Genomic DNA, 60,948 nt, shown 5'->3' on the forward strand with positions numbered 1-60,948 from the left:
ATCCTGACCTGAGAGTCTCCAGTCTGCAGTCTGGACCCCCTAATCCGTGAGACAGCTGCTTCACCCCTGAATCCTGCAGGTCGTTATTATCCAGATCCAGCTCTCTCAGACTAGAGGACTGGGAGCTGAGGACTGAGGACAGAGCTTCACAGCTTCTCTCTGAGAGGTTACAGCTGCTCAGACTGAAAGAAATGCAAATTAGTTGTTATTGATGAATGAATGGAAATTTGTTGTGAATAATGACAATAAAGATCTTTTTACTTGTGTAGAATTCAGTGCACATTAGTGTCAATCTGAAAGCCTCCACATGTCAACACATGAACTGCATGTAGAAAAGCTTCAAACATAATGTTAAGGTATGCATTTAAATGATCAACAACCAGATCCTGACCTCAGTGATTCCAGACCACAGTCAACACTCTCCAGTCCAGCACAAAGAAGCTTCACTCCTGAATCCTGCAGGTCGTTATTATCCAGATCCAGCTCTCTCAGACTAGAGGACTGGGAGCTGAGGACTGAGGACAGAGCTTCACAGCTTCTCTCTGAGAGGTTACAGCTGCTCAGCCTGAAAGAAATGAAATGTGTACATTTAACAATACTGAATAATTGTAACAAGTAGAGCAGTGCAATGAAAAAAACAATTCTACAACATGAAAGGACACTATTGTCTAAGCCTAGTAATGTCAGTGGTTATAATTTGTGAATTATGTTTGTACATTTTTTATTATTAATCATCTGTCATTTCTATGGCAGAGAACAGGAATCAGCCAATCAGAAAAAAATGTATTGTTGCCAGGTGAGGTCTGAGATTCAGCTGCAAGCACACGGTGCAGCAGACGTTATGGCATATAGGGCAGGCCAGGAGTGAGAGACAGGGAGCGGGTTTCCTTCTATATTGATCCTCCCTCTGTGTTTCAGTCACTTCATGTGAACTGATTGTGTGCTGATCAACACAAGCAGACACATCAGCACAGATTCATGTGAACTAAGTTACCTGTTGTGCAGCTTTTTTTGGAGGCTTTGGGTAATCTGTTTCTAATCTGTTTAATCTGATCTGTTCTGTGAAGTCTCTAAAACCTGACAGTGCAGCTGATGGCCTCATTGGGAATACAGTGAAACAGAAATGTGGTTTTTGTGGTTAAAGTCATGGTGGCACAGAGGTAGACAGTAACAGATGTAAACATTTTGTTCTAATAACCTGTTAGTGTAGTGCCACCATGAGGCTGACAGAACTGTTTCATTTTCAGTTGGTTTTATATTTGTCATCATGGCTTAAAATTAATAAGGAGTTATTGAATCTCTCAGTGATAGTTGTTGAGTTAACCCTTTACTTCTGTCAGTATAATAGCTGTTGAAATCCACCAGAATGCAGGAAATGGCTTCTACTTCATCCAAAATGTTCTGGGGGAGGTAACTCTGATACTTTTCCACATTAAAACCATACAGCCTGTCCTTATTAGCTTTAGATATGATTCCAGCCTCAGACCTTTATGGTGTATTTCCAGGCTATTCTTTAAGGTCAGTGACTTCATATTGTTCATCTCCAGCAGTTTCTGTTTCATAACTTCCTAATGTTCAAAGGTTTTCTACTTTTCACAATAAAACAGCTTCATCTATTCAAAGTGTTTCAGCAACTTAAATTCAGACTGCAGATTCTCCAGCAATTCAGAGCAATCCTTCACATCATTCAGAGCAATGCTTCAGCTGCAGCAACCAAACTCACATTTTCTGCAGGAAATGCTTTCTAGTTAACTTTGTGTTCATAGTGTGTCAATTCATATTTTCGTCTTGTTTAATGAGTTGCAGTTTAATGTTATAGATGTACTTGCACAATCCATCATCATTTAATCTCTTGAGTGAAGCCTACATCTAGAAGGTTTCATTCCTACATTTGTTTTGTTTGTAACCCAGTTTAAAATCCCCACATGTTTTAATGAGTGTTGATCATTTCAGTTCAAGTTTAAATGTGTAAGCATTTAAAATGTGATTTAAAAGGGTAAAAAAGTGTTACATGTTTGTTGTGTTATGTTAAAGAATGTTGCTGAAAGATGTCCCACCAGCATAGATGGGGTTAATAACAAGTGACAGGACCGTGAGCACAGTGTGACACAGACTAGGAGAGGTGTGTCGGAGAAACATGTGTAACACAGAGATTTTCTGTGTTCATTTCTAAGTTAGCAGTGCACAAAACGGTGTGTAACTTGTGTCTTAAGGTTGTTGACAGGACAATCTGTGAGAAGAAGTCTAGCAGCATACTGAGAGGCGGGAAGACTTTCAGCACGAAGTTCAGACGGTTTATGTTTGGTGCTAATGCTAAAGCTAGCTGTTAGCCACCTGGAAGAATAGATTCAAGTCAGTTGATGACAAGTGAAGGGACTTTTTCTAGCTCTAGTTGGACTCACTCAGTCGACTGTTTGAGGAGCTCATCTGCTGTTTTCCACCTGAGGACAGAGAAGAGACACGGACGGAGGTTGGAGCCACTAGGACTTGGGAGTTTCTTCCGGCAAGAAGAGAGGATAGAGACAGTAGACGGAGTCTGTGGTGAGATGCTGATGCTGAGCCTGCTCCTGTGACTGTTGGAGGACAGGACTGGAACACCTCAGGTGCTTGTTTTATTTTGCTCACAGAGTGAAGCGGCCATTAAGTTTTGGGCGTCCACGAACACAAGCACCGCATCAGGCCTGCTGCGGTATATGTCAGTCTGTAATCATTTAAGTTGCCGCTTTATAGAGTGTATTAAGCTCACCCCACCACAACCTTTACATCACAACACATAAAACTATTAAGACTGACCTCAGAGTCTGCAGTCCACAACTCTCCAGAAAACCACGTAGCTGCTCCACATCCTGCAGGTGGTTCCCACTGAGGTCCAGATATCTCAGCTGGGAGGGGTTAGCCTTCAGAGCTGATCCCAGAGAGCTGATCTCTGACAAACCACAGCCACACAACCTAATAAAACAATACAAGACATTGATAGAGCCATTGATACCACTGATCATCTAATAATATGGGATAACATTAAAACATACAGATTACTGTTACTGGAAGGGAAGAAAATAATAATTATTCACTGAATTACTGAGCAACATTTGAACATATGAGTAGATCTGATTTGTCATCAGAGCAACAGTGACTGAAGATACACATGTCTGTGGTCCTTTTCTGTCTGTCAGTCCTGACAGATGATTTAAAAACTGGACCTCAGCCTAATAATAACATTAACTGACCTAAGAACCTGCAGTATGCAGTGAGGACTGTCCAATCCAGCACATAGCTGCTTCAGTCCTGAATCCTGCAGCCTGTTCTGGTTCATGTCGAGCTCTGTCAGATGGGAGGGGTCGGACTTCAGAGCTGAGGCCACAACTTCACAGTGAGTCTCTGAGAGGTTACAGTCAGAAAGTCTGTGATGACAGAAACAAGAACATTATGAAAGGGACACTTTAAGTAGTAGCAGTGATCTCATTTGATCTGACTGTTTGACATGTAACAATAGTTCTGATCATTCTCATCGTCTCATTTTGACAGTGTATTTCACTTTATTCCTCTGTTGTAGGTTCTTCCAGCTGATATTGCTGAAAGATAAATTCTTCTCTTTCATTCAGAGACTTTCAAGAGTTATTCTGTATTGTGTGACATCCTGATTGAACTGTTTGTGTAATGGTATGTGTCTGCATGTTTGCATACCATGATGTTGTGCTGCAGTTTTTGCAGTCTTTGTATTTATGTTGTTTGTGCAGCTCTTTGGCCACATGCAGCGTTTTAACTACAAATAATAATGAGTTAGCAGTGCACAAAACGGTGTGTAACTTGTGTCTTAAGGTTGTTGACAGGACAATCTGTGAGAAGAAGTCTAGCAGCATACTGAGAGGCGGGAAGAATTTCAGCACGAAGTTCAGACTGTTTATGTTTTGTGCTAATGCTAAAGCTAGCTGTTAGCCACCTCGAGGAATAGATTCAAGTCAGTTGATGACAAGTGAAGGGACTTTTTCTAGCTCTAGTTGGACTCACTCAGTCGACTGTTTGAGGAGCTCATCTGCTGTTTTCCACCTGAGGACAGAGAAGAGACACGGACGGAGGTTGGAGCCACTAGGACTTGGGAGTTTCTTCCGGCAAGAAGAGAGGATAGAGACAGTAGACGGAGTCTGTGGTGAGATGCTGATGCTGAGCCTGCTCCTGTGACTGTTGGAGGACGGGACTGGAACACCTCAGGTGCTTGTTTTATTTTGCTCACAGAGTGAAGCGGCCATTAAGTTTTGGGCGTCCACGAACACAAGCACCGCATCAGGCCTGCTGCGGTATATGTCAGTCTGTAATCATTTAAGTTGCTGCTTTATAGAGTGTATTAAGGTGTGGGGGCCACAACTTTTGTTTAAGTGACCTTGAGGTTGGTAAACTGAGTTTCTGAATTCATTAGAGGGTTAAGAAAAAAGGTTATATTGTGTTTTTGCCTCCAAACAGCTGGAGTGTTTTTCTTTAAAAAAGTGACATTTGATGTTTAAGGCTCCAAAACAATATTCTAATTTTATTTTCATGTCTTAGTTCACCAGCATTAACCTTTTCTTAAATAACTGAGAATTATTTTTCTAAAACCTTGTGTTGTGTTACTTATTACTCACCTGAGAAAGGGCAGTGATTCAATTGCAGAGACATATGCAGACGTAGTTAAGATCTTTATTAAAAATATAATTTAAAGATGGCCATTTGATTGATGGGTCAAACACTGCACTTGTGTGTATTAAAGGGACATCCAAGATAATAATTAAAACTGAGTTAATCAGGGTTAAGAAACATTGGATAAATACTTTAAAAGAACCTAAAAGCCTGCCCTCATCAATATGACTACAGAGGGGAGCGCTACATGTTGTTGAAGTGTTTTCTATATTCACATATTTTTGTCGGAAATATTTTACACCAGAAAGTTCCAACAATTTTATCTTGGAACTCATTTGTACTAGTTATATCTGCAACTCATGCTGATATACAACTGAAAACAAAACCATGCTGCATCTCAAAGAGCTTCAGTAAACCCAAACCTCCCTCATTGATCAGACAACTTGACAAGAGTAGAGTTACAAAATCATAAACTCAAAAAGCAAGAACTAAACCCCTACAGACATTCAACATCTGGGGTTGGGTGGGGTTAGTAATGCATCATAAGTTCAAAACATAAGCAGCAAAATCCAACCGATCAACCAATGAAATGTGAAGACTGGATCAACACCCAGATTTACCCTGACCCAAGGATCTGCAGTCTTGGGACTTCAGAGCTCACCCCACCACAAACTTTAAATCACAACACATAAAACTATTAAGACTGACCTCAGAGTCTGCAGGCTACAACTCTCCAGAAAACCACGTAGCTGCTCCACATCCTGCAGGTGGTTCCCACTGAGGTCCAGATATCTCAGCTGGGAGGGGTTAGCCTTCAGAGCTGATCCCAGAGAGCTGATCTCTGACAAACCACAACCACACAACCTAATAAAACAATACAAGACATTGATAGAGCCATTGATACCACTGATCATCTAATAATATGGGATAACATTAAAACATACAGATTACTGTTACTGGGAGGGAAGAAAATAATAATTATTCACTGAATTACTGAGCAACATTTGAACATATGAGTAGATCTGATTTGTCATCAGAGCAACAGCGACTGAAGATACACATGTCTGTGGTCCTTTTCTGTCTGTCAGTCCTGACAGATGATTTAAACACTGGACCTCAGCCTAATAATAACATTAACTGACCTAAGAACCTGCAGTATGCAGTGAGGACTGTCCAGTCCAGCACATAGCTGCTTCAGTCCTGAATCCTCCAGGTTGTTCCAGTTCATGTCGAGCTCTGTCAGATGGGAGGGGTCGGACTTCAGAGCTGAGGCCACAACTTCCCAGTGAGTCTCTGAGAGTTTACAGTCAGAAAGTCTGTGATGACAGAAATATCAGAACATTATGAAAGGGACACGTTAAGTAGTAGCAGTGATCTCATTTGATCTGACTGTTTGACATGTAACAATAGTTCTGATCATTCTCATCGTCTCATTTTGACAGTGTATTTCACTTTATTCCTCTGTTGTAGGTTCTTCCAGCTGATTTTGCTGAAAGATAAATTCTTCTCTTTCATTCAGAGACTTTAAAGAGTTATTCTGTTGTGTGACATCCTGATTGAACTGTTTGTGTAATGGTATGTGTCTGCATGTTTGCATACCATGATGTTGTGCTGCAGTTTTTGCAGTCTTTGTATCTATGTAGTTTGTGCAGCTCTTTGGCCACATGCAGCTGTTTTAACTACAAATAAAGACACATTTATTGTCCATTCATTTAACAGCTTCAAACAGAAACATAAAAAACAATGTTTTCACAGTAGAAGAACATTCGAGACAAAAACACAGCTGATGTGATGTGTCAATGAACACAAGGAGCTCTGTTAGAGAGAAACACACAGTGTGAATGTGTCTAAGAACTAAACCAGTAATCTACACTGATTGGTCACATCTGGACTCACCTGAACTTTCTGCAGTTCCTCACAGCTGGAAGCAGTCTCAATCGTCCTTCTGTTGTTGTGTTGTACTTCATCAGGTCTAGCTCATCAAGAACCTCCTCTGACATCTGCAGCATGTAGGCCAGAGCTGAGCAGTGGATCTCAGAGAGTTTCTTCTCTGATCTGTTCTCTGACTGCAGGAACTCTTGGATCTCCTGATGCACTGAGAGGTCGTTCATCTCCATCAGACAGTGGAAGATGTTGATGCTTCTGTCAGGGGACACTGTATCAGTGCTTCTCTGTTTCAGGTTGTTGATGGCTCTCTGGATGGCCTCTGAACTGATCTCTGTCTGACCCAGCAGGTCTTTTAAAAGTCTCTGGTTTGACTGCAGGGAGAGACCATGAAGGAAGCGAACCATCAGGTCCAGGTGGCCAGTTTTACTGTTCAGAGATTTCTCCATGACTCTGTCCAGGATGTCATCCAGAGATGACCAACTTTTCTTTCCCAGGAAGTTCACCAGCTCTTCATCGTCCCCATCAATGAAACAGCGTATGAGGTGGAAAGCAGCCAGAAACTCCTGAACACTCAGGTGAACAAAGCAGAATGTTGTGAATTCCTGTTTCCTTCTCTTCTCTTCTTTGAAGATCTCTGTGAACACTCCTGAGTACACTGAGGCGTCACTGATATCGATGGCACACTCTTTCAGATCCTTTTCATAGAAGATCATGTTGCCCTTTTCCAGCTGCTGAAGAGCCAGTTTTGCTAGTGAAAAAATGCACTGCCTGGACAGTTGTTCAGGGTCACATTTCTTTTTGGACTGATTTACCTGAAACATCAGAAACTCTGCATACATCTCAGTCAGGGACTTGGGCAGGTCTCTGGTTTCCAACATGTCCTCCAGAACTGTAGCAGTGATCCAGCAGAAGACTGGGATGTGGCACATGATGTGGAGGCTTCGTGATGTCTTGATGTGGGAGATGATCCTAATGGCCTGCTCCTCCTCTCTGAACCTCTTCCTGAAGTACTCCTCCTTCTGTGGGTCAGTGAACCCTCTGACCTCTGTCACCACATTCACACACATACGAGGGATCTGTTTGGCTGCTGCAGGCCGTGTGGTTATCCATATGCGAGCGGAACGCAGCAGTTTTCCATTGATGAGGTTTTTCACCAAGATATCGGTGGTGGAGGACTTAGTTACATCAACAGAGTGACTATCATCAACATGAAGGTCCAGATGAAGGCGGCTCTCATCCAGTCCATCAAACACAAACAGAAGCTTGAATTCGCTCTTGTCATAGTTGCTGTTTCCTGATGATTCTAAAGCATTAAAGATGCAATTAAGAGCCTCCTCTTTGATGCCCTTAGCCTCTGGGATACATTCATGAATGAGGTTTGCCAAACTGAACTGTTTTCCCATCCGTGGATTCAGCTGGCGGAAGGAGAAGGGGAAAATGAGATGCACATCTTGATTGGCTGTTCCTTCAGCCCAGTCCAGCATAAACTTTTGCACCAGGAAGGTCTTTCCAATTCCTGCGATTCCATTGGTCAGCACTGTTTTTACAGGTCTTTTTTTTCCAGAAGGATGTTGGAACATGTCTCTGGGTTTGACAGATGTCTCAGTGTCTCTGGGCCTCCAGGCTTTCTGGATCTGTTGGACCTCATGCTGTGTGTTGATGTGTATGTCAGGGCCGGCTGTGATGTACAGCTCTGTGTAGATATCAACCAGACGCTTTTTATCTTCTGCCCAGCCTTCTTCTGCATACAGAAACTTGTCCTGGAAGTGGGATCGGAGTTTCTGTTGGTAATATGTGATGTGGCGTGGCTCTGGTACTGGAACCATCCCATCTGTCAAAGACAGTGAGGAGTGTTAGTGTGTGTTTACACATATAGGCAGACCTTGTCTGTCTTAACTAACTTTCCCAGGCAGCTCAGTGTGTTCCTACAAAGCAGAACAGATCCATTATCATCCAAAAAACGAATTCATCTTGGCAATGCTATGGCTAAGAGAGTAAATCAAGGCAACTGAACACATGGATGGTCTTTGTTGTTTTCTGTAAACATTTCACTGCGCCCCCTAACCACCTTCACTCATGGTACAAACTACTAATAACTATACTTAACTTGAGCTTCTATGGTAATATAACGAAACATATTAAAACATATGAGTTTTAATGGTGTGTCAGTATTAGTGTGAGTATAATGTGGTAGTTTTGTTTTTGCAACACTGACACTAGTGTAGAGTTTTAACACTATTGTCAGCCAGTGTTACTTTCTAACACCTGTCAGAGTTGAAATATACAATCTGAATATCGTGCATCGTAAGTCTGACAGACAAAGCAAGTGATTAGAGCACCATAAACACTGCAGTGTTTGGTACACAGGCTGGATTCAGTGTCAGGCTGTAGTTCATGAACTCAGAGGTGAGCAGTGCCCAAAACAACAAGCAAAAAGACACTAAAACACACTAAAGTTCCCTAACAAAAGAAAAAAAATGGCAAAGCTGGAACCTAAAACTCCTGACCCAAAAACAGGAGAACAAAGAAAAAGGGCGTCTCCCTCCTACAAGCTGCAGCTACACATGACAATATATACAGAGCTACTTACAAATGACAATGACTGATCCAAAAGCAAGATGGACTCCAGCTACACAAACACATCAACACAACAGGTACTCAGACACAGACTAAAGACACACAAATCATCTGGCTCATGTGAGAGTGGAAGTGAGGAGGACATGAGACTAAAAAGACACCTGGGACATGCTAGCAGGTCACAGTCCATATTCACTCCAATGACATCGCATCCAGACGTTTGATGGACAAAAGCCTTTTTCTTGTTGCATATGTGGGTCAGAACAATAAGGATCCAGTAAGTGTGCAATGACACTGTGACTGAATACAAGAGACAAATGTCCATTAAAGACAGGACTTCTGATGGACTGATAGAACACTGACTCATGCACAATAACATGAGGAAAGACTGAGTCAAACTTACCCTCCCTCACATCAGGTTTTAACCTCTGCTCTCCACCATGGTCCACCCTGCAGGAAGAAACACATTCTGACTGTGTTATATCAAAGGCTGTCATGTGTGTAGCTACGTTGGTTGGCAGCATCAAAACACATGTGAGACAGTGAGTGCGAGACACAAGAGATGGCAGCCAAAAAGAACGTCTATATAAGGAGCTATTCTGTAACGAAACCTGTCAGTCATGTAAAGTTCACTAATGAAATTAGTTCATCATAATAATAACTGATGCATGGCATCTAACAGGCTAATCGCTGCACAATAGTCCTAACAGTCCTCTTAAGGTCTCCAGAGTAGCAGCATGTCTAACGTGGTTTGAAACTATGCCAGAGGTAACTGCAGCCTTGTGCTGGATATGATTATTAGTATTGGTTGTTATTATCTGGAGGACAGTATGTCTGAGTGTTTTTTCCTTTGGTGTTGGTTTCAGAGTCCTCAATCTATTTGTGTTGTTGCTGATGTATGAGACCTGTTTCATTTGCAATATGGCTGAAATAAACTGGAATTGTCATTGATAAGCCACACTGTCTCTGTTTCTTTCACTCTATATGCACAACCCTGGCTCACATGTGTCATGGGTAGAAGAGTTTTCTGACACAATGCATATAAATACATATACAGAGACTGTATGAAGTGATTAAGGAAAACTGACGTTAAAACAATGGACATTTAATGATGGAGAAAGATGAAGATCAAGGCTCAGGGGTTTCTCAGACACACACTGAAAGAGATGTTCTCACCTGTGGACAGCTCCATCACTTCCTGAAGGTTCTGAAGGATCATCTTTGACCACATTTTTCCGCCCCATCTTCACCAAAACCACGTTCATGACTTTGATAGCGTTCTCAGCGTAGGTGTGCCCCATCAGGTCCACTGTTTCCGTCCGGTTTGCGTCTTCAAGTTTATACTTTGGGATCGATTGGAAGTCTTCTAGAATTCCCTCCTGGTACATGTACCACTTAAACGTTACAAACTCGTCTTTTCCTAATTTCTCTAAAGTCTGCAGAAGCACCTCTGGAGGATGTGCCATCTTGAGAGGTCTTCAGAGGTCTGTCTGTCCTCTCCTGGTTCTGCTGTGACCACAGGGTTCCAACAGGTTTAAACTTCCAGATTCCTGTAGGATTTTCAGACATCAGAGTACAATTAACTAGATTCTGGTGATGTATGTTACTTAGTGTGCACAGATGCTAAAGGGTTACATTTGTGCACCAACAGCCACATGTGTACCTGTGCTGGTCTTGTGCACAGTAGAGGTCTACTGATATAGTTTTTCTTGGAGAAACGTTTTTAAAAATCTATGAACTCATCTGCCCTTGCTTCTTTTCTGCTTGCTCTGGCTCTTACCAGCTCTACTTTTCTGTCCATGTCAGTTGAGATACATTCTTTTCACTGCACTCAAGATTTGAACCACTGGACATTTGGATTTTAACTTTTTAACAATGCAACAGACCTGCTGCAGCTGAGTTTATTCTTCAGCCTGGTGGAGACATGTCTGGAGCAAATCACTGACATTAAAGCATGATAAAAGTCTTCATGAGACTCACACACCTGGTGGTAAGAAAGCTAAATCTCTATCCACAAAAAGCCGTGCTAATTATGATCCTCCTGCCGCTGATAAGCTAAACCTGGATGACGCTGTGTCCTTTCCAAAACCTATGAAAGTGGGACCTGAACAGACTGAAGTCACCTGACACACACTTAGTGCCAAGACACAATCACACAGAAAGAGAAAAATGAATGCTGATATCAGTGAAGTATATCCTGTGCCAAAGACAACCTACGTGACTACAACCAGGAACTGAAAAATACAAGACAATCCTTTTTTCAGAGATTATTGTTAGAAACAGTAACAATGCTCGCACATTGTTCTCTGTTATAGACAGACTGACAAACTCAGGAGTACCAGTCCCAGCTGAACTGCTGTCCAAAAAGCCCCTCCCTTGATAATCTGCCTCCAACCTTTTCTTGTTGTTGTTGATTTTAACTACGCAGCTTCAGATGTGTCCAAATGGTAAACTATTCTCTTCAGCCAGGGCAGTTTCCTCGAGCCCTGAAAAGTGCAGTAATTAAACTTTGTCTAAAAAAAGTCCAACCTGGATGCTTCAGCTACAAATAACTACAGGCCAATATCTAACCTTCTTTTTCTGGGAAAAGTCAATGAAAACATTTCCTAACAAATCCATGCATTTTGGTGTGGAACAATCATTTGAATGAATTTCTGGATTTGAGCACACCACAGCGCAGAGACTGCACTTATTAAAGTCTTGAATGGCCTACATCTGAAAATGATGCATCCAAAGTCTCCGTCTTAGTATTACTGGACCTCAGTGCTGCATTCAATACAGCTGATCACAACCATCTGATCGACAGCCTGTGTTCTTCATCCCCCCTTCACTTTTGCAGGAATATTATTTCAACAATAAATAAAACTTAAAAGCAGTTTTAATAAAGAACATTATTACAATTGGTTGAAGTCAGACACACCTGGCCCAGGCAGCCAGATCATCACAGGTAAGTATGGAAACATTTAGTGCTATTGTTTTTTAAGTTTTACCCAGACCCACCCACTGAGGTCTGTAACCACATATAAACCATGTTTCCCACCAACAGTTAGAACTGATGAAGCTGCTTGGATGAGCAGCGAAACGTCTTCTAGAAAACTCTACAAGTCCAGACGCCTTGCTTCAACCTTCTCAAAACCTGCAGTTCCCCTTTCAGCCTCTGGGGCCTGGCTCCAACAGTGAGCCCATCCCCACAGAGCTCCATGCTGTAAAGTCCAACTTTACAGTAGAAATAAACAGGTTTACAGCCTGAGCTAACCATGGAAAATAACATCTGTATTATTGAATACAGCGTGTCATTTTCACTTACATTTCATTTGTTCTTCTTTCTACGTGCACCACTTTATTTTGAGTTGTTAAAGTGAGTAGATTAGTTGCCCAGTTAGGGGGCAACTGTAATGTTTAATAATTTCTTAAATTTGAAAAATAAAAAAATGCTTTAAAAAGAGAACAAAGGTAAAAACTTTCACTTCACATTACCCCCAAAAGGACTGGATCAGGACTAACCTCACATTTTTAACCTCACATGTAACACCTTCAGGTCACAGCCAGGTTCTTACTGTATGTACAGACTGAAGGGGATATTTGACATCACATATGTTTGTGGTGGATAAACAACACTCTGTGAAGTGTTTGGGGTGGTTAATAGACTGTCCAAAATGCTGTAAAGGAAGTTAGATAAGTGGACTGAAGACAGGAATGTCACGACTTGGGTTCATTTATGTTTTAGTTTTCCTTGTTTTGGGTTTTTAGTTTAATCTGTGTTTAGTTATAGTTATTTTTCCTGTAGTTCTGGGTCTTTGTTTAGTTGTCTAGTCTTGTCTTGTGTTTCTTCCTGTGTTTTCCCTCCTCGATGATTACCTGCCCTGCCCTCATGTGTGTCACCTGTGTCTCGTTGTCTTCCCTGGTCCCTGTGTATTTAGTCTTTGTCTTCCCTGCACTCTCTGCCAGTTTGTCTCGTCATCACTCGGGGATTGTGTTCATGTCTCGTCCATGCCATGCCATGCCTAGATCCTCGCCCACCATGCCATGTATTTCTGCCTGCTCCAGGTAGTTGTCTTGCTTTTGTTGTTTTGCTCCTGCCCTGTAGTTTTTCCACGCCAGTGTGATTTTGTGTTGCTACTTTTGTACCTTACCTTTTGACCACGACAAGTGTGATTTTTAGTTTTGTCTTGTTTTGCCCTCCTGGCCTTTAATAAAGGCTCTTGGACTTTGAACTGCTCTGCTCTCTGCAACTGTGTCCTCATCATCCACAAACCCTGACAATGAATGGGTTAACAGTAGATACAAGTGATGAGTGCAGTGTCATCCAGCTGTCAGACCGGTTCTGACACTCCCTGCATTCCTCACTGATCATGTGACCTGAGAGTTCTACAGTCTGCTGTGACTGGAACAGAAAAACACTGCAAGTAACACAACTTGTTCTGAAACAGCTGTTCATCTGCTATAAAAGTCATCAAAGAGCAAAGAGAAAGCAGCCAATCAGCAGCAGAAACATCTGTACTGTACCATCAGTCAGTGATGCAGCACAGTGTGATCAGACATGGAGAGATTTCTCTGGAAGGACTCTCACCTGCTGGATCAGTTCAGATGGACTTACAGACACTTTTGTCCTGCTGCTGTCTGACAGACAGGAAATGGACAAAAAGCAACTCCATAAAAACCAGGACTTTAAAACAGGACACCTGATACACAACTGTGAACATCAGCAGCTCAGTGAAACAACACAGAAAATAAAATCACTGTTTCCTAAAACAAATCTGCTAACACACAACAAAGAAGATTTACATTCAGGATTTTTTAAACTGTGCAGCTCAGTGAACACAAACATCACAGAAAGTCATCCAGTCGGACTGGTTCTGACACTCCCTGCATTTCTCACTGATCATGTGACCTGAGAGTTTGTTCAACTACAAGTAAAAAACACACTGATCTGATAAACTCAGCATAAACCAACATTTTCTATTTAAAGTGGTTTTAGACAAGTTGTTCTGAGTTTCAGAGAGGGAGCGATTGTAGAACAGACGTTTCAGTTAAACAACAATAAAGATCAATCAGTTACACTGCAGTAAAATCAATGAGGTGGTCAAACTGATCACTGATCAGATATTGACAGATTCTCACCTGCTGAGTCAGCTCTGACTTCCAGAAGTTTCCAGCTTCATGTGTGGAGCTGCTCATCTGCTGCTGTCTGTCAGGAAATGAACAAGAAGTAACTCCAGAGAAACCACGCCTTGAAAACAGGACACCTGATACAACACTGACATGAATGGGTTAACAGTGGATAGAACAGGTCTGAGTGCAGAGTCACCCAGCTGTCAGACCGGTTCTGACACTTCCTTCATATTTCACTGATCATGAGACCTGAGGGCTGATTGTAAAGAAAAACACCAGAAGTTACACAACTTGTTGTGAAGCATCAGTTACAGTGTGACTCTGACCTGTGTTGTTGTGTTGAGCAGATGGAAATGCACTGTGCTGCTTCAGACATGACTTTCATCTGTCAGCTTTGCATCACATGCTACATGACTGCAAAACACTTTGTGCACTTCTTATGTCTGTGTCTGTGTTTTTACAGCAGCAGTGACATCATGAGCAGAGCAGCTCCTATTCCTGATTCGATTCCTGTAGTTCCTAGAATCCATTAAAGTAGACTGGGAGGAGCCTTTAATTACTAGGAGCCCTTCCTCTGGAACCAGGTGTAAATTTGGATTAGAGAGGCAGACACCACCTCCACCTTTAAGACCAGGCCTACAACCTTTGTGTTTAGCAGGTGGTGCAGCTAGTCCACACTGTAGTGTGTAGGGCTGATAATCAGAGCTATAGACATCAGTGTTTCTCCTACCATTATATCAGCAGGGTGCCCTGTCCCCCCAGCAGCACCCACTGACCCTCCTTGAAGGTCCAGTTCATTTGATTGTCTTTACAGTATGTCTCTATGGCGTCAGTCCTGGAAGTAGTCTGATCTGATGAACTCAGAACAAACCGACATTTTCACAGCAGGTGTTTAAATGCTGTCAAATCATACAAACTCCACTGTGGTCATGAATGGGTTAACAGTAGATACAAGTGATGAGTGCAGTGTCATCCAGCTGTCAGACCGGTTCTGACACTCCCTGCATTCCTCACTGATCATGTGACCTGAGAGTTCTACAGTCTGCTGTGACTGGAACAGAAAAACACTACAGTAACACAACTTGTTCTGAAACAGCTGTTCATCTGCTATAAAAGTCATCAAGTGTCTGAAAGACATTTCCTGATTCACTTCTACTGTCTGTCCACTAGATGGAGCTCAGCAATCAATGAGCTACAGATCAGCACAGATCGATGACTGGTCACATCTGAATCCTTCAGATCATTTTTGCTCCATATTTAATACTGTATCATTTTCCAATAAACAAACATACTACATCTTAAACCAAGCCCAGTGGAATCTGTTGCCTGGCAACACTTAAGGGAGTCACCATGAGAGGGCGCTGCACCAGCACCAAGGTTCTCCTCTTTGTGAGCATCCAGCTCCACTCACATCTCAGTAGGCTACAACCTCCTCACAGCTGCACATTGATAAGGGTGATGTATTGAAATTCTAAACACCAGTTTACAATGAGTTGATCCTGTTACAACCAAACTACATTCTCTTTACCAGGCTGACCTGGGACTAAAATGTGGCCCTGGCATTTCTGTCCATGGCGGCCCACCATGGTTATTTATAAGTTCTGCATACCAGAGCATATATGTGCTGTTCAAAGATGAAATAAAGCACATTAGACTACACGGAAGAGAGTGGCCATGCTAAAAACATTCTTGTAACACTCAGAGCTTTCATCTGGGGAGAGATGGCCACAGGGCCACCATTCCCATCTTGAAGCTAAAGTGGCCGTCAAAGAAACGCTGCTAAATGTAATGTACTGTTTACACCAAGTCACCATGACAACAAGTCATAGCACGATTTGTAAACAAAGCAACAAAGGCAACAGTCACTCATCTACTGCTCCCGTACTTCTACCGGCTGACAGGAGCTATTCTGACTCCTGCTCCGGTCCCTGCTGGCTCTCGTCTCTCCTCCTCCTCCCTCTGTGTTACTACTCTGCTGCTCATTAAAGCTGTGTGCACTCTGACGGCCTGTGCACTCCATGGACCTGCTTCTGCACTGATGTGGGCGCTGCACCTGCTGCTGCTACAGTGTGCTGCACACATATCTGTGGTTTTGGCACTAAGCAGCCACTTGTAGGCTTTTGAGCCTTTTCTCTCTCTTCATCAACATTTTTACACTTTACCTGTGACCTCATGATGTCACCTTTATAATAGAACATGATAACATAAAGCCATTGATTCCTACTGATCTATCCAGCTAATGTCCACATTAAAACTCTGCACTCAACATGTTGGAAGCATTTTCTCATCATTCCTTCACAGTGAGTGAGTCTTACCTGTGTTGTTGGTTTCTGTGACGAAGCAGAGAGCAGTCAGTGTTCAGGGTGTTTATACTCCATCATAGGAGGAGCCTCTGTGGTCACATGACTTCCTAGGAACTCTGAACAGGTTTAAACTGACTGTTGGCTCAGCTGGGAGCCAGGTGTCAGCAGCCAACTCTCTGAAGCAGAGCCACGACCCAGCCTCTGACAGACAACAAGAAAACACACAAGCTAAACACTGTCTGGACCGATTTCTTTACATGACTTGGTCGACATAATGTGCTGCAAACCCTGAAGTCAAATACAGTAAATATAAGTATCAGCTGTCGCAGCCGGACTCTCTGTAACCTGCATTCCTGTCACACCTTCATGGTCCTGAGGGCAGACATGATTCAACATGTGTCTGCTACAGTCTAACAGTGTTATTGAGAATGGTTGCTGACTGAATGAGACCTCACTGTGAGTATCAATCACTGAGCAGAAGCAGCATGGATCACACACCTTACACAGTGCAGCAGGGATGAGGTCCCTCAGGGAAATTCAGGATATTATCATCCATCTATTTCATTACCTTGAAAACAGGACACCTGATACAACACTGACATGAATGGGTTAACAGTGGATAGAACAGGTCTGAGTGCAGAGTCACCCAGCTGTCAGACCGGTTCTGACACTTCCTTCATATTTCACTGATCATGAGACCTGAGGGCTGATTGTAAAGAAAAACACCAGAAGTTACACAACTTGTTGTGCAGCATCAGTTACAGTGTGACTCTGACCTGTCACTGTGTAGTTGTGTTGAGTTTCTGGTTTTATTTCATTTCTGGTTTCATTCAGGAATTTGCACATTTTTATCAATCATCATGGTCAAATATGACAGGCTCATCATTTTAGGGGATTTTAACATTCACGTTTGTTGTCCTACTTCTTCTCCACTTGCCTCCGACTTCATTTAACTGCTACAATCTTTTCATCTGAACCAACATGTAAAATCCCCCAGCCGCAGCAAAGGTCACATTTTGGATCTTGTGATCTCAAACTGTGTTGATGTAGAACAGGTATCCCTAACACCATTTCCTGTCACTGATCACAGCGCAGTTCCAAATTCCACTCCTTCCTGACCATAGACCTATCAAAAAATCCACTCGCCCTCTGAGCTCACTCTCTGCCCCGATTTTCTGTCAAGCTTTTATTGAAAATTGGGAATCTGAAAAGGAAAACGGCAGCACAGTTGAGGAGCTGCTTAGTAATTTTAATAGCTCTTGCATTTTAGACTCCATAGCTCCGGCTAGATGTAAAGTTTTAAAGCCCACAGTCCTGCCTTGGTTAAATGAAGAGACTAGGAACATAAGAAGAGATCGCAGGAGAGCTGAGAGGAAATGGAAAAAAGACAGACAAAGCACATCACTGGTCGCCCTAAAACAATTAATGAGTAAATATCCACACACTGTAAAAGAAGCTAGAAATACCCATTTCTCTACAATCATTACAACTAACAGTAATAACCCCAGAATCCTCTTTAAAACAATCAATTCTGTTCTGAGTCCCCCTGCCAGTGAGCCCGTTGAACCCTCTCCTGAGAAATGCGATGAACTATTTTACAACTAAAGTCAGTGACATCCGCAAACAATTCCATTCTGTCTTTGTGGAACCAAAAACTGTGTGCTCCACCCCTTTCACTCTGAAACGGCTTCATGAGATTTCACTCCCCTCACTGGAACGCATTGTTGCAGTCGAGGCCTACCACCTGCCTCTCAGACTGCATCCCTTCTTGGTTTTTAAAAGATGTACTTCACACGGTTGGTCCCAGTATCCTAGCCATTGTAAATGGTTCTCTCTCCTCTGGCATTGTCCCATCTTCTTTCAAACATGCCATCGTTTGCCCTCTCTTAAAGAAGCCTGCACTCGATCCTGCTGTTCTAAGTAATTACAGACCATCTCTAACCTGCCATTTCTATCTAACATTCTAGAAAAAGTTGTGGCTTCCCAGTTTCGTTCATGAACAATAATTATGTGGCACCACCACAAAAATGAGAAAATATATGTGCATGTGTATATGTATGTTTCCTTCCTGTTTGGGAGAAGTGTTTCCTGTGTCATGCCGGTTAGCTGGGTGTGGCTTAGCTTTGAAAAAGGGCGAGTGAGAAATGTTTGGGAGGGGGGAGAGATAGTACCCAGAACCAGGAAGGAAAGGAGTCTGTGGTTCTTCAGGGCCCACGGGGGTTTTCTGTGAAAAGGGGACCCCAGCGAATACACAAGAAGGGACTCTGAACATCTGAGAAGGAGCTAAACACCAAACCTTAAGTGAGAATAAAGACTGGGAAGAGAATCTCCTCACCACAAAGCCTGGATGGAAACCCTGGTGTCCAGGGTGAGTGAGGGAGAAGCTCCCAACTCGTTTTTTTGCTACAACTTGTGTTTTGGTCTTTCTTTTTGTTACCTTTCAAAGACTTTGGGATTTATGGGACCTTTCATATGGAATGGACATTGCCCCCCTCAGGATAAGAAAACTGACATTTTTCCTTTTCTTCTCTCTTGGTAGGATGTGCCTTCGGCCTCCTTTTGGACTGCCTGTTGTGGTGAAAGTTTTGCGGGAAAGGGGTGGAATTTTGGTTGGGTGAGAAATACTTAGATTGGAAAAAACCTTTGTTTCCTTGTGGGAGTGTATTGTTTTGTGGGGCAAGCCCTTTAACAGGACACTGGTTCACAGTGAGGTTTAAGTTATCCAAGTTGGTCTTTTCTATTCATTAAACAATTGAAATTGGTAGCGTCCCTAGTTTGTTTTTTGTGGTAACATTGACTGTAAAATGATGGTCGAGTGTTACAATTACATTTTTGAGAAATTCCAGTCAGGCTTCCGGAGCATGCATAGCACAGAGACAGCACTTCTAAAAGTCTCAAATGACCTTCTGTTGGCAGCTGACTCTGGTCTGCACTCAATTTGAATCCTCCTAGGCCTCAGCGCCGCATTCCACAATCCTGTTTCGCACAGCTAAGGCAATTAAGAGAAATTGGACCATTCCTCCCCCCACCTCTGTTTGAAACAGTTATACATGCATTCATTTCCTCCAGGCTACACTACTGCAGCGCCCTCTACTGTGGTATCAGTAAACATAACATTCACAGACTACAATTAATACAGAATGCCGCTGCAAGGCTTCTGACTCATACCAGGAGAAGTGACCACATAACACCAGTTCTAGCTGCCCTTCACTGGCTCCCTGTGAGTTTTAGAATTGATTTAAGATTTTACTGATGGTTTTTAAAGCAATAAATGGCCTCGGCCCCTCTTATATGCAGGACCTTTTAACCCCTCACCAGCCTGAACTCTGCCTGAGATCCTCTGGAAAGTTCCTATCAGTCCCCAAATCCCGGCTAATCACAAAGGGTGCACATTTGCTGTCTGTGGAACTCCCTGCCAGAGGATATCAGGCGGCAAACTCAGTGTCTTCTTTTAAATCTCTTCTTAAAACTCACTTTTATCGCTTAGTGTTTTCCTAAACCAGTTTATTTATCCATTCATTCACGGTTTTACATTATTGTATGTTATTTGTTTTTTGCTTATGCTATTACCCTGGTTTTATCTTACGGGCCTATTTTTATTTTTATTTTATTCTACTTTTAACATTTTAAATTGTTTTATGTCTTATTGACTCACCTTGTGCAATTCCTGTCTTATCTTATTTTATGAATTGACTGGATGGTATTTTAACCACGCACTGTTGTTCCTGTTTGGATTTTATTGTACAGCACTTTGAAACTGTGTGTTTAAAGAAGTGCTATATAAATAGTTATTATTATTATTCAGCTTCACCGCACAGAAACTCCTATGAATATACTGCAAATGAGTAAAAGGCGACTACTGTGCGCTCATATAGCTGTCTGGACTTAGAGACCTATCGACCAATCAGAAAATTGAATTCCTTGTTGCCAGGTGAGGTCTGAGGCTCAGCTGCAAGCACACGTTCCATGAATGCTCGGAGCTCAAAGTGTGGACAAGCTAGAGAACGTCAGGAGAGGGACAGAACAGCTGCCATTATACATTAAAACCATAGACATGTACATGTAGATGCCTCATTGAGCCGGTTGACCCGTCACTGCGGGGCGTCAGCGTGACCGCCATATTGGATGTGGCACATTTACCACTAAACTGATACAATGGAATGGACAAAAAAGTGTTTGAACTGATGTCCATCATTGAGCCGTTCACACACAAAGAGTATATTTGGAAATAACTCCATTTAGTATAAGAACGTTTTACTTTATTAATGGATCCATTGTATGTTTGTATTGACCTGCCTCTTACAGATAACTCATTGATTTATTATCATCACTATTATTACTTGATTGTTGTTTCATGTGAACACAAACATCACAGAAAGACATCCAGTCCGACCGGTCCTGACGCTCCCTGCATTTCTCACTGATCATGTGACCTCAGAGTTGCGTTCAACAAGTAAAAAAAAATGTATCTGATGTGATCAACTCAGAATAAAACAACATTTTCTCTGCTGGACCTTAGTGCTGCATTTGATACAGTTGATCACAACATACTGCTCAACAGGCTGGAGCAGTGGGTGGGATTTACTGGCACTGTGTTAGGCTGGTTCAAATCTTACTTACATGATAGGGACTACTTTGTGTCAATTGGTAACTATGAGTCTGACCGAACTAAAATCACATGCGGGGTTCCTCAAGGGTCCATTCTTGGACCACTTCTGTTCAACATCTACATGCTGCCCCTAGCTCAGATCATAGAACAGCACAACATCTCCTACCACACCTATGCAGACGACACACAGCTTTATATATCAGTGTCATCACATGACTACAGTCCCTTACACTCACTAAGTAAGTGTACTCAACAAATCAATGAGTGGATGAGCCAGAACTTTCTCCAGCTCAATGCTGACAAAACAGAGATGATTGTTTTTGGCCCCAAAAATGAAAGAGCTAAGATCAGTGCTTACCTTGACTCCATGTCACTGAAGGTCACAAACCAAGCCAGAAATCTTGGTGTAATACTCGACTCAGACCTGAACTTTAACACCCATGTAAAAGCCATTACTAAGTCTGCCTATTACCACCTGAAAAACATTGCTAGGATCAAGGGCTTTCTGTCCAAACAAGACACAGAAAAACTTATTCATGCATTTATTTTCAGTAGGCTAGATTATTGTAACGGCGTCCTCACAGGTCTTAGCAAAAAATCCGTCAGGCAGCTGCAGCTGGTCCAAAATGCTGCTGCTAGAGTTCTGAGTAACACCAGGAAAATGGACCACATCACACCGGTCCTCAAATCACTGCACTGGCTTCCTGTGAGTCAAAGGATCCATTTCAAAACTTTACTCCTGGTCTACAAAGCACTGAATGGTCTTGGACCAAAATACATCCTGGACTTATTGGTTCCCTATGAACCATCCAGACGCTTGAGATCATCAGGGACAGGCCTACTGTGTGTACCCAGGGTCAGAACCAGACAGAGTGAAGCAGGATTCAGTTACTCTGCCCCTCACCTGTGGAACAGCCTTCCTGAACACCTGAGGTCTGCTCAGACAGTCACTTCATTTAAGTCAGGCCTGAAAACTCATTTGTTTACTGCAGCGTTCTCCTAATTTCTTGACTGCACTCTTCTCATTTAATCATCCTGATTTTATTTGATGTTTTTTATGATTTTATATTTTTTATGATTTTAATTTCCTTCTTAATTTAATGTTTTAATATGTGTTTATTCTGTGATTTCATCTTATGTAAAGCACTCTGAATTGCCTTGTGTATGAATGGTGCTATATAAATAAAGCTTGCCTTGCCTTGCCTTTAAAGTGTTTTTAAACAAGTTGTTCTGAGTTTCAGAGCAAATGAAAGCTGCTGAGTTTCAGACAGGGAGCGATTGTAGAACAGACGTTTGTTCTGAGTTTCAGTTTGAAACGACAATAAAGATCAATCAGTGCCCCAATGTAAAGTAAAGATCAATGAGGTGATCAACCTGATCAGATATTGACAGACTCTCACCTGCTGAATCAGTCCTGACTTCCAGAAGTTTCCACCTTCATGTGTAGAGCTGCTGGTTCTGCTGCAGTCTGTCTGACAGAAAATGAACAATGAACATAACTCCAGAGAAACCACGCCTTGAAAACAGGACACCTGACACAACACTGACATGAATGGGCTAACAGTGGATAGAACAGGTCTGAGTGCAGAGTCACCCAGCTGTCAGACCGGTTCTGACACTTCCTTCATATTTCACTGATCATGAGACCTGAGGGCTGATTCTAAAGAAAAACACCAGAAGTTACACAACTTGTTGTGAAGCATCAGTTACAGTGTGACTCTGACCTGTGTTGTTGTGTTGAGCAGATGGAAATGCACTGTGCTGCTTCAGACATGACTTTCATCTGTCAGCTTTGCATCACATGCTACATGACTGCAAAACACTTTGTGCACTTCTTATGTCTGTGTCTGTGTTTTTACAGCAGCAGTGACATCATGAGCAGAGCAGCTCCACCTCTGCAATGTGGCCGGAGTGATGTCAGAACCAGACTGACTGAAAGATTGACCATATTTTCTGGATCTGGCGCTCATATAGCTGTCTGGACTTAGCGACCTATCGACCAATCAGAAAATTGAATTCCTTGTTGCCAGGTGAGGTCTGAGGCTCAGCTGCAAGCACACGTTCCATGAATGCTCGGAATGCAAAGTGTGGACAAGCTAGAGAACCGTCAGGAGAGGGACAGAACAGCTGCCATTACATCTGTGATGAGACGTCAGGACACAGGCTGACTAATTCTATATTTTAATATATAAGTCGCACCTGAGTATAAGTCGCACACCCAGCCAAAGGACGAAAACAAGTGGGACTTATAGTCAGGAAAATACGGTACTTTATGAATCTGATGAACTCCAAACAAACCGACATTTTCACAGCAGGTGTTTAAATGCTGTCAAATCATACAAACTCCACTGTGGACATGAATGGGTTAACAGTAGATACAAGTGATGAGTGCAGAGTCATCCAGCTGTCAGACCGGTTCTGACACTCCCTGCATTCCTCACTGATCATGTGACCTGAGAGTTCTACAGTCTGCTGTGCCTCGAACAGAAAAACACTACAAGTAACAACTTGTTCTGAAACAGCTGTTCATCTGCTATAAAAGTCATCAAAGAGCAAAGAGAAAGCAGCCAATCAGCAGCAGAAACATCTGTACTGTACCATCAGTCAGTGATGCAGCACAGTGTGATCAGACATGGAGAGATTTCTCTGGAAGGACTCTCACCTGCTGGATCAGTTCAGATGGACTTACAGACACTTTCCAGCTTCATGTGTGGTGCTGCTCGTTCTGCTGCTGTCCATCTGACAGCAAATGGACAAAAAGTAACTCCACAAAAACAACGCCTTTAAAACCATAGGCATATATACGTAGACGCCTCATTGAGCCGGTTGGCCCGTCACTGCAGTACGTCAGTGTGACCGCCATATTGGATGTGTCACATTTACCACTAACCTGATACAATGGAATGGACCAAAAAGTGTTTGAACTGATGAACTGCTGCTCAGGAGGACCTTGAGGAGTGATGTTTTTGGGAGCGTACACATGAAAAGACAAGCAAAGTAATGTCTGGACGAGGGTTCAATCTGGCCAAAAGACGTCAGCGAGGACAGAATGTTACAGGTAAAAGGGCCACAGCTGAAGTGCCAGGACAGAGAGGGGCAAACATCACAATGTGTGCAGCACTTGGAAATACTGGACTGATCCATCATAGATGTCAGATTGGACCTACAATACGGGGCCTTCTTGCCTTTTTGAATGACCTTCACCAGCACCTGGTTCCAGAGCAGGATCAGGAGGGACATGAGGATCTTTGTCATCACCTGGGACAATGTGGCTTTCCATCACTCTCAAGCCATCACAACATGGTTTGAAGTCCACCCAAGACTGGTCCGTCTCTTCCATCCACCCTATTCACCTTTTCTCAGTCCCATAGAGGAGTTTTTTTCTGCATGGAGGTGGAAAGTTTTTGACCATCAGCCACATGGCCAGACGTCACTCCTTGATGCCATGGATGCCAGGACACTACAGTTAAAGACTGCCAAGCATGGATCCATCATACCCTGAAGATCGCAGAGATAACATGTAGAAAACTTTATTTTGAGGCCCCCCCACCTCATCTGAACCTTTTTGTTGCTGTATTTTGTGTGTATATTCAGAATGCTCTTTTTGCTGCTTCCCTTCTCCTCGGTGCCAGTTCTTCACTATATCCATGTAGTAAGCAACCAGCCTCTTCTCATTGTCCTAGAGAAATCCTTTGACTTACCTCTTTCTTGTTTAGGTCATTTGCCAGTCCACCCAGTTGTTCATCGCCTTGGACCTGGAGTTTTGTTTTCCGCCCTCGTGGTCACCTTTGGTTTTTGAAGGCTCATCGTAGTTCACCCTCGTGGTTGCCCTTTGTTATTTTTGGACTCTTTCCTTATTCGCCTTCGAGGTTGATTTTTGTTCCATCATTAAAGTGAATTATTATTTTTACCTGCGCCTGGATCTCCTTCCTTGTACGCCACGTAACAGAAGAACTGTCGGACCCGGAACCTTACCGGGGTTCTTCTTCAGGCTGTTGCAGCTTTTTGCTTCAGTGTACCAATGTCTTCGTTCTCAAACCCGTCACCTTCGCCTCCGACAGTGCTAAGAACCTCTACATCATGGGCTTGCTTGGGGACAGGGCTCTTCAATGTTTGAGTCATGGCGCCCCACGCGGCAGACGTGTTTGTGAGGAGCTCCCGACATCGACTTTGTTTATTGTTTATTTTAGTGTGTATAAGGATTGCAAATGTTCAGTGCCTGTTCACAAGGATCACGTACAGCAGAGAATCACTTCTGGACATCGGAAAAGTTTACCACAAACTAAATTCAGAACTTTTGGACTACAGCTCTCTTCTCCTCTGCACGGATCCCACCAACTCCAGCCGGCAGACCGCACCACCACAAGGCCCGAGTAAACAAAGGGACCGGCGAACAGCGAGACGGAAACGGGGCAAGAGAGGAGGGCTACATGCTAGGCTAAAGGCTAGAGGCACACGACCACCACTACCCAGCCTTCTGTTAGCTAACGTCCGCTCTCTGGAAAATAAAATGGATGAGCTACGAACAAGGACAACATCTCAACGTGAGATCAGAGAGTGCTGTGCTCTTATCTTCACGGAAACATGGACTACTGCAAGTACACCGGACTCAGCCATTCAGCTTCAGACCCACACAGTGCACCGCGGAGACCGCACATCAGCCGCGGGTAAAAACAAAGGCGGCGGTGTGTGTGTCTACGTTAACAACAGATGGTGCACAGACGCTCAGGTGGTGGAGAAACACTGCTGTGCGGACATCAAAGTGTTGATGGTGAAGTGCAGACCTTTTTATTTGCCAAGGGAGTTCAGTGCTGTGTTTCTGCTGGCTGTTTACATCCAACCGCGGGCCGATCAGACCACAGCGTTAGGACTACTGCATGACATCATTGGCAAATACGAGACTGCACACCCGGATGCTGTGTTTGTTGTTGCCGGGGATTTTAACCACTGCAACCTCAGGTCTGTGCTCCCAAAATTTCACCAATATGTGACTTTTCCTACAAGGAACAACAACACTCTGGACCAGGTCTACAGCAACGTGAAGGGCGCATACAAGGCAGCGCCCCGCCCCCACTTTGGACAATGTGACCATATCTCTGTGTTCCTCTACCCAGCCTACAGACAGCTCCTCAAACAAGCCCCCCCGGTAAGCAAAACCATCAAAGTTTGGAATGAAGAGACTGACATGGTGCTTCAGGACTGCTTTAATGCTACAAACTGGGACGTGTTTAAAATTGCTGCTTGGAGAGAGGAGGACTGTTCTGTGGACTTAGAGGAATATGCTTCAGCCGTCACCAGCTACATCAGCACCTGTGTTGATAACATTGTCTCCACCAAGTGCTGCAAAATATTTCCCAATCAGAAACCCTGGATGAACTATGAGGTACGCTCCATGCTGCATGCACGCTTCACTGCATTCAACTCTGGTGATGCTGAAGCCTACAAAAAGGCCAGATATGATCTACGTAGATCCATCAGGGAAGCCAAGAGGCAGTACAGACTGAAGCTGGAGGGATACTACAACAACTCAGACTCCCGGAGCATGTGGCAGGGCCTACGTCACATCACAGACTTCCAGCAGAGGAGCAGTACGGTCACAGACAGCCACAGAACACTACCAGATGAGCTGAATGAGTTCTACGCTTGCTTCGACACCCTCTACACCAAACAGCACAGAGGGATTCTACCAGCAGAGGCAGCACAGAGCTCTTCACTCACTGGGACTTCAACTGAGGTGCGCAGGGCTCTGAAGAGGACAAACCCCCGAAAAGCAGCTGGCCCTGACAACATCCCCGGCCGTGCTTTGAGGGCCTGCTCTTCAGAGCTGGCTGAGGTTTTCACAGACATTTTCAATTTGTCCCTCTCTCAGTCATCTGTGCCCACATGCTTCAAGACCACCACCATAGTGCCCCTCCCCAAGAAAAACAAAATAACCTGTTTGAATGACTATCGCCCCATTGCCCTCACTTCCATTGTAATGAAGTGTTTTGAGAGGATAGTCATGTCCCACATCAAAGACACCATCCCAGACACCTTAGACCCCCTGCAGTTTGCATATCATCAGAACCGTTCCACTGACGATGCCGTTAATGCAGCCATCCACACAGCTCTGTCACATCTCGAACACAAAGAATGCTGTGTATAGATTACAGCTCAGCATTTAACACTGTCATTCCCAGCACACTGGCTGAAAAGCTCCTCACTCTTGGACTGACATCCCCCCTCTGCCACTGGGTCCAGGACTTCCTCACAGACAGACCCCAGACTGTCAGAGTTGGTGCCAGAATATCAGCCACAAAGACTGTGAGCATAGGAACCCCCCAAGGCTGCGTGCTCAGTCCACTGCTGTACACCCTCTTCACCTACGACTGCGTCCCCTCCCAGAGTAACAGCGTGTCATTAAAATGGCTCAGTTCATCTGTGGAGCAGCCTTCCCACCTCTACAGGATATCTATAATGCCCGGGTCACAAAGAGGGCCCACAATATCATCAAAGACTGCACTCACCCACAGCACTCACTGTTCACACTCCTGCCGTCAGGCAGACGCTTCAGGAGCGTGAAAGCAAGGACAACCAGACTAAAAAACAGTTTCTATCCACAGGCCATCAGGCTACTGAACCACTGACTGAACATTTTTCTTTATCTTTCCACAATGCAAAAATTGCACATATTTGTTTTTGCATGTACAATCTCTTAAAATATTTGCACATTCTAAACGTCCTACCTCTGTACATAGAACTGCACATTCTGTACATAGAACTGCACATTTTGCTTATTCTATTTTATTTTTTCCTATTGTTTATTCGTATTTTTATTTATTCTTATGCCTAAGTCTACTGTTTATTTTTTTATCTTAATTTAGTTGTGTATAAAGTCATATGAAGGGAACTCGCAAAGTAAGAATTTCATTGCTCAGTGTAACTGTAAAGTGCTGTGCATTTGACAATAAACTTCTTGAATCTTGAATCTTGAATCTTGAATGGGCTGAGGCCAAGGATGCGGTACGACCTATCTCAGCCCAGGATCACGACACCTTCCTGGCCTGCTTCAGAGCAGTCTTCGACCTTCCCAACCGGTCTGGAGATGCCTCCGAATGCCTGATAAACTTAGCCCATCGTCAGTTCTCTTCTGATTCAGAAAGGTATGTAAGCCCTATATATGAACTATTAGAGATGTTGTATATGTGTTTTAACCCTCATGTGTTGTTCGGGACATTTTTGTCCTCTGAGAGTTTATTTTGGCCATAACTTTGTCAATATGTGGACAAATTGAATCATTTTTCCTCAATAAGCTTAATTTTACATAAATTTTGTTAATATGATTTTAAAATTTTTCATAGGTCAACGGTACACTGTGGGCAAATCTTACCCCCTAATGTGTTGTTCGGGGACAAAAACGTCCCCTAACTTTATTAGATAAATATTTTTTTGAAATTTTTTTGCATAGACCTTTTAATTAACTTCAGTTCTGATCAACAGTAGTGAAAAAATCATTTTCCCCCAGGATTTTAACCCTTTAATCACCAATTTTATAAGGGGTGGTGCTGAAAATTGAAAAAAAAAACACACAAAATGGCTCATTTTTAATAGAAAAGGTGAATGTGGACTGGATTCTTTTGAACCTTTATTACAGTCTTGGTCATGTCAAACATCAGTAACAACATTGACTTTATTGCATTATTAGTTTTTGCACAGCACTGGATTTTCTTTTTTCTCCCATTTTGTCCCATAGACTTACATTATAAACACACTTTTTTTGACTGCACAGCCATGGCACTAAATAATCATGCATTCTTGATTGTTGGTGGTTTACCCTGTTGGTAGGAGGTAACATTTGTGATTTTTACAGTTAACAACTTAATGACCATACAACCCTTTACCTGCAGGCCTGTGGATGAAATACTTGTCTTTTTTTCCCTGTTAAAAGAAACGACTCAGATTTCATTACATCAGATTTATGAACATAACACTTTATTATGAACCAACATTCTACAACAACCTCAAATGAACCTACACTAAGTATTTAGTGTTTACTTTCTACCGCAGGACTTGCAGCATGTCACCTGGTGCTCTTTGCAAATGTAACGACCACAAGAGATGCAAGTGGTGACGGTTTTTTTTCGTTGCCCTGTGCACCACATGCACTCTTCTCTTTCTTGAGCTGCAGGTGTCTTCTGGTATCGGTGGCTCCGCGTCTGGAGGGGCAGCTGCAGAAGCCTGGATCCCTCTCAGCCGTACCAAAGCAGCTGCTGCACGAGGGGTGTGCTTTCTTCTTAACATTGCTGCAGAGACTAGAGAATTTCCCAGCTCTTCTAGGAAAAGCCTAAAAAACTAAAAAACTTTGCCTTGTTCCAGGAGGGATCCACAGCTGTGAAGATGACATATGCATTATATGCCGAGACATCCACCATATTGAAAAATAAGGCCTGTGGCCACCGATTGGTCTTTCTTCTGCAGCTGTAGGTACCGACAACCTACAAAGATTAAAAACAAGAAGAGAATAAGTACAGATTTCATCTTGACAAGGAGTTACTTCATTCTGAAGCTGCACATGACATTGAGAATAATTATGCAAAGATGATCAAAACACTAACTGTAATTCCTAAATTTGTCTGTAACGGGGATATGAATTTAGTAAAAAAAATCATCAGAATGAATGAAAAAAGAAATATGTAATCTCACATACCTTGTCAAGATTGTCGACGCCTCCCTTGCAGTGGTTGTCGTCGGTGACGATCTCCGGCTTCTTTTTTGGTCCCTCTGTCACTGCTGCCTCGCGGTGCCTCGTGCTGATGAGGATCACATTTCTCCCACATTTAGGGATGTAACTCACAGCTGTGGTGTTCTTTTTAAAGGCGAAGACGGAGGAGAATGCAGGTCTTCCTTTAACCTGCACCAGGTTGGCTGGCAGCTCTGGCTTATTTTTCCTCATGGTCCCAACCAAGTTTACTTTCTTCTGCAGAAGCTCCTGGGCAAGTGAGTAGGAGGTAAAAAAGTTGTCACATGTGACAGTGACACCTTGGAGTCCTTCTGTCATCTCCATGACGACACGCTTGCCCTGGCCTACCTCTGCAGCATCACCTATCTTTCCCAGGTAAATGTCACACTTCCAAGCATAAGATGTAGCAACATCGGCAGTCACCCAAATTTTTAGTCCATATTTGGACGTTTTTTTTGGCATGTACTGTCGAAAAGAGCATCGCCCTTTGAATGGCACCAGCTGCTCATCGACTGTTACATCTTTGCCGGGGTTGAACAGGAGGGGAAGGCGATGCACCCACATTTCCCACAGGGACCTGATGGGGGCCAACTTGTCCTCTCTGCGACGAGCTGGTCTCTGCAGCTTGTCATCAAAACGCAGACCTCTGCTGATGAGATGAAACCTTGAGAGGGACATAGTAGCTCTGAAAATTGTACGACCATTGTGTTCATCCCACAGGCTGAGTGTGGACTCCCCTCTGGACCTGTAGACTCCAGCCAAAATCAAGAGCCCCATGTAGGCACGCAGATCTGTGGTGTCTATGGCAATCCAGTTCCTCACTGTGCAGTGTCCATGGAGGTTAGTCATGCTGACAATGAGGTCAATCATCTCCTCTGTAAAAAACAGGTGCAATGCAGAATCCGCATTCTGGACCCTGACAATGTCATACTGTGTTGGCCCTGGCTTCACACCTCTGGCATGCTGCAAAAAGGGAGTTGTCTCCGCATTGGTGGGAAACCACACTTCACCATTTTTTCCAATCCACCCATATCCATCAGCCTCTGAATCCTCCTCACCTTCAGTGGAATAAGTTGAAGAAGATAATGGTGCCACGGCAAAATCAGGATCTGAATCTGCTGTATCCGTAGTGTCAGAGAGAGAAGATGACATGTCCTCCAGCTCACTAGAAGGGCCAGGCTGCATTATCAATTCCAAAGCTTTGGCACAAGTGAATCCTCTCTTCATCTTGCTTGCTCCTCTCCTCACTATCAAATGACCAGGAGAACGCATGCACGGCCACCTGCTTGGGTTTTATTTACTCTGCACCTCTCAGCATCAAAGAGCCACACTTTTTGTTTATAAAGTCTTTGTAGTTGTGTTACACACAGTGCACAGATCTCTCTTTCTCTCTCTTGTTGTTGTGTGTCTACACACACAGTGTGTAGACACACAATTATGTGCTAAAATACTCCCTATAACTCCATATACAAGCCAGAAACTACACTACATAAGCACAGGCCTGCAGGTAAAGGGATAATATGGTCATTAAGTTGTTAACCTTCACCTTTTCTATTAAAAATGAGCCATTTTGTGTTTTTTTTTTTTTTTTTCAATTTTCAGCACCACCCCTTATAAAATTGGTGATTAAAGGGTTAAAATCCTGGGGGATTTTACTACTGTTGATTAGAACTGAAGTTAATTAAAAGGTCTATGCAAAAAAATTTCAAAAAAATATTTATCTAATATATTTTTAAAACCGTTAAAGTTAGGGGACGTTTTTGTCCCCAAACAACACATTAGGGTAGTGTTTGCGAACAGTCCATGAGGGTTAAATATTCAGCATATGGAATAACTTCGATCGATAGATTTCATAAATTTGTTTGTCTGAAAGGGCAGAAGGTGTGTATGCATCTATCATTATGTTTGCATATGTGTGTCTTTCAAAGCAAGGCCACTCATTTATTTTTTTTGTCACAGTGAGGCAGAGAGGCAGCCCAAACGTAAAGGAAAAGCCATGCCCAAACCAGCAAGCAAGCGTGGTGCAAGACAGAGCCTAACAACAGAAGGACCGAAAGCCAGAGCCTCCCATTCATGCCTGCTAGAATCCCTGGACCCACATTTGACACAACAAGGTCCTGGTCTCCACTTCCTCTCTTCCAGCTGTTTTTTTCCACCACTGTTGTCCGTACTATTATCAACGGGTCATTATTCGGTGCCATTTGTATTGTACTGTAATACTGTCTGGACAACCCACTGACTGCAACGGCACCCACTGGGTGATAGAACTGATGAGAAACTGAAACAAAACAGAAAAAACAAATCAAAGAAAATCCAACTTCGACCAGTCAAAGATACTTTCAAATAACATTACCTATGCAGAATGTGATGTCATAAGTCGGTTTATGATATATTATTCTGTATTTGGGTAACCTATGTGAAGCAAACGCACAAACGGAGGACCGATATCTGGTTAAACTATTACTAACAGCAGCTAAAAAAAGAGATTACGAGAAAATGGGCAAGAAGGTCTCCATACTGCCACACTTAGTATTGATGGACACGTTCATTGAAAGTGCACATACCTATATTTGTGTCATATCATACACAGCACATTCATGGCCTGCACTGAACAATGTTATTCTTTCTGAGGTAGCTCTTCTTATAAAAGAAGGTCCTTCAAAGGTCCGTCAGTTTCTTAATGTAGCAACCAGTTCCTGTAATATATATATATGCTCTGTGTGTAATATAAATATACAAACTAATGTGATTTGATCAGAACATTTTAAAAGACAGTGATGATCTGTTCTTATTGTCTAAACAGGAACAGTTGAAGCACAGCTTGCAGCCCCTGTATCTCAGGCTTCTCAGCTTCTCTTCAGATGTTTGGACGTTTCTGCTGGAACCTCTCATTTAATGACTCACATTTAGAACTTCTGACTTTATGTGGAGGAGGGATTGATTTTGGAATGAGGAGGCTGCAGCTTGCGATTCCACCACTAGATGTCAGCATTGCACAGCATTGGTGGTTCAGTGGTAGAGTTCTGCCTGCCACCCATGAGGCCTGGGTTCGAGTCGATTCACCCTCTGTATCCATGAAGGAAGTAAAAATTCTTGTTTTGATCCCTTTCAAAATATAATTTAAGGTTTAAGGTGTTGGTTTGGGGGAAGGGCCTAGCAGACCTGCATGCTGACCTGCAGTCCAGCCCCTGAATATTTCAATGCTTATTGATATATCACTGTTTTTTCTGAAGTGCTTTGAGGCCATTCTGATTGTAAAATGCGCTCTATAGATAAAATTGAATTGTAAACTTTATCACAGCTAAGCTGCTTTAGGCCTTTGCTGCCGGGGGGGACACAAACATGATCCACCGATCATTTCCTCCACCTCCTCTGCTCTTCTTCCTCTTCCCTCATCAAGCCGAAATATGATCTAATATTTTATCATTATAATATATATTATGTTATCACTGTGTGTCCAGTCTTCCTTGTAGTTTATGCCTCTCTCTTTGTATCTTTCTGCATGTCTCTCTCCCTTTAGATCAACATACGGCCTCCGGCCCTCTGATAAATCCAGTGCTACTAGTGCTGGATACTATACTATTCCCAATGCGTGCCTATGTGGTTTTCTGTGCAGTGCTAGTATAATTAACTTGAACAACATGTCAGCAGGAAGGTTCTCCTTATGAGCCGGGTCCTGCTCAAGGTTTCTTCCTGTTAAAGGGAGTTTTTTCTTGATACTGTTAAGGGGGTTCAGGCTCTGGGTCTCTGTGAAGCACCTAGAGATAATTCTGATTGTTAAAATCACTATATAAATACAATTAAATTGAATTGAATTGAATTGGGTTCTCTTGGCATGTGCTCACATAACTCTGATGTGCACTGCTGCTTCACAAAGAGTCCTTACACCGTTTAGAATAGAAATCAAGAATACATCATATGATGAGTTGCAGTCATATGAAGGCTTTACACTGTTGCATTCTCCCATAGGGACACAGCCTTTGTGTGTGTCTCATGGTAAACATGTCTTTATTAAACTGCAATGATGCTGTGCACTATATATTGTAGAAACAAAGACATCATTTAGCAACAAGTGCACAGAAGAATATTTATGTACACATCTACATAATACATTTAAAATATGTTTGTGTGATTTAGTAACAACATGTCATGAGTTTAAGGATATTGCTGTATATGTAAAAAACGACTTTATGTTGTCACAAACATTTTAAAGTTACCTCAGTATAACAACTTTGTTACAATTAAAGGTGTTCCTTCCAGGATTAATAAAGTTCTTATCTTATCTTGTCTTATCTTATTTCATCTTATCTTATCTTATCTTGTCTTATCTTATTTCATCTTATCTTATCTTGTCTTATCTTACCTTATCTTATTTCATCTTATCTTATCTTACCTTACCTTACCTTACCTTACCTTACCTTACCGTACCGTACCGTACCGTACCGTATCGTATCGTATCCTATATTATCTTATCTTATTTAATCTTATCTTATCTTGTCTTATCTTATCTTATCTTATCTTATCTTATCTTATCTTACCTAACCTTATCTTACCTTACCTTACCTTACCTTACCTTACCTTACCTTACCTTACCTTATCTTATCTTATCTTATCTTATCTTATCTTATAAGAACCTTTACGATGTGTACACACATGTACAGATACATTCATGTTAGTTCAGGTTTGTGTTAGAGAATCCACCTCTGATTATTTTCCCAGTGATGATCATTCGAAAGGCCGATCTGAACCATGTGTAGAAGAACGCATAAATAAATGGATTGAGCAGTGAATTGGACAGTGCGAGCCAGTTTAGCAGTTCAATCACTAAAAGCGGCACATACACACGAGTGAATGAGAGCACAGTGGTGCAAAGAAAAAAAGGCAGCCAACACATGAGAAACACTCCCATCACTATAGCCAGAGTTTTGGTGGCCTTCCTCTCCATCTTACTGACAGCTGCTCCACACTTCGTCGTGTTGTGGATGCTGCGCGCCTGTCTCTGTGCAACGAGGAAAATCTTCAGGTAGATGCACAGCATTATGATCACCGGGAGGTAAAAAGAGAAAATAAGCCCCATGATGTGTGCTAATATACCGTCAAGGAAGCAATTCTCAGCACAATGTTCTTGGTGGATTCCAACAATCACAAAACTAATTCCTATTATCACAGACACACCCCAGCTCATCAGGATCATGACCACGACAACATAATCGTTGATTTTAGCTCTGTATGTCAGAGGCTGACACACTGCGTAGTATCTGTCAATGGAAATACAACAGAGATTTAGAATGGACGACGAGCACAGCGAGACATCGAATGTCCCTCGCACCTTACAGAATATATCATCGTAGAAAAGGCAGGAGCTGAAAGAGAATTCCATGGTGAGAGGAAAAACTAAAACCCCAACAAACATGTCTGCCACAGCCAGAGACAGGACGAGGAAGTTACTGGGAGTGTGCAGCTGTTTGAAGTAAATAACAGAGGTTATCACGAGGAGGTTTCCACACACAGTTATGACAGACAATGAACCAAGAAAAATATGAAAGAGTGTGCACATTTCAGACAGGTTTCTTATCAGTGCCTTAGACATGTCTATTTCAAAGCAGGGATGAATCTGAGTGAGAACATCGGTCCTGTTGACGGTGATTTCCATGCCTGTGTGATCCTGTAAGTCACACGTTCAGAATAAGAAAAACAGTAACACAAGTCACAATCTACATGCACAATTCAATCCTTTGTTTTCATACATCACCATGTCAGAAGATACACATCCGTATGTGTCCCTCCCTGCTGTGGCACTCAACAGGACATGTACATAAACATTTATCATTTTTTTACTACATCATAAAAGCCTGCGAGTCTCACTGTCCAATCAGATGCGAGACTCTTAAGTGACTCTTAGGAGAAACTTTAGGATGCCATGACAACAGTTTATGCAGTAGTTGTGTGTGTGCTTGCACACGTAAGTGTAAACAATCACTCATATTCTGAGGCCCAGAAGCAGAGAGGGAAGACTTTTTCCAATGTTTTTTTTTTTTTTTGCATTTAAATATCTTCTTAAAATAATTTTGAAACCATAAACCCAGACTTAAGTTAACTGTTGTTTCACTTAGCAACCACCAGGAGATAAGGAGATTAATATTAGGGTTTAGTCACAATATGAATTTTGGCATTTTATAAGAAATACAAACTAAAAATCTGAGGTGTTTTGTGGCATGTTGTTGATGTTAAGAGTGCTGAGCTCTTTACATCTGTTTCTACGTATGAGTCCTTCTGCAGGTGGCGCTATAAGGAGCGTTCACCAGATCTTCAATCTAACTTCGCTGACCTGTCTGGCCAGGTGCTTGCTCCCAGCCAGCCACAGCGGTACTCAGCGTGCCCAGCTCTTCATTATTCTCCCCAGATGAAGTTTTCTGTTATCTAGACCTTTGATTTTTGTAAATAAAGACTTGCTTTTTCACTGGAGGTCTGTGTTTGCCTCCTTCTCCTTGCACTCCCTACACATAACACAGGGAGGCGTCCTATGCGAACCTGCTCTCATCCATGAAGTGCACAGGGTGCCAATGGTGAATCTGCCAATCTTGGTGTTCGCCCTGCATGGTAAGCACAAGTCCCACTTGTGGACGTCAGGCCCTCATACCACCCTCATGGAGTCTGTTTCTGACAGTCAGAGCAGAAACATGCATATTAGTGGCCTGCTGGAGGTCATGTTGCAGGGCTCTGGCAGCGCTCCTCCTGCTCCTCCTTGCACAAAGGAGGAGGTAGCAGTCCTGCTGCTGGGTTGTTGCCCTCCTGCGGCCCCCTCCATGTCTCCTGGTGTACTGGCCTGTCTCCTGGTGTACTGGCCTGTCTCCTGGTGTCTCCTCCATGCTCTGGACACTGTGCTGACAGACACAGCAAACCTTCTTGCCACAGCTCTCATTGATGTGCCTTCCTGGATGAGCTTCGCTACCTTCCAGGGAGGTACCTCCGGTCTTATCTGCTTCAAGCCCAACCTGAGAACTTTTTTGGAAGAGGTCCCTTCCCTTGAGTGACTTCCTCAGTTTCGCTGCTCTTGTGGTTTTTGTCGTTGAGAACATAACATTACCTGGATGAATGAGAGCGTCCACAGACATAACAGATACTTTGTCATTGTATGAATAATATACAATTACATTTTGTAGTTCAGAGTTTCATACACTGCAGCAGGCACTGACAACCACTCCCAGAACTATAGCCAGAGTTTTGGTGGCCTTCCTCTCCACCTTACTGACAGCTGCTCCACACTTAGTCGTGTTGTGGAAGCTGCGCACCTGTCTGGCACAAAGAGGGACGTATTCCTTTATAGTTACGTTTTATGAAGTTGAAAGGCAAGTGAAGGCTTTCCTTTTAACACCTCTCTTTCTTATCATCCCCCAGTAGAGTAAAAAATACAATAAAATTATTGCATTACTCTGATTCACAAGTCAGTGGCCTCTGTTTCACACTTGTAGTCTTAGCAGCCCAATCCAATACAGATCATTACATTTACTACTGAAATGAATGTGTTATACAGAGCTGGGATTCAGATGCTGTTCGCTACAGCCATTTTTACACGTGAAGTACTCCTCTGAAATTGTACACATGTAACCTTGACCTTAACCTTAAATGCCTGGTTCAGTCATACAAACATAGCAAACATAGCTCTTTTGTCCTGCCACCTTCTTATAGTAGTGCAGATAATAGTTTGTTCCATACAAACAAAAGAACTATCAACTCTTGGCAATATACAGTTTCAATTTAAAATTGTATTGAATCAAGTTACGTTACTCAACAGGATTTGAGACTAATAAGCCTCTGTTAATGTTACAACACCTTTTAGATATCTTCATAATTAGACATGTGTACTTAGACAACCGGCCAGATTAAAATGACAGTAGATCATGTGCTAAGAAGTATGAGGTGGTTGTAATGTTGGAAAGAACTGTTTTTTTTTGCCTAATATTTAGACAGGAGAGAATTAAGAACAATGCTTTTATTCCACACTTCAGTCAGTGCAGTTTACAGTTAGTAAAATCACCTTGAAATATTCTCCCAGAAATGATCATTCTGAACGCTGATCTGAACCAGCTGTAGAAGAAAGCATAAATAAATGGATTCAGCATAGAATTAGACAGAGCCAGCCAGTTTGTTGTTTCTATCATGGGGATTGGAACTACTGAATCACCAGCGAGAGGCAGAAAAGTGATGAAAAGAAAGAAAGGAGACCAGCATAAAAGAAAGACTCCCAGAACTATAGCCAGAGTTTTGGTGGCCTTCCTCTCCATCTTACTGACAGCTGCTCCACACTTTGTCATGTTGTGGATCATGCGCGCCTGTCTCTGTGCAACGAGGAAAATCTTCAGGTAGATACACAGCATTATGATCACTGGGAGGTAAAAGGATAATATGGGTCCAACAGTGTTTGCCATGAGGACGTCTATTAAACACCTGTCCTCACAGTTGTCATTGTTTAATCCAGCAATTATAATCCCAATCCCAGTCAGAACAGAAACCCCCCAGCACATCAGGATCATGACCACAACCACTGGGTGATTGATTTTAGATCTGTAAGTCAGAGGCTGACACACCGCATAGTATCTGTCAACAGAAATACAACACAGGTTCAGTATAGAACACGTGCTCAGTGAAATATCAAAGCTGCCTCTTATTTTGCAGAATAAACCCTCGTAATAAAGACACAAACTGAGAGAGAACGCCATGCTGAAAGGAAAGACAACGATCCCAACCAGCAGGTCAGCCACAGCCAGAGACAGGATGAGAGAGTTAGTAGGAGTGTGCAGCTGTTTGAAGTAAATAATGGAGATTATAACAAGCAGATTTCCACACACAGTGATAACAGCTAACAATGCAAGAAAAGCATATAACAACATACATAGAATGGAAGGACTGTTTGTCAGAATGTAATCAAAGTTATCTATCACATAGCAGGGATGTATGTCAGTCACAATGTAAGTTGTGTTACCGCCTTCAGTTTCCATGTTTTAGACCTCAATCAAGTCAAACCTTCAGTATCAACAGTGCATCATTGTGTGTTCTGGTATAAAGAGTAATTATTGCTGGGGCAAAAGGTTAATACTCTCTCATCTCTGTTTCATTGTTGTAGATGTTGTCCAATCAGAATTGTTACTAGTGATGACGAGTATGGTACGTGCATCCAATGTTTGGAAGTATGCAGATCATCATTATTTGATCATTTAGATTGGTTAATACTGTTTGTATAGGCAGTGTGTGAAGAACAGAGGCATGTAGTGCATTTTTTTCTGTACTCATGAACAGACATTGAGTGGCCTTCTTTTAAAATGTTAACTAATAAGAACAGTCATTATAATAAAGAATATGACCTTTATCTATATATATAGTTAGGCATGCTTCACTAAAACTATGCACTAAAACTATGCAGTCCTTGCAGTCCTTTCTCCCACGTTACTGGCATGTGCAGTGGTCAGCTGGACAGAGAAGTACAACGAAATGCGTATATACAAAAGAAAGGTCCTCCAGCCAGTAGGTGGCGCAGTGACTGTAGCATATCAGCATTTCAATGTGTGCAGAGTCAGATGTTCAACATGACTGTAAAGTTTCATCCACATAGGATGAAGTATGTGGGAGATACAGCCACAAAAACATCTATTTCCTGTGTGTTGGCGAAGGGTCAACTTCGTGGCAGGCCACGGGCAGAGTGTGTAATAAAGCTCCACAAAGTTTTGGTCCTTATGGGCTTAAAAGTGAGCTCACAAATTTTCAGCATTATGGGAAATCCCTCGAAGAAGAGTTCGTAAAAGTATGGCAGGTGAGAAACACAAAATGGCAGAGGTTTTTCAAAATGGCGGACTTCTGGTACATTGTGGAATTTGACTGTAATTATTGTCATGAGAAGGGACATTGGAAAGCTGAGTGTCCAATACTGAAAAGCAGGGGTGGTCGCTCAGGAGGTAAACATGTTAAACCTGTTGTTTGCACTGCTTCAGTGGTGAAAATGCCTATGATTGGGGTGCCAGTGCCTATCACACATGAGACTGATAAATATTCTGGGTGCAGGGCATTTGTGTCTGAAGGCTTTGTCTGACTCCCTGGTAGTGATGAGAAAAATTCTTCAGGATACTGCAGCAAAGGATTCATTCATTTTAGATTCTCTGTTGCCTTTTTCTCAGGCTACTGATACTAGTGGTTGTGTGTTGGTTCAAGGGATAGGTTTGTCCACATTGTGTGTTCCCTTGCATAGGGCCAGTCTCTATTGTGGTCTTGTGGAAGGTGATGTCCATCTTGGTGTCCTTTCAGCTTTGCCAATTGATGGCATTGATGTGATTTTGGGCAATGATTTGGCTGGACATCGTGTCTGGGCTGATGGTTCTCCGCCAGCTAAGCCGCCATCTTTGAAGAAACAACTGGTGACTGACGAACAAGTGTTGTCTGTGCAGGATGGAGTATTGATCCGTAAGTGGTTGCCCCAGGGTTTTGATTGTGTGGGGGTACCAGTGGTCCAAATTGTGGTTCCTATCAAGTTTCGCAATGAAGTTTTGAAGTGTTGTTATGATCAGTTAGGTCATTTAGGAGTGAGCAAAACTTACAACCACATATTGCGTTACTTCTTTTGGCCTCGTCTAAAATGAGATGTTGCAGCTTACATAAAGACATGTCATACTTGTCAAGTTACAGGTAAGCCAAATCAATCTATTAAGCCTGCCCCTTTGTGTCCAATCCCTGTTGTGCCTTTGCCTAAAGCTGGATCCATACTCCGCGAGACAAAGACATTTTTCCCCCCTGCAGACGTTACGCCCACAAAATGACGTCATTTTTTGTCTCTGACCGCCCGCTGATCCGCACTCCTGTGCACAGGGTCCGGGCCGAACTTTGTCTTTCAAGGCTGTGCGGCAACCATGCTGTGATTGGTCGGAATTTATTGTGGGCGTGATGAAAGTGGAGAAGCGCAAGAGCCTCTCCAGGTATATAGGTAGGTGTATAAACAGCGCTGATTCAACAGATTTAGATAAGACCATACTGGTTTTGCATGATGAGCAATAAAAGAAAGAAAGAAAGGCAAGTCAGGGTGATTTGTCACCAATAACTCCAGACAGCCGTTCACACATACCAGATGGTGACTGTTACCATTCTATATACTCCTACATACCCGGGCATAATAGGCTCGTTAACAATGTCTGTATATCTTTGCTATTGTTACTTTTAATGTCGCATCTTCACAGCTCATCACCGGACAGTTTTAAGTATCGCAGGCACATTGGAACACAGTAGATGTGCAAATGTGGTCATAAAGGCACAAACACTGAATCTTTGCTATTGTTACTTTTAATGTCGCATTTTCACAACTCATCGCCGGACATCTCACGCTGTTGCAGGCTCCCTCTCTGTATAATGCCCTCTTGCCATGGCACAAGTCCTTGTGGTGTGTTAAAAAACTCAGTAAAGTCTTTCCTTATAGTTTAGTGGGCGGGCCGTATGAGGAGTTCTGCACACACGCGTCTCGCGGAGTATGGTACCTCAGTGCGGAAAAGACCTTTTTTTTGTATCTCTTACCACCCGTGGAGCGCGTTCTCCGCTCTTTGTCTCGCGGAGTATGGATCCAGCTTTAGTCGAAGTCCTATCACGCTCAGAGTCAGGGGGCCCTGGAGTGGTTTCATCAAATCTTCAAATCTTTATTGTGTTCATATTGCACCGCATTGAACAGAGATTGGGAGGAAGGTCTGCTATGGTTGCTGTTGGTGTGTCAGGAAAGTACAGGATTCAGCCCCAATGACCTAGTTTTTGGTCATAAGGTTGGCTGTACTTCGTGATGGTTGGTTGCCAGATGATCCCCCCCCCCCCCAACAAATTTAATAGACTATGTTGATGGTTTCTGGCATAGGCTTTACGTGGCAGGTCAGTTGGCCATGAAAAAACTGAAGACATCTCAGGAGAGGATGAAACATTTGTATGATTGTCATGCTGACAAGCGCCAGTTTAGTGAGAGGGATCAAGCACTTGCTTTGTTACCAGGTGTTGGGTCACCATTTCAAGCAAAGTTTGCTGGTCCATATACTGTGAAACATCACCTGTCTGAACAAAATTATCAGATTGACACTCCTGACCACAGGAAGAGACATCAACTGTACCATGTAAATCTGCTAAAGCCATATTATGCTCGTGTTTCATCCCAGGGTGAGCCAGATTCCTCTTTACCTGATGCAAGTCCAGCTTTGACTGCTGGTAATGTGGGGCAGTCAACTTTTGTTGGGGGGGGGGAGGACGTGGTTGCACCTGATGATCCTGTGTTGCGTGGTGGTTTGAAGAACTCAGAATCACTTAAAATCTTGGAGGGTTTATTGGGCCATTTGTCTGCTGAGAAGAGTGTGGAATTGGCAAATTTGATTAAAAGTTATCCTTCTTCTGTCAGCAGGACTTTTGTTGTGTTTAAAGTCTGCTGTGATCGGCTCCAGTCCTTCTAGCTCCCAGGATGGATCAACCTTGTAAACTGCATGTGGATGCCAGCCACATTGGTGCAGGTGCCGTTCCACCCAGTTAGGTTCTTTTCTAAGAAGTTCAACGCTTACCAGGTAAACTACTTTGTAGAGAAAGAGGCTCTAGCATTAATTCTGCCTCTACAGCATATTCTGTTTTAGATTCTGGGATGCCCATAACTGTATTTACAGACCACAACCCATTAACCTTCTTGAATTCGTTACAGAACTTATTTCTGTAGCCATATAACTTATATTCGTCACATTAGGGGAAAAGATAACATAATGGCAGATGCTTTGTCCTGAGCACCAATGTAACTTTGTTGGCTCTTGTGTTGTCCATTATAGTCTCTGTCTCTTCCTTTCTCTTAAATTGCTCCTAGGCGCCAAGGTTGCTGAGGTGAGAGGATGCAGTGGCTATGGAGGTACCACAGGGTCAACCTGTGAAATGGTGAGCCGTTCGGGGTCAAGGTTATGTTTAGTTGTGTGTTGTAACCTCCTGAGAGAGCTAAAAGTCCAGGGTCGAGAGTCCTTGCTAACAGGGGGAGAGTTACGGCCCTGTGTTGGCCTCTCGGGGAGTGTTGTTGCTGCTGTCTCTCTCTCTCTATTGCTGGGTGGAGCTGATCCTGCGCTCATCCTGAGCTGACGAGCTGGAGTAGGATTAAGAGGGCCCAAGTTGCGTCAGTCTCTGCCCCCTTCTGGTCTACTTGGATGGACAATATACTCTACCATTCAAAAGTTTGGGGTCACCAGACCAGTTCTACAGCTTCTCTGATCAGCATAACAGTTCAGCTGTGCTAACACAGGAGTTTTCTAATCATCAATGAGCCTTTTTAACACAATTAGCTAACACAATGTAGCATTAGAACACAGGAGTGATGGTTGCTGGAAAAGGGCCTCTGTATACTTTTGTATATGTTCCATTAAAAATCAGCCTTTTCTAACTAGAATAGTCATTTACCACATTATAAATGTCTAGACTGTATGTCTGATTACTTTAATGTTATCTTCATTGAAAAAAAAACAATTAAAAAAAAGACATTTCCAAGTGACCCCAAACTTCTGAGCGGTAGTGTATATCATATAATGTACCATGCATGACTACTTTCTCATCACACTGCTCCTTCTCTATCTATGCTATGAGAAATGAGGAGGGGGGTGCATTTTGAGTTTATCAAACACTTAATACAAATTGAAAAAAATACCACTTTTAGAAGTTTTACCTTTTAAGTCACACACTTTTAATACTTGGCACTTCATTGCATCAGTTTGCTTTCCATCTTAAAAAAATCCACAACAATATTTCACCATGAAAACAGCAAGTAAAATCCAGCTATTATATTGATTAATAATCAGTTAAAAAATTGTAAAGATTATTTTTGCTTAAGGAAAAGATCAGAGCATTTCCTCCATCTCCTTTTAAAGAGGAGTCAGTGCAGTTTACAGTTAGTAACATCACCTTGAAATATTCTCCCAGAAATGATCATTCTGAAGGCTGATCTGAACCAGCTGTAGAAGAAAGCATAAATAAATGGGTTGAACATTGAGTTTGATAATGCGAGCCATCTGACCGACTCATTCACAGAGATGGGTGCTAATTTACCAGTAAGAGGTATGAAGCTGATGCAAAGAAAGAAAGGAGACCAGCAGAAAAGAAAGACTCCCAGAACTATAGCCAGAGTTTTGGTGGCCTTCCTCTCCATCTTACTGACAGCTGCTCCACACTTTGTCGTATTGTGGATCATGCGCGCCTGTCTCTGTGCAACAAGGAAAATCTTCAGGTAGATACACAGCATTATGATCACTGGGAGGTAAAAGGTTAATATGGCACCTACAGTGTTTGCCACAAGGATGTCTGTCATACACCTGTCTCCACAGTTTTCATTGTTCAATCCAGCAAATACAATAACAACCCCAGTCAGAACAGAAACCCCCCAGCACATCAGGACCATGACCACAACAACACGGTGATTGATTTTAGCTCTGTACGTCAGAGGCTGACACACCGCATAGTATCTGTCGACAGCAATGCAAACCAGGTTCAGTATAGAACATGTGCACAGTGAAATATCAAAGCTGCCTCTCACTTTGCAGGATAAAACATTCAAATCCAGACAAGATCTGAGCGACAACGCCATGCTGAGAGGAAAGACAACGATCCCAACCAGCAGGTCAGCCACAGCCAGAGACAGGATGAGAGAGTTAGTAGGAGTGTGCAGCTGTTTGAAGTAAATGATGGAGATTATAACAAGCAGGTTTCCACACACAGTGATAACAGCTAACAAACCTATGATCACATTTAACAATCCACATATAGTGGAATGGCTGTTTGCTGGTATTTTATTGAAGTTAACAATCTCAGAGCAGTGACTTGTGTCAGTCATGACATCAGTCCAGTTGATAATAACTTCAGTTTTCATGTCTTCAGTCACCTTCAATTCAATACAGTTCATATTATTGTTAATACAGAAATACATACTGTACATAGTGCAACAGTGTCAGTTATCATCCTTACCTCTGTGTCAAAGGCTGTTCATGCATGAATGCTGGCTGTCACATGCATCACTGTGCAGAGCCCTGATACTTATCAAACACCATCTAATTACCATATAGTTACACAACAAGGGGGGCGGGAGACCATGAGGATTAAATGACCAATCAAACACCATGTATGTTTCTCTTTTTTTTCCTCCCTCATGTTTTTGTTACCATTCTTATAACTCATTTATACACTGAAAAACTTTTTTGCTTTATGTTTTAAAATGGCAACTCGATTGCAGTTACATGAAGTAATGTACAAGCATATCTACAAAGTTTAAGAGGGAGAAAAATGATGGCAGCAGACTAAAGAAGCGGTGTGAAGGGTGGGTGGGGTCTCCTGTGATGCAGAGGGCCTTTCGGGTGAGACGGCTGTCGTAGAGGTCTTGGAGGGAGGGGAGAGGGACGCCGGTGATCCTCTCAGCTGCTCTCACTATGCGATGAAGCGTCTTCCTGCAGGTGGCGGTGCAAGCTCCGTACCACACAGTGATGCAGCTGGACAGGACGCTCTCAACAGCCCCTCTGTAGAAGGTGCACAGGATGGAGGGAGGGGCTCTGGCTCTTTTGAGCTTGCGGAGGAAGTAGAGGCGCTGCTGTGCCTTCTTGGTCAGGGATGCAGTGTTGTTAGTCCACAAGAGGTCCTCAGTGATGTGCACACCCAGGAACTTGGTGCTGCTCACCTGCTCCACAGCAGCACCGTCGATGGTCAGAGGGGTGTGCTGACTGTGTGCTCTCCTGTAGTCCACAACCATCTCCTTTGTCTTCTCCACATTCAGGCAGAGGTTGTGGTCTCTGCACCACTCGGCCAGAAGGTGCACCTCATTCCTGTAGTTTGCTTCATCTCCACCGGAGATGAGACCCACCACAGTTGTGTCGTCCGCAAACTTCACAAAGATGTTGGAGTTGTGTGTTGGCGTGCAGTCATGGGTCAGCAGAGTGAAGAGGAGGGGGCTCAGCACACATCCTTGGGGAGCCCCGGTGTTCATTGTGATGGTGCTGGATGTGTTTCTGCTAAACCTGCGCTGCCTTAGGTCTCCCAGGATCCCTCAACAACTCCCCTTGTTTTTTCACTATACTGTATCAACTGTAACCAGCAAGAACAAACTCATCAAAATCTCAGATAATACATCTTCCCACCCTCAGACAGTCTGACTGACGCTAATGACACAGCCATCACACCCCTCGCATGAGCCATAGTAAACAGTTCTGATCAGCCTTTGAACCGGTTCTTCACTCTACTCCCATCTGGTCATTGATACAGAACCCTGGACCAGGACCTGTGACAGTCACCCAGTCTGCTGTGCTACCGCTGTGTTGTCTTGCCTACCTGTCTCTAGTCTATGTGTTTTTGGGCTGTTTATGTTGTTCATCAAAAATGTCTGTGGGAAATGTGACACTATGTATGTCGTGAGACGCCTGCTACTACTATTTACATCTACTGTCTGAAAACACAAACTGATGTGTGAGAAAGATTATCCCTTAGGGGACAATAAAGATTCTTAATCAATCAACATGCGACATCCAGAAGAAAAAAATGGTGGGCACGTATGGTGCAGAGACTAAAGCAGAGCAGCGAGAGGAGCTGATATGCCAAGAGTGCAAAACTACGGAGGATTTCTCATTAAGTGGTGAATGTTTGCAGCTTTATAACGGGAGTTTTCTAAGGTTTTTTGAAGGTAAGTGCATTTTAACAGAATGTTTATTTAATGTATATGTCTCTGAATGTAAGTTAAGTGTCGAAGACCCTTATTAGCATGTTAGCATTGTCTGTAATGGTGTTGATGATGACTAGATGACTTGCTAAGTAATGCTCCTGTATCAAACTGAGCTAATGTTACTGTATGCTGTTAACCGTGCGCTAAGTTTAAAGCTAAACCTAGCTCAGTGTGAGTTTATTGATGTGACTTTTGATTGAGAAGGTGACTAAGAGATGTTGTGTGTGCTGCTGATGGGTGCTGGCGGGTTGACCCACATCTCCTGGATCACTGATGACCTGACAGACAGGCCACAGTTCATCCGGGTGGTGTCCTGTCTGATACGGTGATGAGTGGTGTAGGAGCCCCACAGGGCACTGTGCTTTCTGCATTCCTGTTCACCTTATATACCTCAGACTTTCAGTACAACTCAGAGTCATGTCATTTACAGAAGTTTTCTGATGACTCTGCAGTTGTGGGGTGTATAAGTGGTGGACGGGAGGAGGAGTACAGGAGGCTGGTGGACAGGTTTGTGGAATGGGCTGGAGGGAATCACCTGCTGCATAATGTAGACAAGACCTGAGAGATGGTGATTGACGTCAGGAAGAAGGGAACAGCATCGCAGCCCCTTTGCATCCTGGGTAAGGATGTGGAGATGGTAGAGGAGTACAAGTACCTGGGAGTGACCATCGACAGCAGACTGAGCTGGAGGACCAACAGCACAGCTGTGTACAAGAAGGCCTGCAGCAGACTCTACTTCCTTAGGAAGCTGAGGTCCTTCAACGTGTGCAGCAAGATGCTGGAGATCTATCACCAGTCTGTTGTTGCAGCACTCTGTTCTCCTCTGTGGTCTGCTGGGGGGCAGCATTGCAGCCAGTGACACCAACAGACTGAACAAACTGATCAGGAAGGCTGGCTCTGTCATTGGCTGCAGACAAGAGACCTTTGAAGCAGTGGTGGAGAGGAGGACACTGAACTGTGATCCATCATGGATCACCCCGACCACCCTCTCCTCCCTGTACTGGACAGACAATGGAGCGCCTTTTCCAAAAGGCTCAGACAGCTTCACTGTCACCGGACGCTACAGGAAATCTTTCCTGCCTCGTTCTGCACAAGGTTTAGGTTTTTCTTACTTTCAAATTGCACACTGTTGTTCTTGTATATCATATCATATCATATCATATACCAAATTGCACTATCCGTTTCAGACTTATATTTATACCTGCATTACAAATTGCACATTTCTGCTTCTGCACCTGTGTTTATATTTATCTTAGAGGTATATTGTTATTTTTTTGTGTGTTTGAGTGACTGTATTTGGCTGCTGCAACAGTGAAATTTCCCAGCTTGGGATGAATAAAGTATTTCTGTTCTATTCTATTCTATTCCTTGGGTTTTTTTCTTATTCCTGCTGGGAGCATACCCTGGAGTTCAGCTGCGACACCTTGTTGTTGATGCTTGGTGGCATTTCCCCCTCATCTCATCTCATCTCTGCCCAGTCACCCATTCTGCAGGCGTCCGACTGACTGTCTGCTGAGTTTGTGAGTAAACTGTGAACGTGCATTTGTTTATATATTGTTTTCAATATATAAGTAAAGAGGTCACTCAGGTTTAGACCACAAAACACACAAGCATTGTCATCAGTTTCTGCATAATGTTATTTATTTATTTTTTTAATTTTTACTTAATTTGTGTATACCTTATTCTTATTCTTCTTAAGTAGAAACCCTTAAGTTAAGATAAATTCGTATTTTGCATTTAAAGTATCGCAAGTTGTGTTTTACTCAGGTATGTTACCCTTTAAGAGTTCCTTAAAAAAACTCTGGAGCAGAGGCTGCAAATGAACAGACTTTGATTCCTGCATGTGAAACCTCCACATTCACAGCGCGTGCTGCCAAGCTTTCTTTACATTTTTTTGCCTGCTGCCCTGCTGGTGTCTTACCAAAAAAATATTCTTAGGTGGTAAAAAAAAACTGCAATTCATACTGCGCTATCTATACAAAGAAGAGAGACCTACGTTACAGATGATGCAGTCAGCCATATTTTAATTTAACCCAGGGCCCAACGCCTTTGATTATATTTTCTTGTGCAAAAGACATGTTACATGGTCCTTTACTTTTTCCAAGAGCAGAAGCTTTACATCTTCCACACATCCCTCCTCTCTCCCTCAGCATCATGGTAGCCTTTTAAAAGATGAAACAACTTCCGTTCCATATATTTTTAAATTACTGCAAGGTGGTCAGAAAGACACTCAACATTCAGTGTGATTTCCCCCTAAGCCTCCAGATGTGCTCCCTGTATGGTCTCCATGTCCTCTCAATATGCTATGTATGGGCACCACCTGCTGTGATTGACAGAGTGATGGTTGTACCCCAAAGCAGAGTAAGTGTGCCACTCGTTCATTTTGATTATTAGGTTCTTTAGCCCAAATCTGGGGACCTCTGTTGCTTTTTAAACAGTTTTAACAAGACAGGCATTATCAAGACATCACTTTGGACATATTATTTTTTTAAATATTTGACCATTAAAAGGGATGAGTGTTAGGAATGAATGAATTCATAATAAGAATTTTGCCATTTTTCTCTATTGCATATATTAAATACTTTAAGTACATGCTCCACAGTACACATAAGTGTAATTATTTTTTACTTGAAGAGAAGATCAGAGCATTTCCTCCATCACTTTTTCAAACAGGAGTCAGTGCAGTTTACAGTTAGTAAAATCACCTTGAAATATTCTCCCAGAAATGATCATTCTGAAGGCTGATCTGAACCAGCTGTAGAAGAAAGCATAAATAAATGGGTTGAACATTGAGTTTGATAATGAGAGCCACCTGAGAAATTCAATCACAGGAATGGCTGTTGGATCATTGGCAAGAGGCAAAAAGGTGATGCAAAGAAACAAAGGAGACCAGCATAAAAGAAAGACTCCCAGAACTATAGCCAGAGTTTTGGTGGCCTTCCTCTCCATCTTACTGACAGCTGCTCCACACTTCGTCGTGTTGTGGATGCTGCGCGCCTGTCTCTGTGCAACGAGGAAAATCTTCAGGTAGATACACAGCATTATGATCACTGGGAGGTAAAAGGATAATATGGGTCCAACAGTATTTGTCATCAGGACTTGTATTAAACACCTGTCCTCACAGTTTTCATTGTTCAATCCAGCAAATACAACCGCAACCCCAGTCAGAACAGAAACCCCCCAGCACATCAGGATCATGACCACAACAACACGATTATTGATTTTAGCTCTGTACGTCAGAGGCTGACACACCGCATAGTATCTGTCGACAGCAATGCAAACCAGGTTGACAATAGAACACGTGCTCAGTGAAACATCAAAGCTGCCTCTCACTTTGCAGTATGGATCCTTAAAATACAGACAAGATCTGAGAGAGAACGCCATGCTGAGAGGAAAGAGAACCATCCCAACCAGCAGGTCAGCCACAGCCAGAGACAGGATGAGAGAGTTAGTAGGAGTGTGCAGCTGTTTGAAGTAAATGATGGAGATTATAACAAGCAGGTTTCCACATATGATGAAAACATCTAATAAGCCTATGAAAACATATAATAATGTACATATACTTGAATAGCTGTTTGCTGGTATGTTGTTGAAGTTAAGAATGTCAGAGCAGTGACGTGTGTCAGTCATGACATCAGTCCAGTTGATAATAACTTCAGTTTTCATGTCTTCAGTCACCTTCAATTCAATACAGTTCATATTATTGTTAATACAGAAATACATACTGTACATAGTGCAACAGTGTCAGTTATCATCCTTACCTCTGTGTCAAAGGCTGTTCATGCATGAATGCTGGCTGTCACATGCATCACTGTGCAGAGCCCTGATACTTATCAAACACCATCTAATTACTATATAGTTACACAACAAGGGGGGCGGGAGACCGTGAGGATCAAGACGACCAATCAAACACCATGTGTGGATGTTTTTTTTTTCTCTCTCCAGTTCTAGCCTTTAATTCATTTATACATTAAATTTGATATATATTTACTTGGATGCCATATTTTCTTCTGTGTTTAAAGCATGCTTATTTATATCACAACTACATGCAATAGTGTTCAAGTATCAGTATAGCAGGTATGGGGCTACATACACTACTGTTCACAAGTTTGGCGTCACTTTGAAATGTCTTTATTTAAAAAAATTAAGTGAATCAATGAAGATAACATTAATAAACCCCAAGGGACCCATTAATGGGGGCTTTTTCATACACCCAAAGAATAAAAGCCATATAACACTGTACTAACCAACCAAAAAATAATCATATTGCATATTAAATTAAACAGGAGAAACTTTACTACAAGCACATATAAGCCATATTTACACACATCAAACATAACTTCAACACCATGCAAATCAATCATCACTCATCAAAATAAAATTCTCATATCAAAGTCGACCCTCTTGCCGCATGGTTATTGCTAGCTCTGTGATACTTTAAGTCACACAAACAAGGTGTCATATGAAAGCTGAGACTTTTGACACTGTTACAGTTGTTTTGCTATATTATAAATATTTGGTGAATTAGAACATAAAAATATAAAAGTAAAAAATCACAAGTAACAAAAAATTCTGTCTTTCTTCTGTAAATTTGCAATAATCAGTCATATTTGAAGGCAATAAATGCTTGGTTCAGATAGACCAACATGTCTGTGTTTATTCAAGACTAAAAATATTAGGATTAGACATTTATTATGTTTGTGGAGGACTTTTTTGGGGGGAGAATGTATCAACTGTTGTTTAGCATAAAATGCATTTTCTTCCATGTGGCTGGTCATTGGTGAGTCTAGCACTAATGTTACTACTACCTGTCAAATCTACTGGTTCTGACCTTTTGATAGAGGTGTCAATCACCCTAATCAACCCGTCTATTGTGAAGTTATGAGCCTGCATATTTGACAAGGTATTAGCTTAGAATTAGGTGGGCGTGGCCTATCTGCCTTATACATCTGTTATAACCTACAGATGTGTAATAATGTATGTATACAAGTAAAACTGATGTAAATAGAAGTGATGAACACCAATAGTGACTTAAAAGTCAAACATATAGTTTGGTTCATTAAATTTTAAGACCTTTAAAAATTTCCAAGATGGCCGCACATAGCAGCCATCTTGGAAATTTAATATAGGTTAAATTTTAAAAATTAATACTTACACAACTGTGCAAATCTCCCAGGTGTCCCCTTTATTTTATTATGACACTTTGAAAAGTATTCAAATACACTGGTTGCTGAGATATACTCAATTCATTTTGGGCATGTTATTTTCAAGCTGATGCCTTAAAAATGGGCTTGGGGTGGAAGGGGTTAAAGTAATCAGACATACAGTCTGGACATTGTTAACATGTTAAATGACTATTCTAGTTAGTAAAGGCAGATTTTTAATGGAATATATACAAAGGTATACAGAGGCCCTTTCCAAGCAGCCATCACTCCTGTGTTCTAATGCTACATTGTGTTAGCTAATCATCCTAAAAAGGCTTATTGATGATTAGAAAACTCCTGTGAAATGATGTTAGCACAGCTGAACTGTTATGCTGGTCAGAGAAGCTGTAGAACTGGCCTGGTGACCCCACACTTTTTGCACGGTAGTGTATAGGCTACCTTTTTTCTCATCCCTGGATGTTGTCATGTTGTCTTTGCCCCATTCTGATTGATTTATCTGAGACACACAGGTCCAGCTCAAATAACAAACACAAAGCCACAAAGCCCATTAAAAATAATAATCATGTGATGGTAAACAGTCACATTATGCAAAGCCTTTTTCTACGTCCTAAGAGATTTGTCACTAAGATATGTGACTTAGTCTACATACAAAGCTTTTGGCAGTTAGCGTATAATACAGACTGTGTTGTCCAACATCTAACTTCTCAAAGGAAATAAATTAGACATCATCAGAACAGGAGTGAGTTAATAACAGAATCCAGCAGATCAGAAACACTCACCCATTATTCTATAGTTACGGTTTTGGCGGCCTTCCTCTCTATCTTACTAAGGGTTCCTCCATGTTTTGTTGTGTTGTGGTCTCTGTGCAACAATACAAATCTTCAGGTAGTTATACATCACAACTGAGGAGACACTCCAGTTCACCAGAACTATGAGCAGAACAACACGAGCAGTCGTTTTAGCTCTGTATGTCAGAGGCTGGCACAACAATGCTGCTCAGGTTCAGAATAGACCATGTGCTCAGCGAAACATCCAAGCTGCAACATACAAAAAATAAATGTTAGCTAATGTTATACATCATACCAGCGTATCATCAGCATGCGTATAGTATAAGTTTAGTTAAAAGCAGCAGCCTTTCCTCATAACACTGCTGTAAAGCTGAAAAACTAAGCTTTGTACACATGTAATAAGATTCCCCTTTTCCCTTCTCCCATTGTTTTCAATAGAACAGTCAGTTTCTTCTTAAATGTTAATGTGTGCTAAACTGTAACTGTGTTTGTAGCTTTTTCTGCTTGTTTTGGTTATATTTTAATATACAGAGTAGTTTCAAAAGTTTCAAAATCAGATCTTCAGTGTGTGTTTACCTGACAGCTCACTTGTCTTGATAATTATGTCTCTGGATAGAGCATCAATTAGAGGTGTGAATGCATGGTGTGGTCACTAAACAGCACACACACATTCACATGTAAACACACACCTGGATCATCACACCTCGTCATCTTGGGGCCTTACTGGTTTCTTTCAACATAACAAATACAGCAACAAAACTAACTTATGAATGCATAATAGTGTGAATAACAACATAATACTCCCACTGAGTCCAATTTAAACAGAATACGAGGGAATATATCCCGTTTGTCAAGCAATTTCCCTTCTGGGATTATTAAAGTATTTCTGATTCTGATTATTAAGTGCGACATGGTTTATACTGTAAGGATCACTTTTAGTTATGCCGACTTGACAAAAAACACAAACAGAAAAGTAACTTCGTAGAAGAACTAGCTCAACTTTAGGAGCCAGGAAACATTTAGAACATATCTACCATGATACTCATTTGATCTGTAAATACTCAGTCCTTCCAGGAGTTTTGCGGGCTTGGTTGCGAGCCTAAAATGCCCGATTTTGCAGCAGTATTTTTTTTTTTAAAAAGTGGTGCATGTTGCAACACTTTGTTGCGATTAAATTGCAGGAAACAGTGAAAATTGCAAAAAAAAATAAAAAATTGATAAATTGGAGTTTTGTTTTAATTAATTAAAAATCAAAGAAAAATTTTCACAAACAAGTCAAAATTGTGTCAATACAGTCGCTCAATATTCATCATAAAATCATTCATTCACTCACAACTCTACACTCAATGGGCAAAATCTCTCAGTTCTCCTGCAAAACAAACTTTACACTGAAAACAGTGTTATATCTTCTCAATATGGTATTTTGTTTCAAATGACACACACAAAAAAATCATATGAATAGACCTTTATAAAAACCAGTTGAACACTGGCGTGCTTAACGTAAAACACTATGATGAATAGAACACACTTCTTCTCTATTCATTCTAGGACTTAGGCCTTTTTTTGTTCAGTGTTCATACATAAGTATGTTGTAAAATATTTTAGAATATTGTTTTTATAATCAGAACACACAAATACACGGTAAAACCACTTTTAAAGTCTCTGTGTTGGCTTCCTGTCAGCTTCAGAAGTGATTTTAAGATCCATTTACTAGTTTATAAATCTCTTTGTGGTCTTAGCCCATCTTATTTATCTGATTTGCTTTTAACATATGAACCTTCTAGACCCCTCCTCTGGTACTACTCCAAAAGTAAAGACAAAAGCGAGTCATCTTTTTCTTTCTTTTATTTTATTTATTTAACCTTTAATTAACCAGGTAAAAACCCATTGAGATCCAGATCATTTACAAGGGTGACCTGGCCAAGTGGTCAGCAGCACACGTCGAGAAAATTAGAACAAATCAAAGAATCAATCAATTATGATAGTAGTAAAATAAGTGCAGTAATAGAAAGACATCTTAAAAACACAGGCACTGATGGATGGATGCTTTTTGCCTAATGTGTAATAAAGAATGAAAAGCTTTAAATGAGATAAGCTCAGAAATGTTTAACTCAGTCTGGAGGGTATTCCAGGCTGAAGGGGCAGAGTAGCTAAAGGCCCGCTTTCCTAGCTCAGTCCGCACATGAGGGACCTGCAGGTGGTAAATGCCACTGGATTGCAGGGCATGGCTGAAGAAGAGTACACAGATAAGGTGGAGCCAAACTTATAGATCAATACCATCCAGTGAGTGTGCCTCCTAGTGCTCAGGGAGGGCCACTCAGCTTTGGCATACAGTTCACAGTGATGGGTGAGGCGGGTACAGCCAGTCACAAACCTCAAGGCACAGTGATAAACAGTGTTCAAGGACTGGAGGCATTTTGACGACGCAGTCATGTAAACAACATCACCATAGTCGATCAGTGGTAAAAAGGTTGCCGATACCAGAAGTCTGCGGGCTCTAAGAGAAAAGTTTGAAATATGTGCTTTGAATGACAGCTCTGAGTCAAGTAAGAATCCAAGATATTTATAGCTGGTGACCAGTTCAATGTGTTTCCCCTGGAGTGTTGTTATCACAGGCAAGTTATCCTGTCATCTACACCTTGGTGAGAATAGAAATAGAAAATAAAATAGGTCCTAAAACTGAGCCCTGTGGCACTCCCCTCGTGACCCCAAGAGAAGACGATACAGAACCTGCCATTTGTACACTGGATCTATTTGACAGATAGTCGGCAAACCAAGCAGCAGCTTGGTTTGTGAAACCTATATTTATCAAGGTTTTAATCAGGAGAGGGTGGTCTACCATGTCAAATTCCTTTGACTTTGGGCTACACAGTGTTGCTTGCGGTCCAGAGCATGGGTAAAATCATTTAAAACTTTTAAGGTGGCTGTGACAGTGCTGTGCCACAGCAGCCTGAAGCGCAGCCTGGGCCTGATTTGTGAGATGAGCTCTTCTGTTTTGAAGAAGGTCACTCAGTTTCATCTTCTTCTTGCTTGGTGCAGCAGCAGTAGGTTCACCGTCATTTCCTCCAGCAGTTTTGCTGCAGCTTTCACCACTGGCACCTTCTCCACTTCCTACTGGCACTTTAAAGTCCAGTAGCTTTTGCACAAACTGACGTTTGACATCATCCAATGCCTCTGGCTCCTCCATGCTGCCACGATACCTTGGATCCAATATTGTGGCCCTTCTCAGGAGGACTTGGATTGCAGGTGAGCTGTTTTTTTCAGTCAGTGCCATGACTGAAAAATGTGGCCATGTTTTCTGTCTTCAACCAGGACACGTCTAATGGCTGGAAGTTGCTCCAACACCCTCTCTACCATCTTCTGCTTACTGCCCCATTGTGTGACAACATCCTGTGATAAGATAAAATTGTTTTTGTTCATTAGTTAGTCTATATCAATATTAACTTAACAAATACTACTGTTGCTATTTCTATTATTTATTGTTATCAATTTGTATGTTTGTATATTATTTTTATATGCCAGTGCAGTTTCATACTAACAGACCACAGTCTCAGTTAGATTCTACAGGTCTACCGGCTACTATAAAATAAAAATAACAACTCTTTAAATATTTTGTCTTTTAAATTAAACTATGACTGAATAAACATCACTCAGCAGTATTAGACTGTGTTGGGGGAGATTAGCCTCACTCTGTGCCTTCCTCAGGTCTCTCCTCTTAAGCCAGCTCAGGTTGAATGTGTTCACCAAACTTTTACAGAGTCCTATGGCACGTGCTGTTCGATCTTTGTCACTGTCCAGACCATGGGACACAGCAAGATGGAGATTGAGACATGGCCAGCCAAGATTTCTTATTGCAGCAACGATGTTAGCACCATTGTCTGTAGTGATGCAAACTAGTTTGTGCTCATCCAGTCCCCAGTCTTCTAAAGCAGACTTCAGGTTTTCTCCAAGGGTGTCAGCAGTGTGGTTTGTCTGGGACATATCTGGTCTCTGAACACTTGGAGTGCAGGGTCCAGTCAGCAGTTATGTAATGTATGGGCAAGCTCATATAAGGGGTCATGTTTGAACTTTGTTAAGAATTCTTCAAGTTAGATGTGTTTAAGTAGCGAATGTATTCATTCTTTTATTTTGTAAGGGAGCGTTTTATTTTGAAGGCAGTTTATGCAGTTCCTTTTGCTTTCCTCACATTCTACATTTCACATGTTTACAACGGTGCAGCAGTCACTGACGATGTAAGTTATGTTCCCACTGATGTGAGATGAATGAGTACATGTTACTTACCTCCTCTGTTAGTGCAGCTTCCCCATGGTGTGTGTTTGCACTCTTTAAGATGTCCAGTTTACATGTTAGCATAATCACGATTTGGCTCGCTAAGCTAATTCAGTGTTTATATGGCTGTTAGCCTCAAGCTTATTTTAGCTACATATTTATGTTACATGGTTGAAGGTGGAAACAGCACATGTGACTACATGACAGTTATCCTTATTTGAATGTATTTTATTTACTGTGAAGTTATTATTTACTGTATTCATTTAAGCAGTATGTAATGCTATGATATTAGGGCTATAAAATGGTCAGAAAATGCCCTGTGTCTGAGTGCTTTGGTCCTTTTTTAGAGTAGTAGCTGAATTTTAATTTTTAACACCTGGGAAGTTATTATTGCACATGTTATAGAGGTATTAGCAGTTTAAAAGAAGAAAAACAAACAAGCGAATTTGATTTTTTTAGGATTTTAGTTAGGAAAATATTCTTTGTTGTACATGAAGTTTAATTTAACATTTGAAATGGGATCCTGTACATGTAAACAATCTAATTCATTTTTTGAGCCTGGGGCTCTGGGTTTACAATAAAACAGTCCAAAAGTGAAGTATTTACATAGGCGAAAAAGCGCAAAACCAAACCATATGAATAAGTTTTAAAAAGTGCATATATATAAGTAAATATATTCATATATACAAATCCAGTCAAATTTTAAAACTGTCACTACAAATCAACTGTAGTTCATCAGAACTGATGAAACTGCTTGGAGGAGCAGCAAAACATCATCACAAAACTGGTCCAGCTGCCTCACTTCAAGCTCTTGCATGAACATGTCCTGGCCCTAAATTACAACAAAATGTAAACAATAACTATGACATATTACATTCAATGTGGAACTGTAGCAGTTCCTGTCTGGTTGCAGACACAGTGCTACATTGCAAAGGTTGCACATCCAGCTGGTGCACCTTTTGCACACTTTACATGTTCGCCGGCCTTTGGTGGACCGCTGGGAAGCTGGATTCCCTGTGCTGGTGGGGACAGGGCAGTGGAAGGTGGCTGGCGGAGGAGGACCACTGACTTTCAGTGGTGTTCCAAGCAGATGTGCAGTCAGCTCTTCTTGAAATTGCTGCTGGGTCATGTGTGCCTGCTGTTGGCTGGCACACTCTTCCTTGTGGAGCACATAGCTGTTGGTCACACAGATGTCCACAAGATGCTGGAACACTGTGATTGTCCACCTCTTTGTTTTGCGGTGAACTGAATTGGTGCCAAGCATTTGGTTAGAAGTGTCAACACCTCCCATATATTTGTTATATTGAGTCACTGCTGTGGGCCTGGGTACAGAGACTCTCTGGTACCTCTCACATGTCTTTTGCCAGCGTTCCACCATGTCCCCCAGACTGGATGGACACTGGAGCAAAGAGAGACCTCCCGGGTGTCCTTCCATTTGACGAACAAAAGGTCACCATCTCTTATCCAGCGGATGCTTCCTCTTGGTGACTTTTTGTCCAGTGCATTTTGTTTAGGTTTGGCACACCGACTCTCCCCTCCCGATATGTGCCACAAACACCAAATCCCTGCTGGATGAGGTGGCGGAAGAGCAGGGGGCTGCTGTAAAAATTGTCCATGTAGATGATGTAGCCAGTCCCCAAGTACTCATTTTTTACCAGCTTAGCAACTACATCAAATGACAGCCCCTTCCCTGAGACAGATGTGGTGGCCTTCCCGGTGTAGAGGATGTAATCCACTGTGTATCCATTCACATCAGCCAACACAAACAGCTTTAGCCCCCATTTTGTGGGTTTAGCCTTCATATACTGTTTGATGCCCAGTCGGGCCTTGGTGGCAACCATCCTCTCATCCACAGCCAGGTGTTGTTTGGGGTGGTAAAAGGACAGGCAGCGGATGCGGACCATGTTCAGGAGTCTTCTGACCCGTTGGATGGGGTCATAGTTTTCTTTGCCAAATGTCATTCTCTACATCTGCCTTTGGGTCACTCATGTGGAGGTTGCTGAGAATGAGCCGGAAGCAGTCACGGGACATGACAGCTGCAGGAAAAGGTACATGGAAAATTGTCATTGATTGCCGCCAATAGTCACTCATCTGGGGTAGGTGGACCACAGACATATACAGCAGCATACCTATAAAATGTTTCACCTCATCAGCAGAAACTGGGATCCAGCTAAATTTTTTCCCCTTCTCCTGGTTAGCTGCTGCTTTTTGGTTGGTGTGCTCAACCAGGATTTGAAGAACTTCTTCATCAAAAAAGTGATGGAAGATCTCACCTGGTTGAGGATTACCCATGTTCAAAGGAGGTTGGACACCAGGGGGGCATTTTGGAAAAAATCTGGGGGGAGTAGGGGCATCCTCATCAGGATAATCAAGCTTTTTCCGGCACTGATGTGGTGATAAGTGGTGACCCAAATCACTTCTGCCTCTGTGTCTCACTCTCCCAGGCTGTGGGACGCTGGCAGTTTGGCAGACAGTGCTGCAGCATGACTGCTCATTACCAGACAAAACACTGAAAATAATTGGGAAAAATATCTCCCACACATAATCTAAAATCATTCAGGTACATATAAGTGTTTTTGAAATACTGTCAATACCTGTCACTAGAGGACTCTTCATCAGAAGGGGGAAGACTGAAAGTAACATGGATAGAAACAAATGAAATTATTTTATTTTTGTTATAGCAAGCAAGCAGTAATCATATAATGATTATATGAAGTACAAATAATGTGTAGGTAACATTATGACACACAATCTATGATAAAGACTGCTACTAATAATAATATACATACATTTGAGTAGCTAGCTAGCTAGGTGTTGATGTGTTCACATACCTCATCTCAAAAGTAGCATCCTCCAAATTGCTCTCTTCCACAAATCGTAGCGGCCTTTTTATGGTTCTGGATGGTCTTCCCAACATTATAAATAGTGTACAAGCACACCCACACACAGACAGACACACACACACACTCTCTCTCCAACTTTACTCTCCCTTTTTGATAAAAAAACGCTGTAGAACCGTTCCTCCACTCTCTCTTCTCCTCTCGCTGTCAGTTTTCCCTCCTTTCGAAGCAACATCGTTGCAGTACCGTAATACATAACATATATAATATACTGATGGAAAGCACGGCTTCTCAGAACTCTGTCAGTGTTGGAATTTTTCAGATTGGGCCAAAACTCGAGGAGTTACGGTAGTGAGAAGGCATCTTGCACTCTCGCGTTATTTATGTGGATTTACGTCGCGTATATATGACGTATGTGAATACCGTAATGTACCACATATCAATGGAAAGCGCAAAATCTCAGCTTTCTAATGCCATTTATTTTTCTGATTGGACAAACTATGACAGAGTTATGGTAATAAATGTCCACGTAGGGAAAATATAGGGCCTGCGCTAGCGCCGTAGGAAAGGGTTAATGTTGTTGTATAGTTGTGGAATTGCAGTTTGTGACACATATGTTCTGCCAGGCAATTCATACTGCCTGTCAAATGTTTGCAGCATTTTTCGAAATGCCAACAATATTAAAGGGCAGCATCTCTTTTGCAATTAAACGAATTACGCTGTCTGAGTGCGCACCATTTTGCACTGTCCTGTTTGTATTTTGTTTGTCGACTAAACGTCCCAGTGATTTTGGACTGTTGGGAAGACGGAGACGGCCCCTCTGTTGGAGTTTTTTTCCCCAGCTGGGAAAACTGCACCGGGTGGTTATGTTTCAGGTGCAGATGCAAGTTTTCGTATTGCTGCTTTTAGTTGCAACTGTTTTAAAACAAATACTACATACCGGCTCACACAGGTTAAGTGGTTCACCACGGTCATTGGGTCTGAAGCCAAAGTGCTCCCACACTGCAGCTGTCGCGTTTGGATTGGAAACCAATTCCATCTTTCACTTTTCCAAATTTTGTCTGCTACTCCTCACCGGGCTGTGACAACAGAGTTCGCTCCCCATTACGAGAGGTCAGTCGAGAGCCACGTGCCCGATTTTGTCATCCAGCCCAGTTTGGTAGAGAGAGAGAGACACGGAAATCAATGCATGAATATTTAAATTATCGCGGCCAGAAAACCTATCGACCTCATTCTTTCTTATCGTGCAATTCATTGATTTATTGATGTAGACCATTGTCAATCAATCTCCTCCGTGCCGTGTCTCCTGTACAGTACAGAATGCCTTCATCTTTGGTTTCATTCT

General features: G+C 42.3%; 5 protein-coding genes and 1 pseudogene across 5 annotated transcripts in view; all 6 read right to left on the reverse strand.

The window, feature by feature from the left end:
* LOC114429772 (NACHT, LRR and PYD domains-containing protein 12-like) overlaps window positions 1-14,259 on the reverse strand; it is a gene marked incomplete at its 3' end in the record, with an annotated part of 15,408 nt that extends 1,149 nt beyond the window's left edge. Inside the window, exons 1-7 of the mRNA XM_028398407.1 lie at window positions 14,197-14,259; window positions 10,252-10,625; window positions 9,479-9,525; window positions 6,508-8,329; window positions 3,228-3,401; window positions 392-565; window positions 9-182 (exon numbers count right to left, since the gene is read on the reverse strand). Coding sequence (XP_028254208.1) covers window positions 9-182; window positions 392-565; window positions 3,228-3,401; window positions 6,508-8,329; window positions 9,479-9,525; window positions 10,252-10,541 — 2,681 coding nt within the window. The remainder of the gene's footprint in view (window positions 1-8; window positions 183-391; window positions 566-3,227; window positions 3,402-6,507; window positions 8,330-9,478; window positions 9,526-10,251; window positions 10,626-14,196) is intronic.
* Window positions 14,260-29,158: 14,899 nt separating this feature from the next.
* On the reverse strand, window positions 29,159-30,667 carry LOC114429899 (piggyBac transposable element-derived protein 4-like; annotated as a pseudogene).
* Window positions 30,668-34,490: 3,823 nt separating this feature from the next.
* On the reverse strand, window positions 34,491-35,471 carry LOC114429900 (trace amine-associated receptor 1-like). Its single transcript, XM_028398510.1, has one exon. It carries the CDS (start codon window positions 35,469-35,471, stop codon window positions 34,491-34,493), a length of 981 nt encoding a protein of 326 aa, XP_028254311.1.
* A 2,356-nt stretch (window positions 35,472-37,827) lies between these two features.
* On the reverse strand, window positions 37,828-38,709 carry LOC114429901 (trace amine-associated receptor 1-like). Its single transcript, XM_028398511.1, has 2 exons — window positions 38,493-38,709; window positions 37,828-38,420 (listed from the first exon to the last, which is right to left on the reverse strand). The coding sequence occupies exons 1-2, from the start codon at window positions 38,707-38,709 to the stop codon at window positions 37,828-37,830; spliced, it is 810 nt and encodes a 269-aa protein (XP_028254312.1).
* A 5,009-nt stretch (window positions 38,710-43,718) lies between these two features.
* On the reverse strand, window positions 43,719-44,672 carry LOC114429902 (trace amine-associated receptor 1-like). Its single transcript, XM_028398512.1, has one exon. The coding sequence runs from the start codon at window positions 44,670-44,672 to the stop codon at window positions 43,719-43,721; it is 954 nt and encodes a 317-aa protein (XP_028254313.1).
* A 4,545-nt stretch (window positions 44,673-49,217) lies between these two features.
* Window positions 49,218-50,207, reverse strand: LOC114429903 (trace amine-associated receptor 1-like). Its single transcript, XM_028398513.1, has one exon. It carries the CDS (start codon window positions 50,205-50,207, stop codon window positions 49,218-49,220), a length of 990 nt encoding a protein of 329 aa, XP_028254314.1.
* Between the last annotated feature and the right edge of the window lie 10,741 nt (window positions 50,208-60,948).

This window comes from Parambassis ranga, unplaced genomic scaffold (assembly GCF_900634625.1).
Source record: "Parambassis ranga unplaced genomic scaffold, fParRan2.1 scaffold_21_arrow_ctg1, whole genome shotgun sequence".
Classification (NCBI taxonomy): Eukaryota; Metazoa; Chordata; class Actinopteri; family Ambassidae; genus Parambassis; species Parambassis ranga.

Bases quoted from the DNA above. Each gene is read 5' to 3' on its own strand.
- LOC114429900 (XM_028398510.1), bottom strand. From the start codon at position 35,471: ATGGAAATCACCGTCAACAGGACCGATGTTCTCACTCAGATTCATCCC.
- LOC114429901 (XM_028398511.1), bottom strand. From the start codon at position 38,709: ATGTTGTTATATGCTTTTCTTGCATTGTTAGCTGTTATCACTGTGTGT. The intron at 38,421-38,492 runs GCAAAATAAGAG...GTATTTCTGTTG, and splicing joins TTATTACGAGGGTTTATTCT to ACAGATACTATGCGGTGTGT.
- LOC114429902 (XM_028398512.1), bottom strand. From the start codon at position 44,672: ATGACTGACACAAGTCACTGCTCTGAGATTGTTAACTTCAATAAAATA.
- LOC114429903 (XM_028398513.1), bottom strand. From the start codon at position 50,207: ATGAAAACTGAAGTTATTATCAACTGGACTGATGTCATGACTGACACA.